This window comes from Dysidea avara, chromosome 7, assembly GCF_963678975.1.
Source record: "Dysidea avara chromosome 7, odDysAvar1.4, whole genome shotgun sequence".
Lineage (NCBI taxonomy): Eukaryota > Metazoa > Porifera > Demospongiae > Dictyoceratida > Dysideidae > Dysidea > Dysidea avara.
Genome location: NC_089278.1, coordinates 26,069,702 through 26,141,790, shown reverse-complemented (window position 1 = coordinate 26,141,790; position 72,089 = coordinate 26,069,702). Strand labels below are relative to the sequence as shown.

The 72,089-nt window shown below is 39.1% G+C and overlaps 5 protein-coding genes and 1 pseudogene across 7 annotated transcripts in view; 3 read left to right on the top strand and 3 right to left on the bottom strand.

The window, feature by feature from the left end:
- Nucleotides 1–1,777, top strand: part of LOC136262017 (52 kDa repressor of the inhibitor of the protein kinase-like) — a 3,707-nt gene extending 1,930 nt beyond the window's left edge. The window contains exon 1 of the mRNA XM_066056146.1: nt 1–1,777. This exon is cut by the window's left edge and continues 1,930 nt beyond it. Within this exon, the coding sequence (XP_065912218.1) occupies nt 1–1,240 (1,240 nt within the window). The 3' untranslated portion in view covers nt 1,241–1,777.
- Nucleotides 1,778–15,339: 13,562 nt separating this feature from the next.
- On the bottom strand, nt 15,340–20,482 carry LOC136261588 (uncharacterized). Of its 2 annotated transcripts, XM_066055616.1 has the most exons (4): nt 20,083–20,180; nt 19,724–20,035; nt 16,747–16,917; nt 15,340–16,605 (listed from the first exon to the last, which is right to left on the bottom strand). In XM_066055616.1, exons 2-4 carry the CDS (start codon nt 20,012–20,014, stop codon nt 15,532–15,534), a joined length of 1,536 nt encoding a protein of 511 aa, XP_065911688.1. In that variant the 5' UTR covers nt 20,015–20,035; nt 20,083–20,180; the 3' UTR covers nt 15,340–15,531. The 2 variants fall into 2 exon arrangements, with proteins under 2 accessions (XP_065911688.1, XP_065911687.1); XM_066055615.1 differs by having other exon boundaries at nt 19,724–20,482.
- Nucleotides 20,483–20,972: 490 nt separating this feature from the next.
- LOC136259644 (bifunctional heparan sulfate N-deacetylase/N-sulfotransferase 4-like) lies at nt 20,973–42,975 on the bottom strand. 2 transcript variants are annotated; one of them, XM_066053129.1, is made up of 8 exons: nt 42,787–42,975; nt 41,740–41,868; nt 41,091–41,273; nt 24,061–24,284; nt 23,636–23,804; nt 23,188–23,361; nt 22,809–22,918; nt 20,973–21,353 (listed from the first exon to the last, which is right to left on the bottom strand). In XM_066053129.1, the coding sequence occupies exons 1-8, from the start codon at nt 42,946–42,948 to the stop codon at nt 21,143–21,145; spliced, it is 1,362 nt and encodes a 453-aa protein (XP_065909201.1). In that variant the 5' UTR covers nt 42,949–42,975; the 3' UTR covers nt 20,973–21,142. The 2 variants fall into 2 exon arrangements, 1 of the variants encoding a protein (XP_065909201.1); XR_010703313.1 differs by having other exon boundaries at nt 21,213–21,353; nt 23,178–23,361.
- A 3,934-nt stretch (nt 42,976–46,909) lies between these two features.
- On the top strand, nt 46,910–49,537 carry LOC136259645 (cilia-and flagella-associated protein 96-like; annotated as a pseudogene).
- A 5,128-nt stretch (nt 49,538–54,665) lies between these two features.
- Nucleotides 54,666–65,361, top strand: LOC136260847 (uncharacterized). Its single transcript, XM_066054732.1, has 2 exons — nt 54,666–55,747; nt 64,129–65,361. The coding sequence occupies exons 1-2, from the start codon at nt 54,791–54,793 to the stop codon at nt 65,188–65,190; spliced, it is 2,019 nt and encodes a 672-aa protein (XP_065910804.1). The 5' UTR covers nt 54,666–54,790; the 3' UTR covers nt 65,191–65,361.
- A 625-nt stretch (nt 65,362–65,986) lies between these two features.
- Nucleotides 65,987–72,089, bottom strand: part of LOC136261382 (uncharacterized) — a 7,286-nt gene continuing 1,183 nt past the window's right edge. Inside the window, exon 2 of the mRNA XM_066055381.1 lies at nt 65,987–67,273. Coding sequence (XP_065911453.1) covers nt 66,149–67,273 — 1,125 coding nt within the window. The 3' untranslated portion in view covers nt 65,987–66,148. The remainder of the gene's footprint in view (nt 67,274–72,089) is intronic.

The following is a 72,089-nucleotide window of genomic DNA, read 5'->3' as shown; positions in this document are numbered from 1 at the left end:
TATTAAGCAGGCAGCCCCATTAGCTACGTATGTACATTGTAATGGCCATTGTCTTAATTTAGTTATCAGCAAAAGTTGTAAATTACCACAAGTACGCAATGTTCTTGATCGGATGCAAAGCTGCAGTAAGTTTTTTCTGTACAGTCCAAAGCGAATGGGTGTTTTAGAACTCATTATAAGGCAAAATGTGGTTGATGAGACAAGAAGAAAACCCTTGTTGGATGTTTGCAGGACCAGATGGGCAGAACGGCAGAGTGCTTATCAACACTTCTATCAGGCATATGTGTTCATTACTGAGGCTTTGGAGCTGATCGGCTACAAACGGCACATGGAAAAGTATGGCACCACCTATTCAGATTGGGGTACAACAAGCCGTAGTGATGCACAACAACTGCTAGCAGGAATCATCAGCTTTGAATTTATTGTAGTCTTTCTTACAACTTACCAATATCTCTCACACTTAGCTGGTATCACAGTAAAGCTACAGAAACGTACACTTGATATTATTGAAGCTCATGAAGAAATTACAGAGATTACCAAAACTTACAGCCTTGAGCGGAAAAATGTTGACTCTGGGTTTGCTAAGATATTTGAACACAGCAAAAGAGTTGCAGAAAAAGTAGATTGCACCATTCAAATGCCACGCATTGCCTCTAGGCAGAAGCATCGTAGCAATGCTGCAGCAGATAATCCTTGTGAATACTTTCAAAGGAATGTAGCAATACCACTGCTGGACCACATAATTTCTTTCTTGGACCAGCAGTTCTGTGATTCATCTGTTACTGCTATTATGCTGTTAGGGCTTGTGCCATCTATTCTTTGCAGAAAGAATATTAACCTTGAAACAGCTGTTTCCAAATACAGTGCAGATCTTCCATCCCCAGAACTATTCCAAATGGAACTTAAGCGTTGGAAAAATCGCTATACTGGTAAGAAAACCAGAGAAAGACCATCATCAGCTGGAGAAGCACTAAAGGAGTGTGACAAGGATATGTTTCCCAACATATTTGTACTTTTACAGATTGCTTGTACCATTCCAGTAACATCCTGCGAATGTGAGAGGAGTGCAAGTGGATTGAGGCGTTTAAATAATTTTCTAAGGGCATCAATGGGAAAAGATCGGCTCTCCCATTTGGCATTAATGCATATACACTATGACACTCCAATAGATCTTGACAGTGTAGTAGATACTTTTGCCACACAACATCCACGTAGACTCGAGCTGGATTCACTGCCCTGAAATTCACATAATTATTATTATGATTTGGCACTTGTAACATTTTTTTAAACCACTTACAGTTTAATAGCGATAACAATTAACACTTTTATAGTGTACAAATTCTCTATCATGATAATATTATTATGTGTATAACTACATAGTCCCTTGTTGCAATGCATATGGTACAAAATTGACACATCAGTAAAAATCGTGCTATTTTAGTGGCTGAAATGTCACCAAATTCAGTCTTTTAGCATGTATTCCTTAAAAAATTTCCTGGGGGGGCATGCCCCCAGACCCCCCTAGTTTTAGCATGCTTCGCATGCTGGGTGTGCTTCGCACACCATATCACACCATATGCATAATTATGGTGCAGAATTAGTAAATAATTGTGCTATTTTAGTGGCTCAAATTCAGTCTTTCAGCATGAATTTTTTTTTAATTTCCTGGGGGAGCATGCCCCCAGACCCCACTAGTTTTGTGCGCTTCGCACACCTCAGCATCACACTAAAAGGTCCACTTTTTCTTCAAAAGAACCTACCAACCTAAAGGTCTGCCTACGGCCCTGGAGTGCTACTGATGTAGCTGATGTGAGTGCTACTGAAGTAGCTGATGTTTGAGTGCTACCAACGTAGCTGATGTGAGTGCTACTGATGTTCGAGTGCTACCGACGTAGCTGATGTTTGAGTGCTACTGAAGTAGCTGATGTTTGAGTGCTACCAACGTAGCTGAAGCCTGATGTGAGTGATACCGACGTAGCTGGTATTTGAGTGCTACCGACGTAGCTGATGTTTGAGTACTACTGATGTAGCTGATGTTTGAGTGCTACCAACGTAGCTGATGTGAGTGCTACCGACGTAGCTGATGTGAGTGCTACCGACATAGCTGATGTGACTGCTACCGACGTAGCTGCCAATCCACCTGTCCCCACTGAACCAGGTCTAGCTATCATTCCCCTTTTCCCTCCCTCCTAGGGGCTATACTTTAAAATGTGGAATCCAACCAGCTTAATTTGCGGTGAACCAATCCATAAATTCCTTTCAAAAGAAAATTCCAGCAACCTTACCCGCGGCGATTACCGATATAAGAGTAGTGTTACTGAGATGATAAATACACTAAGATGGAACAGCCTGCACAGCCGTAGATACTCTCAGATTACAAATGATGTATAATACCCACCATATAATAGACTTAAAACTACCTAACTATATCAACTACAATCCAGGAATTACTAGAGGCCATGATTACAAACTTACTGTACCCTTTACACGGATTGATCCATACAAGTTTAGCTTTTTCCCAGACACCATTGCATTATGGAACAAATTACCAACTAAAATAGTTAAACGCTACTTCAACTGACTCTTTTACTTACTTACTTAATATTAATTAATTTTGTACATATATTGCACTTATGGCATACTCGCTTGCGAGGTTTTGCAATTATCATAATAAAAAATAATAATTTGCGGTCAACCAATCCATAAATTCCTTTCAAAAGAAAATTCCAGCAACCTTACCCTAAAAAGGCCAGGTACCCTCTACGCCTACCTCCAGGATGTACTATATTTCACTCCCTTCCTGTGTGAAGGGAGGAGAATGAGTATAAAATCGATGACTGGTTAGTGGGGACTTCCGGTGGTAGGTGATAACTCACTCGGCGAGACGATACTGGAGCATCTACCGATAGAATCAGTTGTGATCTGTGTGTGCCACCGCGGCTAGAGCACTATTGATCAAGCTAGTGCCGGAAACTTTTTTGGGTCCTACATATATTTACTTAAAAACGTAATGAATTCCTTGATATATACGGGGAAACTTTAAGTAAGGTACTCCATATCTATTACGGGATAACTTTAAGTAAGCAACGCCACTTATATTACGGGGAAATTTTAAGTAAGCAACTCCATACCTTATACGGGGAACTTTTAAGTACTTTTCAAAAGATCACATGATCCATTAACCTTAGTGTAGACGTGCAAGACAAAATGGCGAATAGATGGTGCCTTTGCGGCATCCGGAATAGCTGAGAATTGGTATCACACTAATTCCTGACATCCAGTTGTGGTAAGCTAGTAATTATACACCTATAATTTGTATCACCTAGTACCCAGGGGTGATTTTTTGAAAGGGGGGCTAAGCTGGACAGGGACATAGGTAATTAGCCAGACATCAGAAGATACCAAGCCTTCTCACAAGGCCCTAGTTGTAAGATTCATGTAGTATCCATGGTAAAATTAGCTATTTGGAATCAAGGGCGGATACAGGGGGGGTCAAAGGGGGCTCTTGACCCTCCAAAAATTATTAGTATACCAAGATCGAGATACTCTAATAGAGCAGTCACTCTAATAAAGCAGTCACAGTATTAGAACAGTGTGTAGTGAGCTATTTAAGGATTTTTATGTACTTTACCAGCTATAAATGCGTGGTTGGTGAGGTGGGCAGCTATTGTCAGCTAGTTGTGACCTTTTTTTTTTTGGTCTCACCTTATCAAACCAGAAACAATGTAGTGCCTCAGTTAAATTTTGACCCCCACTTTCCATAAGTCTGGATCTGCCCCTGTTTGGAATAATGACTACATTAGTGTGCAAACCAACCTAGGGGGTCTGTGGGCATTCCCCCCAGGAAATGTTTGAAAATTAGGCCCTCTAAAGGTGAATCTGAGAGTATTTTAGCAGTTTTTCAGTGGAAAATAATGGAAGTTTATTATTTTATCATTCAAATTTTACCTTTCCGTTAAATCAAGACGGATTGCAATATGCATTGAGTATAGCTATCATGCATTCCTTTTTACTTGGAGCTACCAAGCTTTTAGATATAGCTAGCTATATGCCATAATGCATCAGCTCCTCTTAGCCATGCCTAAATCTGTGAAGCAGAAACATGTATAGCTAAGTAGTAGTGGTGTTGAACGTCACAACTATGATGCATGCTCCTTAGCCTATTTGTTAGCCATAAAACCAATGAAGTGTACTGAAAATGGAATGCAATGAAGGGTACTAGTAGCTATTAGCTAGTCCACTGGCAATCCTTAGCAAAGTGCAACTATATTTGCATTTATGGACTTTCTGAATTTATTATTGTGATAGTCAATTTATTAGATCTGCCAGGTTATGAAGACTGAACTATAGGCTAGTTACAAATGCCAGCACCATAACCCACAGCATGGGGTCATATCAGAAGGTAACTGATACATATTTTATATTTAAAGCAAAGTGGGTGAATATGCTATAGCTGCCTTATGAGACTGCAAATTTCCAAAGACTACAGTTTGCTAAATGGCTGAATTGGTATCTACATATTATACTGAAGCTGATAAATCTAACCAATTAAACCAACTAACACTTTTTAAATCATATAATTTAATTTTAAATATAAAAACCACACTAATCACCTCTTATAGCCACACTGCTAATCATTTGAATAAAACAAAACCCACAATTACAACTTTTGTAACTGGAGATGCAACCTACAATCGAAACTTGTTTTTGAAGAACTTATAGGAAAAGGAAGCTATATTCTACTGGAACAGAGTTGAACAATAGGTATAGTTACATAGACATTATTTGTGTTGGTAGTGATGTATATAGTTCCTGAAATAATGATACACACAGAAGATATAGGGTTTTATTAGCTAAGTACTAAGGAAGGGGGGCTACAGCCACCTTAGCCCACCCACTCCCTAAATCCGCCTCTGGTACCCACAGTACAGAGGGAATTAGCTATATGGAGATTCACTATTTATAATGGCCTTTGGCATTAGTTTTCTTGGCTTCGTGTTAGTTCTTTGGAATTACTTCAAAGTTGGGAAGGGAAACGGTGGGGCATTTTCCACTTCGATTAGTGAATCCCTACTCATTCCTCACCCTGCCCATACTGTGTTAGGGGGATAGGCATTATGGGAATAAAATTAATGTAGTTGTACATTTGATAATCATAATGGCCAATTCAAACCACGAGAACCAATTAGTTGTAGCAAGGTATCTCTCAGCTTGTTTAGTCCTGTATACCCTTAAATGCACCTATCAATGTAATGTCCGAATACCACAAGTATGGGCTGAGGGTATGAACCTTATACACAGTGATATTACAACATAAAAATGGTGGCAATAGTGGGGAACTTGCAATTGTACAGAGGGGTATTGGGAGATGTGGTGATAATGCATGCACTGCATGCAGCAAGTGGGAAGGTGAGGCATATACATCTACTTACAAGACAAATTCTGATAGTTTGTATCCACATCACAACTTTGGTCTGGTTTTGCTTAGTCACATCACTTGATCATACATGCTACCTAATCTAATGGTTCCATGTCGTAAAAGCATGGTTCCATGTCGTAAAAGCCACAAGTGAAATTCCTTTTGGCTACTACAGTTGAAAACGTAGTGAAGACCCCACTAACATGGCTATTTTGTCAATTATGATGTCATTGTGGATAGAGGTTTACCGATATGGGTTTTGCCATTTTCTGATATCCGATACTGATGTCACCAAAAGAAATTAAACCAATAACAGATGGTCAATCTGATATTTGCAAGGCACAGTTTTCAACAAATGTATATAGCCAGCCATAGATAATACTACACCTATCTATGATCTGCTCTTTTATGCTAAATGTAATCTATGGTCTATGTTTGTGGTGTCACTTCCATTGTGCAACCCAGAAGCACCACAAATAATTATTTTATGCATGCTCCCATCAAGGCTTAAACGGATTACTTTGCATTACTTCACATTTTAATGGCTGGTAGAGAAGACAGATTCTGCCATCCTTAGTTCTCCTGTGGCTTTTTCATTATCTCTAAAGTACTGGCTTTTACTATTTCATTTTAAACAATGGATTAGCACTTCAGCAAGGAAATAATTGCCTGTGTTTGTATGGCTTCTAGCTTTGTTCAGCACAGCCTCAATAAACAAGGAGCAGTGACACTAAAAGTGCCACTGATTAAGTAAGAAACCAATGTAATCCCACTGTGTGAATATTGCTAGCAATATCGATTCTTGTAGCACTTTTACCAATTACCGATATGGGCTAAAATTCCCATATTGGTGGCCAATCTGATTATCGGTACACCTCTAATTGTGGATATGGTCCATTAAGGGAAGGTGGAGGTTGTATTTTTTAAATTTAAGGGTGCCCAAGAGCAATACCAATGCAAGATTTGAAACATTCTTTGGATGCCAGCCACTACACTTGTATTACTAAAGCCTGGCTCAAAGTCAGAATATAGATCACATATACATGCAACTGTATATATCCCCTCCTAGCCATGAACCTCAAGTTTTGCTACATGGGGTTTATATTGTCGATATGTCTCAGTACATGTAGGCATGAAATTGTAATTTTATGTCAATATAACAATTACATAATAAAAATTTCCTGCTTAAAGCTTGTCATATTCCATTTTAACGTCTGTCTGGAAAAAATCACATAATTAGTATCAAGACACACGATAGTGTGTCGTGCGGCCCAAGAAGCCGGCGCGCCACACCGTGAGTATATTAACAGGAAGAAAGAAAACGCAATTTTCACACCTATGTAGCTCTGTGATTCCTTATCCGATTGGAACCAAATTTGCTAGAGACGTGCCGCCCAGTTAGGGGAGTCTACATACCAAATTTGAAGAAAACCGCTCCAGCCATTTCCGAGATACGAGCGAACAAAATTTCGTTTTAATTTCTTCGTTTTTTTCTTCTTCTTCATTTCGCACACTTCGCAAAATTCGCCATAACACACGAATGCGTGCTCGGATTGGGCTGAAATTTGGCACACTTAAAGGGCTTATTAAGGCGGATCTCCGTACCAACTTTGGTAGGAATCCGATGAACATTCACGGAGTTATGACCGATTATTTGCGTAAAATAAGGTCGAAGGTCTGTCACGCCTACAGGGTAAACGCCTTGGAAGAATCAGTTGAAAATTGATATGTAGATGGAGCAACCATCGTAGGAGTGCCTTTTTGTGGTTTGAAAGGAATCGGGATAAAGATTATGGAGATATGACACAAAACCCAACCTGTGTCAAAATTACGCGATCGATTTTTATGAATAAAAAAACTATTAGTTTTCGTGTCTACCAGGCAAACCGCTTAGAGCCACGAGCTGAAAATCAGTATGTAGCTGGAATAATCATCATAGAAAGTTCTTGCAGTAGTACAGAAGAATCGGATTACAAATCACTGAGTTATGATCCGAAAGGCAACTACGTGCAGCAAATGCGAGATCGAGATACTCTAATAGAACAGTCACCCTAATAAAGCATTCAGCTGCATGTATAATTTACTCAGTTATATTACATTGCAAGTTATTCTGTAGGGAATTCAGCTACAAACAAGTCACCCTGTAGTCAGATCAGCTAGAAGAAGGTACCTAATAGAGAGTTCAGCTACAAAGAAGCCATCATGTAGAGAGTTCAGCTCAAATAAATCACCCTGTAGAGAATTCAGCTACAAACAAATTGCCCTGTAGAGAGATCAGCTAGAAGAAGTTACCTTGTAGAGAGTTCAGTTACAAAGAAACAATCATGTGAAGAGTTTAGCTGCAAATAAATCACCCAGTAGAAAGTTCCGCTATGAACAGATCACACTGTAGAGAGTTCAGTTAGAAACAAGTCATCCTGTAGAGAGTTCAGCTAGAAGAAGTTACATTGTGAGAGTTCAGCTACAAACAAATCACCCTGTAGAGAGTTCAGCTACAAACAAATCACCCTGTAGAGAGTTCAGCTAGAAACAAGTCATCCTGTAGAGAGTTCAGCTAGAAGAAGTTACATTGTGAGAGTTCAGCTACAAACAAATCACCCTGTAGAGAGTTCAGCTACAAACAAATCACCCTGTAGAGAGTTCAGCTACAAACAAGTCACCCTGTAGAGAGATCAGCTAGAAGAAGTTACATTGTAGAGAGTTCAGCTACAACGAAACTACCATGTACAGAGTTCAACTGCAAACAAATTGCCCTGTAGAGAATTCAGCTACAAACAAATCACCCTGTAGAGAGTTCAGCTAGAAAAAAGTCACCCTATAGAGAGTTCAGCTAGAAGAAGTTACATTGTATAGAGTTCAGCTACAAAGAAACTGCCATGTAGAGAGTTCAGCAGCAAACAAATTGCCCTGTAGAGAATTTAACTACAGACAAATCAACTTGTAGAAAGATCAGCTAGAAGAAGTTAGCTTGTAGAGACTTTAGCAACAAACAAATCACAATGTAGAGGGTTCAGCTACAAACAAATCACCCTGTAAAAAGATCAGCTAGAAGAAGTTACCTTGTAGAGAGTTCAGCTACAAACAAATCACCCTGTAGAGAGTTCAGCTAGAAACAAGTCACCCTGTAGAGAGATCAGCTAGAAACAAGTCACCGGTAGAGAGTTCAGCTAGAAGAAGTTACATTGTAGAGAGTTCAGCTACAAAGAAACTACCATGTAGAGAGTTCAGCAGCAAACAAATTTCCCTGTAGAGAATTCAGCTACAGACAAATCACCTTGTAGAAAGATCAGCTAGAAGAAGTTACCTTGTAGAGAGTTCAGCTACAAACAAATCACCCTGTAGAGGGTTCAGCTACAAACAAGTCACCCTGTAGAGAGTTCAGCTAGAAGAAGTTACATTGTAGAGAGATCAGCTAGAAACAAGTCACCCTGTAGAGAGTTCAGCTAGAAGAAGTTACATTATAGAGAGTTCAGCTACAAAGAAACTACCATGTACAGAGTTCAACTGCAAACAAATTGCCCTGTAGACAATTCAGCTACAAACAAATCACCCTGTAGAAAGTTCAGCTAGAAGAAGTTACCTTGTAGAAGAGAGTTCAGCTACAAACAAATCACCCTGTAGAGAGTTCAGCTAGAAGAAGTTACATTGTAGAGAGTTCAGCTACAAAGAAACTACCATGTAGAGAGTTCAGCTAGAAACAAGTCACCCTGTAGAGAGATAAGCTAGAAACAAGTCACCCGTAGATAGTTCAGCTAGAAGAAGTTACATTGTAGAGAGTTCAGCTACAAAGAAACTACCATGTAGAGAGTTCAGCTGCAAACAAATTGCACTGTAGAGACAAACAAATCACCCTGTAGAAAGATCAGCTAGAAGAAGTTACCTTGTAGAGAGTTCAGCTACAAACAAATCACCCTGTAGAGAGTTCAGCTAGAAACAAGTCACCCTGTAGAGAGATCAGCTAGAAACAAGTCACCCTGTAGAGAGTTCAGCTAGAAGAAGTCACATTGTAGAGAGTTCAGCTACAAAGAAACTACCATGTAGAGAGTTCAGCTGCAAACAAATTGCCCTGTAGAGAATTCAGCTACAAACAAATCACCTTGTAGAAAGATCAGCTAGAAGAAGTTACCTTGTAGAGAGTTCAGCTACAAACAAATCACCCTGTAGAGAGTTCAGCTAGAAACAAGTCACCCTGTAGAGAGATCAGCTAGAAACAAGCCACCCGTAGAGAGTTCAGCTAGAAGAAGTTACATTGTAGCAGTTTAGCTGCAAACAAATCACCCTGTAGAGAATTCAGCTACAAACAAATCACCCTGTAGAAAGATCAGCTAGAAGAAGTCACCTTGTAGAGAGTTCAGCTACAAACAAATCACCCTGTAGAGAGTTCAGCTAGAAACAAGTCACCCTGTAGAGAGATCAGCTAGAAACAAGCCACCCGTAGAGAGTTCAGCTAGAAGAAGTTACATTGTAGCAGTTTAGCTGCAAACAAATCACCCTGTAGAGAATTCAGCTACAAACAAATCACCCTGTAGAAAGATCAGCTAGAAGAAGTAACCTTGTAGAGAGTTCAGCTACAAACAAATCACCCTGTAGAGAGTTCAGCTACAAACAAGTCATCCGGTAGAGAGATCAGCCAGAAGGATCATCTTGCAGAGAAGTTAGCTACAAAGAAATCACCCTGCTTCATCTTTTCTTCTTCCTGTAGTAAAGAAAAAATGACAGGTTAAAAAGCCCTAGGCCGGCTTTATGGCCGGCTTTGGGGTATACAAATACAAAAAGAAGTGAAATCTAATCCAAAACAGCCAAGCTGTAAAAAAAGAGTGCGGCCCTGAGAAAGGCTATGGTGAAAAAAGATGTGAAATCCAAGGTGGCGGCCACGAAATAGCTGTGATGGTAGGTTAATGGTAAAAATTTTAATAACAACAATTCAGGTGAATTTGGTGCCGCTTGGTCTTGGCACAAAATTCACCTGAATTGTCGTTGTTAAAATTTTTACCATTAACCTACCATCACAGCCATTTCTTGGCCGCCACCTTGGATTTCACATCTTTTTTCACCATAGCCTTTCTCAGGGCCGCACTCTTTTTTTACAGCTTGGCTGTTTTGGATTAGATAATCATTATCTTAAAAGTAAATTGTCCACTGATCAATGTCTTTATTGTAGGAAACCAGTTCTCCTGTAAACCACTCTCAGTCATATTTTGCCTTTACTTTTCCTCCTATCTTGGGTTTATTGTTAGGACTGGCACCCTTCTTTTTCTTGCCTGCTTTAAGTCATCTTCATCATTCAAAAAGTTTTGCTGCTTGTCTGGAGGACCATAGATAGCTGCAGTATCTCTTGGCTTCTTTTGCTTTGTAATCGTTTCTTTTTAGCATCCTCTGATCTACCAATAGCATATAACATTAATCATTAACAGTATTGTAAGGTTGCACACACAGAACAGTCAGTAGGGGTCCACAGGTGCTGGCAATCTCCCTTGTTTCCTGACCTTTCTCCATGAATCCAAAGCTTATTAATATTTTTCTTTCTACCTGTTTTTGTTATAACAGAATTTAATAACTTGTTTATCAGCACATGCTACATACAAGACTCTAATTACAGTGATAATTGTGTTGCAAATAAGTAAACAAATGTAATCGTATTTCTTGTACTTTTATGGTGTGCTTAGATAAGAATCAGTGTGCTGGTAATCCTGTGCATAGCTCATTTGGCATAGCTAACACAGACATTATTGTCCGAATGTGTGTCCCTCCTATTAATTTGTAAAAGTTTGTTAGCCGTATCATTATCATTACAGCTATGTCCCCGTTACACAGCATTTAAACAACACTTAGTAGAAAAGCCATTCTGTATTCAATCCAGTCATTATGGAGAAATGGACAATTCCCTGGGAAACCATAAATGCCACTGTGTGGCCAGAGCTACAGAATCAACACCTTGCACTGTAAGAAATTGGACAAAAAGGAGGACAAATGAAAGCATGTGAATGGCATGATGTGTGTGTGCATTGTATATACTACAGTATGCCAAAAGGCAACGGTCAGCATCTAACAGCGAGCTTGTACCCTTAGCCGTTCTGACTGAAGGCAGTCTGTCATTCCAAAATTCTGTTTTTAAAAATTCTGTTTTTAAAAATTCTGTATCAATCTATCCGAAACATTTATTGGCTGTTCTGAAGATACTGTTAGGTTTGTTACTACCATAAACAACGAAAGTTTAGCGCGGCTTAAGCAAATTTGACAAACAAAGGAAATTTGCCAAACTTTATTTGCCTATTAGTTATTTTTATACTGTTCAGTACTGGCCATATACAGTATGTTTGCCAAACATTTCCTGCTTTGCATGCTGATTCGCCAAAATTAAGTCACCATCATTTATGGTACCTAACTAGTGCTGCGCATAGTTGCTACATACCTACAATATTTCGCTAGGGTATATTAACACTTGCAAATATTTTACTGACCCTGTTGATAGTGCATTAATAAGCAAAGAGCCTATTCTTCCAGCCAACTTAACCAGTCTATTTATTTAATTCTTCATATGTTACCACTAATATTTATCAACAGACTTCAGTATTATCAAACTGACACACTAGTATAAATTTTGGTTAAATTTTGGTTAGGGTCTGCTCAGTTATTCACTTCAACCCATGCTCGCCTTGAGCTCAGAAAAAATTACCTTCGTACGGACAGTGAAAGTCATCATTTTGCTAAACAGGCAATACTAAAGTTATGGTTCAGGTTGACACAGATTAACATATTGCTATATAAAGACTTTTCATATTTCCAGTAGATTGGATAATGACTGTGTTCTTCATATCCAGTACAGCATCAATGATGGACTTCTGATACGGATAAAAGGAGAGAAGCGAAAAAGATTCAACTAAAGTTAAAACTTTACTGGCCTCAGCACCATCCAAAGAATCATTACCGTGACTGTGATGGGAGCTCTGAGAACTAAGTGTTGGTGCTGGGCAGTCAGGTGCTGGGACTCTCTTCTACAGGCACCTATGCACACAACACAGTATTATTTAATTTTGTATGAAGATTCATGAGGTATAAGACTCACCAGTGAATGTCCAGTTCTTTTGGGGTTACGTTGTAATAATTCTGAGCAACTGCTGCAAAGAGGCCTTCCTTCAGTGCTGCAGTCATAGCATAGAAAATCTGCAGCCTCATTACAGCACACTTCATAATCCATGTGGTTGAACCGCCAAAGTCACGTGATCAAAATCAAGTGGTTAAGGGCCGCTAAAATCACGTGATACTGGCTAAGGCAGCGAGTGATCATAGAGGGTGTGCGCGATGGTACCACAATTGATTTGGAGCAGCCCAGTAATAAGCTAATAAATACGGTACTGTAGTAGTGAATTCATGGGACGGATTGCGTGACAGTGGGAGGCAGACACGTCACAACTACAGATAACTAAGATCACGTGACGAAATGACTTAAAATTCTCCCGTAAAGATGACGGAGATGATTACTTAAAGTTTCCCCGTAATGAAGACGGAACACGTAACTTAAAGTTACTCCGTAAGTATGATGGCGCTGGTTACTTAAAAGTTTCCCGTAAAGGGTATGGTAATTTTTGCGTTTTAAGTAAATTTCTGCAAGACCACTTTTTTGAGAATCTTCCTGGTCACATTCTGACGGTTATCACTGTGGTTCGCGGAGTAAAAGTAGAAGTTGATACCCTATTATTCATCACGATATCATTCCGTTTGAGGTAGAGATGAAATATCATTGCTCTCCGTCTCGCACTTTTACGCACGACGAGTTGTAGTCTCGTGCCCAGACCCCACCCACTGCATTTAAATAGGGTCTGGTGACATTCGCAGGAGTTTTGGGCCCTACGCCATTTTTCTTTTCTGACCAATCGGACGCCTTGATTCAGGTACAACGCGATTTGATAGGCTGGAACAAGGAAAATGGCCGACTACAGCTATGGATACAAATGCGTAAACAATATGGCGGCGGGCCCAAAAACATAGCGTAAGTCACCAGACCCTGTTCAACGCAGTGGGTGGGGTCTGGGCACGAGACTAGACGAGTTGAAGTTCGATCACACGAGCCAACAAATGGCGCCTTCTGCATCACGTGCATTACTGGCTGGAGGCGTGCGTGATTCTTTTTGTGCTAACCACAGTTAAGCTATTAACCTCCATTTAAAAGGTGGGGTGGGAGGGTCAATGTGACTGTGTGTGTGTGTGTGTGTGTGTGTGTGTGTGTGTGTGTGTGTGTGTGTGTGTGTGTGTGTGTGTGTGTGTGTGTGTGTGTGTGTGTGTGTGTGTGTGTGTGTGTGTGTGTGTGTGTGTGTGTGTGTGTGTGTGTGTGTGTGTGTGTGTGTGTGTGTGTGTGTGTGTGTGTGTGTGTGTGTGTGTGTGTGTGTGTGTGTGTGTGTGTGTGTGTGTGTGTGTGTGTGTGTGTGTGTGTGTGTGTGTGTGTGTGTGTGTGTGTGTGTGTGTGTGTGTGTGTGTGTGTGTGTGTGTGTGTGTGTGTGTGTGTGTGTGTGTGTGTGTGTGTGTGTGTGTGTGTGTGTGTGTGTGTGTGTGTGTGTGTGTGTGTGTGTGTGTGTGTGTGTGTGTGTGTGTGTGTGTGTGTGTGTGTGTGTGTGTGTGTGTGTGTGTGTGTGTGTGTGTGTGTGTGTGTGTGTGTGTGTGTGTGTGTGTGTGTGTGTGTGTGTGTGTGTGTGTGTGTGTGTGTGTGTGTGTGTGTGTGTGTGTGTGTGTGTGTGTGTGTGTGTGTGTGTGTGTGTGTGTGTGTGTGTGTGTGTGTGTGTGTGTGTGTGTGTGTGTGTGTGTGTGTGTGTGTGTGTGTGTGTGTGTGTGTGTGTGTGTGTGTGTGTGTGTGTGTGTGTGTGTGTGTGTGTGTGTGTGTGTGTGTGTGTGTGTGTGTGTGTGTGTGTGTGTGTGTGTGTGTGTGTGTGTGTGTGTGTGTGTGTGTGTGTGTGTGTGTGTGTGTGTGTGTGTGTGTGTGTGTGTGTGTGTGTGTGTGTGTGTGTGTGTGTGTGTGTGTGTGTGTGTGTGTGTGTGTGTGTGTGTGTGTGTGTGTGTGTGTGTGTGTGTGTGTGTGTGTGTGTGTGTGTGTGTGTGTGTGTGTGTGTGTGTGTGTGTGTGTGTGTGTGTGTGTGTGTGTGTGTGTGTGTGTGTGTGTGTGTGTGTGTGTGTGTGTGTGTGTGTGTGTGTGTGTGTGTGTGTGTGTACAAACACCACCACCCACTGTGAAAAAGGTGGGATATTTCCAGTGCCTTATTGAATAACAAATAAGCCTTACTGGTAATATAAATCCTGTGTTATACTCATCTTATACTTAGCTATTATATGGTTTCTTCAGACATTACCTGAAATAGCTCAATATATGCTGCCCACACTATACCATCACGGTATATGTGGTTTCAGTATGTTTAACACATTAACTAAAGCCTTACGTGAGATTGTTAGTGTTATACCAAACTTTTTTGTGTTCAATAAGCCACTGGAAATACCATCTTTGCTACATCCCTCTTTTTTCACAGTGACCATGCACAAAAATTCATATCATATGTTCATATTAGGGTGCACTACAGTGGAACCTCAGTTATCCGGACCCCACTTATCCGGATTCTCGGTTACCGAACTACGGAAATGACTGCTCTATTAGAGTAATGACTGTTCTATTAGGGTAGTTGATAATCCTGAATTTTTTTTAAAAGTTCTTCACACTATTTTAAGGTTATTTATGCAGTTTCAGAGATACAGACTTTTCAGACTTATGGACCACTCCTAGCTGGTCCCAAGGGGTTCGGATAACTGAGGTTCCACTGTATATAGAACATGCTATGCAGCCTGAATACATTATTCATGCATGCCTAATGACATGATAAGCACAAGGTGTAGGCAGAATGTTTCAGACCTAGCTGTATAGGTGACATGGTTTTCAGATTTGGTATACGTGTAACTAGCAAATCACAAACATGACCATATGGACATCTATTGTGCACACAGATACATATACATGTATACAAAATTAAAGCATGCATATATACAGACCGTTCATTGTACAAAATATATAGCAATGCCTATAAACTTGAGGGTTGAGGTATCAAAATAATATAAAAGAGTATATTGTTAAAATACTACTGGTAGATATAAAATTTCTTAACAAAACATTTGTTACTCTTAATATCATGATATACCACGACAAGTGTGTGAGGTATTTCTGGAATAACCACATCTGCAACTGAACGCGCCTTCACAAGTGATGGAAACTCAAACTGATACTCTAAGGATGACGTAAAGTAGTTTGAAGACTGTCTAACTTCCATTACAGTTTTGTCATCGACATTCTTGAATGTGACGGCAACAACTTCACCACTGAACAGTGAAAGGAAACAATCACACAACAGAGAATCTGAAAGAGACCAGCTATGAGAGACATCATAAGCTTCCTTGCCAGACTGCTGCAAAGGACTTAGATCTACTTTACACACCAACACTTTAGTGCCTTGTAGTAACAAGCTGCAGTACAAGTTGTTTTCAAGAATTATACCTGACTGGATTTTATATCTACCATCACAGCATTGTGCATTTGGTAATGGTACTGTTGTTGACCTCCAGTACTTTCCAGCTATTGGGGTCGGAGAGAACAAATGAAGAACTAAAGATAATGTAAATTCAGCTTGAATTAACTTTGTTGAAACACTCACAGCAACAATTTCATCATTTCCATATGAAATACAGAGAGAGTTTTTCAATTCAAATTGCAATGGGAAAAATTTAGAGTTCACAACAGGTTCCCATGAAGAATAATACGATTTGGGAGTGAATTGGTAAAGCCCTAATTTGAAAGTAGAACCAGCATCACTGCTACCTCCTAGAATGGTAACTTTGTTTAAATATAATACCACTGTCGGACAAACACACTTTTTACAGTTACTAAAAGTTTTCTTATCTTCACTGTCATTGACCAAGCTGTAATTTTCCATGTACCCTTGTAAACGCTTGTTACCTACACTTAACCTTCTTCCTGTTGTCTGTGATGTAAAGATTAAGTGTACTTGATTGTTTTGAATGAGTGGTAGCAATTGTTGTTGACAGGTGCAGGGAACTTCAAAGAGAGCTGTGTAATCATTTGCTATGGAAGCAGTGTCAATTAGCTTAGGAACTGTGGCAGTATACTCATCAGCAGAAGCTTGGTCATTAGAAGATTGCTGTAAAATATCAAAGAAAGTTGTGCAGTGTTTACTATTTAGTTAAGCATACAATATGCACATACATACAGTATATGCATGGTAATTACAGTACACAGACATTACATCATTGAGGATACATATAGATTATTGTATACTCACCTGCATGTGTTGTGTACCAAATGTTTCTACTGTCAGAGTCACCTCATCAGCAGTTCCCTCATTTGCCTCATGCACAGGAGTTGTTGCCTCTATTGGAGTAGCTGACTTCACCGATTCATTTGAGATAGTGCTGCGTTTACTTTCCCTAGTGCTGTCTTTTTGAAGTTGTGGCTATAATATAATGGAGAAATAGGCATAAATATTATAATAATTGCCACATACCATTTCATAGAGTGAATGTACTCAATACACAAATAGTTACAATATAGACAAGAGTGTGTCCATTGCCACAGTACATAAAAATGTGTCTACTGCCTCAATGGGGGCATAGACAGCCAAACCAGTATGGCAGTATCACTAAGTGGCTGCTAATGTGCTAGAGGGACAAAATTGGTAGCTGGTTGCAACAAAACTGCTGTTTACACTAGTACAAGGAAAAATTAGTTTGACTCGTATGATAGAAATAAATGAAACACTACAGGTGTATGCAACTCACTACTTTTAAAATTCCTCATACTTGTTTATTTGCTTTTTAAACACAAGTATGACTAGTGAACTTGTGTATACTCCCTCAAAAGAAAGAATGGTGCCAGACATATCTTAAAATCAATTTTGCATTTGAATGCTCTTAACTATGGACCTTATCTACATTGACGTCATAATTGACAAAATGGCCATGTTAGTGTGGGGACTTTATCATGTATTTATCCGTAGTAGCCAAAATGAGCTTTGTTTTGACTTTCACGACATGGAACCATTGGATAATGAAGGAAAGAGGCTAGTTAGCATGATGTGGCAATGCGAAATAATTCCACCAGGCAAAACCAGTCCAGACCTAAGTTTGATATACTGTAAGGAGGGAAACTTTGGAGTAGGAAAAATTTGGCGAATCAGGCAAAATATCACTGTTGGCAAAATAAAATTTGGCGAATTATTAGCAAAGTGCACGCCCTATTTAATTAATTAGATTACAAATTGCTGTGTCTGAAGTGATAACTGGGAGTGCCACGCCTCTTCGGTGCCTGGAGTCAGCTATCAACTAACAGTAGATCTACACCCTCTGGAATAGTGAATATCGTACTTAATATGGTAGGACTTGCTACATGTCATGCCCGTTTCGAGATGAGGTTTGGGGATACTAGCTGTGTGTACAGTAGCTAGCTTAGCTACCTAGTGAAGTATAGTCGAGGCAAGCCTTGCTCTAGCTGATGCCTGGCCCAGTAGAAAATTGATTAGTCCAAGGCTTGGTTTGCTATTTTCTTCACCAGCAAAAATATTTGGATGGGAAAAATTTGGCGAATTCATGGTCATTTGCCAAATTTGCCAAATTTTAATGGTGCCAAAGTTTCCCTCCATACAGTAGATACAAAACTACGTGCATTTGTCTTGTAAGTATGCATGTATGCCTCACCTTGCAGTATATAAACATTACCATAGCGAAACACCATTTCTCCCAATACCCCTTTGTACAAAGTCCCCACACTATCACTACCATTGTTATACTGTGATGTCAATGTGGTGAAGTGGCCATTTCACTTCATTTTCAGCTATGTTCAGCCTGTTACACAGTATTACAAATGAAAACAAAAGTAAGTCCATGACTCATGCATTATACATACCCCTAAAGGCACCTGTGTCAGGTTGAAACAACATCTAACAGTGAAAAAAACAAGCCCCTAGCCTTATCCATTATTGAGTAATACTTGTCTGAAGGCATCAGGCTGGCAATTAGTTAAAAGAAAATTAACATCCCATAGCAACTTATCAGAGGCATTTTTGACCACTCTAATGTCATTTTTGAGTTTGATTCTATGGTTCTACCTAACCAATACTGCCAAGGCACCGTGAAGGTATTGTAAGGCTGGTTTCTTGTAATTTTTTTTTTTTGCGAGAAGGTGCAAAACTCTGTGTATAATCCCTAACATACTGTACTACATGAATTTTAATTTGGACTGAGAAAAGTTTGGAAAACAACATGGTCAGACAGGTGTACCTGATGTCAGCAGAGGACAAGGCAGACTGGAATAAGAAAAGTACACAGAAATCCCGACTGCATTTCCAGGAATATAACACTTATTGTTTTAGTGATTTAATATCATGCATTACTCCAGCTTGTTTCAGTACTTTTTATCGATGTACCCTACTCTAGTTGAAAATTCCAATTTTTTCTGTGTACTCGTTTGTTAACTTTTTTGTAAATAATTATAATGACTGGTGAACCCACACATACCACATCTGAAATGGCGCCACACGCCCCAATTATCTTCTGAAAAGTGAAGTATCCATTACACTTTGTTGTCAGCTTTGTTCAACGCGTCACACAGCATTTTGAATCAAGAACTACTTGAAAAGCACCTCTGCTATCAAAATAGCCACTATGAAAAATACGAACGATTTCCGTTACGAAAGGAAGCCATCATGTGCTACCACCAAATCAACGCTTTTCGCTGTCAGCAAAGACGAATGGGACACAAAGGAGGACACTGGTAAGTCCATGAGCAATGCACTGTATGTACTGCGGTATTCCAAAAGGCACCTGTCGGGCCGAAACAACGTCAAACAGTGAAACAATCAAGCCCGTAGCCTTAGCCGATATTGAGTTACACTTGTCTGAAGGCACCAGTCAGTCAGTTACTCAGTCAGTCAGTCAGTCAGTAGAAAATTCCATTAAATAAATTGTTCTTAAAATTCTGTAGCAACTTGTTGAAAGCGTTTTGGGTCGATCTGAAAGCTTGTTTGGGCTTAGTTTTACCTGACCAATACTGCCTCATCGTCGTCAGGGAAAATTGAGGCTGGTTTTTGGGTGATGTTATCCCGTGGGCCACGCCTACTACTTTGTGGTCCCTACTATACAGTACCATTGTACTGTATGATAACCTCAGGCCAAACAGTGTGATACTATATACACAAACCTCAAATGCAACACGTGTATTTTAAATCCTGCACTTGTGACACATGATCATAGTAAAAGGCTCACCTGCACATCTGCTGTAGCTGCATTGAATTCTGATTCTGCATTCATGGTCACTTCATTAGAAGTTCTTTCATGCATGGGAGTTTTTTTCTTTGCTGACTGAACTGAACCATTTGTGATGGGGCTATGTTGACTTGCTCTATTGCTGTCTTGTTGCAGCTGTAATGGTAAAGAGTTGTTGCCAGATTTGTTATCTACAACATTAGAAGAATGACTTGAAGTTCCGACACTGCCAAAACTTTGAGCACAGGAACTTCCTGATTGATTGATACCCATCCTCATATTATTAACCATCCCCTCCAATTTATTCACCTTCTGCGAAATGTCACGTATTTCACCCATCAACTGGCGCTTTAGCTCACTGATGGTTTGATCAATATGAGTCTTCAAGATTTCGGTGTACTTTTGGAGACCAGTTTCAATCGAGGCTTCAATGATATCGTGGTGATCTTGTAAGGGGCTTAACTCATCTCTCGAACTAACGCTTGACTTGTGCGAACTGATGGCACTGGTGGGCACAGAACTGATTCCCGACTCTTCTCGAGATGATTCTGGCTCATCGTACGATTTGTTAACATAACCTTCTTCATTTTCCTGCCGAGACCAAGAAGGATTTGACGAATGCTCTGATGCCGCGGAAGGCTGTAAATGCGGCTGCAGTGATGGATCTTTATGTTCTATAAAAGTGGACATTCTCCTGAGAAATTCTGTCTATAGCCTTAAGTGACGTGATTTTATACTCTACTTAAGTGTAAACAACTTGATGGGGAATATCCCAGGACACCCCCTTTAGCTCATTGCGGTAAACCACACGGTAGATAAGCTTAGAGATGAATGGTTATGATGGGAAGAAAAAAACAGGCGGGGTTATGAAAATTTCACAACGTAAAAATTGTGCAAGTGATCTTTGTTACAATATTGAGAACTCCAGAGAACAAACAATACATGAATCCTCAGAAAAACTGCATGTGACCATTTAAGATCACTAGAACAGATACTGAGCAATCAGCTCTGCTTGTTTGCCATTACATAGTACGCTGGCAGTTGAGGCAAGCTGTAAAAATTAGAAACCAAAAAAAAAACAGTTACTTAGGATCATAAGTCCATTGATTTCTTTACACTGATTGAGATACAGAACATTTTTGAACAACAGAAATGGCCATCCTAAATCATTCTTGATTCAAAACTTTTTCTCATGTTAAACCAGGCTTTACCTATTCCAAGGATTTCAGAGCAGCGAATAATGCATGAATCAAAGGTACTTATTCTTCATGTTACTGATTAAGAATACGTATACCTAGTCAAATACTTGTTGACCTAGTATACCACTGCTATGTGGCCACACATGTAAAACATTGATAGTATTGTATTCATTGCATTACTATATACAATAGAAATAATATCAATATACAATATTTTTTTTTATGATTTAGCTGTTAGCCATTCTGGCAAGGGAACTTTTAGTTCATGTAGTAAATTAGCCAGTCTCTGATTGTGAGGTTTGTAATAGTTCTGTAGCAGTGATCTGGCTTCTGAAGACATGCCCGGGTAATGACGTCCTTTACCTGGTCCCAGACATTTCTGCTTTTCATTTTTCATAGTGAAACAGTAAAATCCCTTAGTTTTGCTGAACCTGAGCAAATACAAGATACATGTACAGTAGTAACAATTATGGATCAATTTCAATAATGCCTTAAAAGGCACACACCACATGTGAGTTTAGTATTGTGGTGTAAAAGGGGGGGGTACATTGCATCGTTTAGCCTCTAGCCTTGCAGGCAGGTAGGTAGGTAGGTAGGCAGACCGAAAATGGGGTTTGTTGACTTTTTAAAATTTCAATATTCAGCCTTGTGTTAGGTTTCATGTCTTTAACAGCAGGCTTTTGCTATTAAAATTCTTCTGTAAAGGTAATGCAAGGATAGTCACCAGCAAAGGATTTCTATGATGATTTTTGGTAAAAACATTTTGCATATATACAAATTCTTGAGGAACATAGTTTTGGTAGATTTCATGTGGTAGCTTAGCTGTCCATGACATTTCATCCTTGAAAATTGACGATGACCAAGATTAGCTCTATGCTACGGTAGTACTGTTTATAGTGCTCACTCAATTTTCTGACTCCCTTGGGACCAAGACATGTTCAGATAATCAAGAAGAAAGCCCATTCATTTATATACAGAGCCCTGTACCCTGTACTCTAATAGAACATACATCTTACACAAAATACTCTAATAGAGCAGTCATTTCTACTGTTCAGATAATCAAGTGTTTGGATAATAGAGGGAGCATCGTAGTAGGATTCCCCCCCTTAAACTGGTGGACGCCACCTAAAATACTGCAGTTAAAAACCATCATAGAAATATCATATGTGAGGATATTTTAATGTAGGTGACTGTTCTATTAGAGTGCTACAATGCTATAATAAAATGCTAAGTTTGAAAAATGTGCACAGAAAGAAAGGAAAGGCTCTGTCAGCTAAACAGCCAGTGAGATACCTGTAACACCCATAAAAAGTAACAGTTGTTTATAAAAGAATGAATAACTTAGGTATAGTTACACAAAAATCCAACAATTTTACCTATACACTCTTGGATTAATGATGCGTATAATGATGAATGACAGGTGTTTACGTAAAAGCAACTTACACAGAATATTTTTATGATGACTTTTAATGGCAGTATTAGCTTTGGAAACCCCTACTATGCAGTACTAATGTAATAATGAGTAAACACACATCTTAAAAGCACTTTAACTGAACAACCACCAGAATATATCACATTTACTTGATTAAACACCATGGCGCTCATCACTTTAGTTCCGAAAGTCGATGTAGCGACTATTCAAAATCAGCCACTACTCGATTGTGGCACCACTCAAGTGCGGCTATGGTGTTTAACCAAAGAAATACGGTATCACTGATAAAGCAAAATTAGAATATTAAAAACTGTGGATGTACAATAACTTTGCATTTAGATGAAGATGACTGGCAGGTAGTAGTGTTAAGATTATCTTCCCTTTAGCGTGTTCTTATTATAAAGAGTTCATAATATGTGAACTCTTGTTATTATACACAGTACTAGTAACACACTTGATGTATTGGCTGTAGTCCATCAGGTCAGCAACCTTGAGGAACACCTGAATGTCATGTAGCACCTTCACTGGATCTGTGATCACCCTCGTTCCATCTACAAAGTGTACCTGTGAGGGGTGGAATACACTAGATGATGAAGGAAGCAGCTTTGGTTGTACATAGTTTAGTACTAGAAAGTTTCTTCAGTAAACTAGGACTTGAAATAAATTAATGAACTACTTAAACTACTTAATTTGGTACACATATACTGTACATCAAATAGTGCCCAAAGTACAAGCACACAATATAAACAAATGTACATACACAAACACATGCACACACACACACACACCCACACACGCACACACACCATACAACAACACCTACATTCCTCTACCTGGTGACGATTGTAGTATTCTAACCATCGCTGAATGTGCAGGTGGTAGATGCCTGGCTCCAGACAGTGTTTCTTTAGACCAACTAGTGCAGTGTTGGCAGTGGAACTGTCAGCTTGTAACACTGACAAGAATGAGTTCTCCAGTGCTATTGGATCACTGTGAGCTCTCATGTGCTAATAAAACACAAACACTTTATGAGAGGTTCAGCAGCATATTATGTACATCATGCACAAAGCAATCAAAATGTACTTGTCCAAAATAATGGTTACAAAACTTTTGTATATCAAGATGTCATAGTAGAGCAGTCACCTACATATAGAATAGTAGCGGAATACTTCTTAACCCAAGCAACAATCACTACACATCTTTCCAACTAAATAAACAGTAGCCTTCCTTAATAGACTACCTCCACTCAAGACAAATATACATGATGTACTTGACACTCACTTGGTACCATGAGTATGCCCTGATGACTGGGTCATGAAGGAGGATGATGATTGTAGCCTCAGGCAGTAAAGTAGCTGCCCTGAAGGGAGCCATTGAATGTGTGAAATATGTAGCACTCTTTTCAAACAACAGTTGGTTGGGCTTGGGATACTGAAAGTTGCTCATATACCTGAAAATAGGAAGCCACACAACAATAATATGCACTACTGGATACACACTATGTGCACAGATGTTAGTACATGTGGCCAAAAGTGGCAGACAAAAGCTTTACGCCAGTGTGCCCCCTTCAATTTGGAAGACCATGTTATGTGAACAGACAAAGTGTGCACGTGCACGCATGAGTGTGTTGCATGTGCGTGCGTGTGTGTTGAGTGTTGTGTGTGCAAGCATGCCAATGTTCAGCTATACATACAAACAAAACTAACCATTCAATTCCTTTCTGATAATTCTGATCATCACTGAAAAACTGTACCTCCTCAAATGTCACCGGGTTATCTTTATTAGCAACCAATAGTGGATGGTGACCAAGAAAAGAAGCCAAAGCAGTACTGCCGGTTTTCTGTGGTCCAACAATCAAAAAGTTGGGCAGTTGACTACAATTTTTATCACCCATCCAAATATCAAGATGTCTATGATCATCACATGGAGACTGTATGGACAGAACAAATTTCTTATCTATAATTGCCACTCTTGGAATAAACACTGTAGCATAATTTACGAATGGCTCATGGCACAAAGTGCCTGCATGCTATTTGGAATTACATGAGGAAGGTGAAGTTGAAATATCAACATGTATTTGGCACAAATACAAGGATGTGACAGCCATTTTGAAGTCTATACACGTGACAAAATAATTAAAATGACAACAAATGACAGTCCCACTATAAAAGTGCCACGCAGTCGAGTTCCATTGGTTTCTTTGTAGTTCTTGATTTGCGACTTTCACAATGCAGTGACCTACAACTCTTCAGCTGGAAATTGTGTAGGTGAGCCTAAAAGAGAAACTGGAGAAAATATACCAATTAGTAATTTAAAAACAGGGTGTGGTGGGAGGGACATGTTGATATTTCAACTTCACCTTCCTCATGTAATTCCAAATAGTATGCAGGCACTTCGTGCCCTGAGCCATTCGTAAATTACATTTCGGAAGGCTCCGTTTCATATCAACATGTATGGTTTGAAGCACCACGGGATGCCAAAACACTTGTGCCAAACTTAGTTTTGTCATCCCCATCCAAATTCCTATGATAAAACTTCTGGAAGGTGCCTTCTGAGGACCAGTCTGCAGCTTCTAGTATCTGCTTAGTTGTAACACCTGCTCCAGCTGCTTTAGAACAGGCAGCTCCTCGCACAGAGTGTGACTTGAAAATACTGATATCTATCCCAGCATCTTTCATAGTCTCCTTAAGCCACCTGGCAATTGTAGAGGTCACTGGGTTGTGCTTCCCAATAGAGGAACAAACAAGTTTTTGGCTTAGATGATTGCAAATCTCTAAATTCCTTGGTATGCTGTTCATAAGCCCTTAGTGTCACTACTGGACATAATATAGGGTCATCCTTGAAGCACGGAAAGAAAAAATCTGGTATGTGCTTAGATGACCTGTTCTGCTTTGCTAAATGAGTTGGTCGGAATGTCACCACCCCATCTGACCAGTAAGACCTCCAATGTACATTCAGGTTGGACAGGTCAGCTGATCGAGAAGGTCTAGTCAAGGCTAACAACATTACAGTCTTAAGTGTTAGTTGCCTAAGGGTCAGTCCCTCATTGTTACCCAAACTCTTGAGGTAGTTAATTACTGCACCTACATCCCAAAAGGATGAATATCTAGGCATGGGTGGTGTTCGATGAAAAGCACCCTTCAATAGTCTTGCAACTGCGGGATGAGTTCCAACACTGACTCCATCCACCATTTCATGTACTGAAGATATCGCTGAGCGGTAACAATTAAGAGACTGATATTGGTAGCCCTGAGAGGAAAGGTCAGCAAAGAAGTTTATGACATCTGCTATAGGTCCTGAAAGGGGATTTCTACCCCGCTGGTGACGCCAGCTAGCCCATTTAGCAAAGGAGGAACTGTAGCTGGAGTTAGTCTTGTCTCTCCATGAGGCAAGCATAAGGCTCGAAGCCTCTAAAGAAAATACCTGTGATGAGCAGGATTGCCTGAGATAGGCCAGGCAATCAGTTGGGGCACTCCCTGTTTCATGAGAAAGTCCTGACCTACTGGTGTCACTACCAGATCTGACAGGGTCAGTAGAATCAAAGGGTAATACTCCAGGAGTTCTAACACTATTGGAAACTAAGATTGGGTTTTCCACAAAGGCATTATTAAGCTGATTGTATTTTCACCTTGGTGAGGCAACGATGGATCAGGCACCAAGGTGGGTTGGCATAACACTGCCGTTGAGACTAATCCTGCATAAAGGCATCTGTTGCTGCTGCTTCTGGGTCTGCTCTCCAGCTGTAAAAGAGGCTTGGTCAGGCAAGAGGCAAATAAGTCCACCTCCAGGGGCCCAAGCTTCTCCCTTATTCTCTGAAACATGCTTGGGTTCAGCATCCAATCGCAACGGTCTCGAACTGACCAAGACTCCTGGTCTGCTATCGTATTGAGGTGACCCGGGAGGTGTTCTGCAGTGAGTGTGACGTTCCTGGACATGCACCAGGTCCACACTGTGATTGCTAATTGGCACAAGAGGGTGGAGGTAGTGCCTCCTTTCTGGTTGATGTATGTTACTGCCGCTACATTGTCCAAACGGGGAAGAATTGTTGCATTCATCCAATTCTTCCCGAATGCTTGGAGAGCTAGAAATGCTGCCAGCAGTTCCAGGTAATTAATGTGATGTTTCCTCTCCTCTGCTGACCAAACACCTCCTATTCAAGTATAGAGGTGTACCGATAATCGGATCGACTATAATATCGGCCACCAATATGGCAATTTTTACCAATATCGGTATCGGTACAGAACAGCAGGAGGACCGATATCGCTACCGATATTTATACAGTAGCAATAGTTTGTACATAAACGGATTGTGCATTGGTTTTCTACATTATTCATGTGGCTCTTTAGTGCCAGTGGCTTATAGTTCACTCTGAAACAAGCGCTACGCTACGAGAAGCCATATAAATACACGCGATTCTACTGTCTGTTGCTGGAAAGCTTATCACAGACACAATCTTTATAAATGAAACAGTTGATGATGGGGGCCCATAGTATGTTACCACGTGACTACAGACGACAGGAGACTTGTTCTAATATTTCGGTGCACACATTGGTGGATTTAAACTTAAGTTGCTTTGTGAAGACTTCGGAAGATTGGAGGCATTTAGACTATGTACATTTGGATATTCAAGTCTATCGAGTGAAAGAATTTAAAGCGACTTGTGTCTAGTTTTTGGCAGGATCCAGTTGAGCCACAATAATTGGCCAGAAGTGATGCACCCTTCCGCGTTATTGACATCAAGGATATACTGAGCGATTAATCTTGAAGTAAAACAGTGGAAACCAGCAATATCACGATAAATCACACCATAATCATATCGGAATTCAGACGGCAAACAAACTTTTGCACTAGTTGCTTTTCTCCCAAAGGTATTCAAATCGCCACAAACACCTTTTTGTAAAACGTGAATTCTGGATGTGTGATATCAGCTAGTCCATGCATGGCATATAAACTTCACGCATTAGCTAACATAATGGCAGCTGTTCATTACTTTAATACAAAGTCTACGCCTAAGCATGGATAATAGCAACCTCGGATTCCTTTAAGAGAAACTCTCCGGATATGTTGGAACAGTGGCGATTTAGGATTCCTTTAAGAGAAACTCTCCGGATATGTTGGAACAGTGGCGATTTAGGATTCCTTTAAGAGAAACTCTCCGGATATGTTGGATCAGTGGCGATTTAGAATTCCTTTAAGAGAAACTCTCCGGATATGTTGGATCAGTGGCGATTTAGAATTCCTTTAAGAGAAACTCTCCGGATATGTTGGATCAGTGGCGATTTAGAATTCCTTTAACAGAAACTCTCCGGATATGTTGGATCAGTGGCGATTTAGAATTCCTTTAACAGAAACTCTCCGGATATGTTGGAACAGTAGCGATTTAGGATTCCTTTAAGAGAAAGCTTCCGGATATGTTGGAACAGTGGCGATTTAGGATTCCTTTAAGAGAAAGCTTCCCGATTTTGCTAGAATGATGGGGATCTCAGCTTCTTTAACAGAAAGTTTGTGGATTTGCTGGAATAATGGCGATCTCGGATTTTTAATACATTTTAGATTTGATACCTTACCTGGCCCACGTCAGTGTTTGTTTGTTTGATGTTTTTATCTACTTTACCAGTTAGGCACTGGAGGGTGTACACAGAAGGCAGAGCCTGTACTAAAACAGCACATGACCATCAATTTCTTTGGCTAAAACTCTACGAATTTGCTATCTTGGCTGACATGTGGATAAAAATATAGCTTCCGCATACAATCCTGGGGCGGATTTAGGGGGGGGGGGCTAAGGAGGCTACGCGCACGCCCCCTCCCCCTATTTACTGTTACCTTAATATAACAGTCACCCTATTATACCAGTCAAGCATATAAAATTTTATTACTTAAAAACTACCAAAAATGCCCCAAAATTTCATCTCTTGACACTAGTTTTTTATTAATTACTAATACCACTACAAATATTGAGCACCCAACTTTTATCTAGTAGTTAAACCATCAAAACTTTTACTACTACTGTAGCTACACACACAACGTTCCCCTCTATACCAGTTCTACAATCACCATTGCTACCAGGTCTCAGTCCCTCCTTTGTAAAAATCCTAGATCCGCCCCTGCAATCATTGATATAGTTAGCATCAAGTGTAATCACAAAACAGTATTATTACTACAATGTATAATTACATATGAAACTGTTAGCAATACATGCTGTAACCTAGTAGCTTAGTAGCTATAATTTATAATTATACAATTTGTTAATCAAAATCGTACAAGTAAGTTTAATTATCCCAGTCACTTAATCATTTTCACTTCACCTTTTTCAATGGCTTTCTTCAATGACTTTATTATCTCATTTTCCTCAGGACCACATCCATCAAATGTTACCAAATAGCCTTGCTTATTATATGCAATTATGGTTCCCTTGTACCATGTGGTCGTCCTACGGTTTTCGTCATCATAAAATTCCACACTAACGCGTGTGCCTATAGCTCTTCTACCTACTGGAACACATTGAGCAGACCCAGAGCTTGAAGGAAAGGAGGAACGTTTCTCAGGAGGCTTTGCTGGCCTCCGCGCTCTTTGCCTTGACTTCGTTTGATATGAGATGGTAACATTTGCAGCCGTTGCCACTTGTAAAATAGCTTGTCGTCGATCTTCCAAATACATGTGCTCTACCAATGGCTTCAAAGAAACTGTCTTCATATTATCTGGAATACTTTGACGATTTATGGACTTCACAGGATTAGTAGTGGCTGGTAAATCCTCCCAATCTTCACATGTAAGAGAGCTATAAGCTTTGCTTAATTTCTTCAAAACATGAGGCCTTTTCCACCAATCAACCCAGGTTTCAATGTCTCGCCATCTGCTGGTATCCACCTGGGTTGAATCAATAGTTCTCAGATCTGGTGGCAGCTGTGCAGAAAAGTGTTTAAATGGCCTCATACCACAAAGCACATCAAATGCTTCATCAACAGTTTGCTTGTTGTTTTCATCTGGTATTCTTCTAGCTACAGACATAAAAATGTGGTAGCCAGGTGATGTTACTGATGGGTTAACCAGCTTTGCAACACGCATGGCTGACCTCTGAAAGTGTATTGCGCATCCTCTCACAATGTTTAACAGTTCTTGTCCAAAGCTTGCCGCAAATGCATTCGATTCAGCATCATCAAAGTCAACTAAAATTTCCTTGTGAGCAGTTTTGATGTTGTAATCCTTAACCTGTTTCTTAACATTGCTTACTAATTTTGATAAAACTTTTCCTATGGAGCTCGCATCTTGGTGGTTTATGAGCCCCCTACCACAAGCCATGTACTTGGATGAAATAGGGTTTAGGCAGACAACATTCAACAAATAGGGAAAATTACGGCATCCTGTGTGATCAATATCAACAAAAAGGGCCTCTGCCTGTGACCAGTGTTGAGCTTGAAAGGGGGATTGAAACAAGGCATATTGGTTGTCTCTTCCAAAACAGTATGCATCATCACTGTCAATTTGGTATGTACCAATGAGCTGATTAACAGCTTCGCTATGACCACACTCATTTCCTCTGTCTATGCGCTCTTTTATATGAGGGAAAGATGCAATGACCTTAAAAGGATTCACCTTTTCATTATCAGTTTTGTCCACTTCCTGCCTTGCTTTCTTAACAACCTTTCTTATTCTATCAATGTTTGCAGCAGCCAGTGAACACTCAATAGGTCGACAGTTCATCCCTACTCCATTCTGTACCTCTTTAGGAGTTACCCGCATGTTTCTTTGAGCTACCTGAGTGATTTCACTCAATACATTTGGGGCTATCTTCCACTCAGCAGGAGAATGGTGATTGTGCATAGGCCCATTCTGCTCAGCATTTAAAACTACAAACCAGCGCCTACCATCATCTACAGGATTTTGAGGATAAACATATGCAATGTAACAATTACATGGCCCTGTTGAAATGAGGGCTGCAGTTTTGTGTTCAGTACATCGGTTTGTCCTTTGCTTTGTAGAGACAGTGTACGTGCATCCCTCACCAGCACAAACCTTAACACCAGAACAGTAAGACCGATTTGCCATTAATTCTATTTCCTCTCCATCTATATTAACTGTAATAGGCTTGATAATGGCTTGTGATCGAGACAGTTGAATAACATTTAGCAGATAATGGGGCTTTCTAGTGGCTTCAGGCAGTGAAAAGCAATCATGGAAGTACAAGCAGATGTCATCATTCTCCTCTCCAAGACCTAGAAACTTCAACCTTTCAATGCTTCCTTCTATTAATTGACCTTCTAATGCGGCTATCAATCTTGGTTTCAACTGTTTCCCTCGATTTTGATGACACTTACTGTATGATTTCCTTTCTACCACACCTAGTATTACATCAACAACATTTGATTGAGGATCAACAGACATGATGGCATAAGCAGCTGACAAGAAATATTTTCGATGCACCTCATAGTGACACTCATATGGACGAAAATCGAATGTCATATCCAACAATCCCAGGTGTACCGCAACATAAATGACCTTGTGCCAAGATGGTTTAGATACTCGGACATCATTGACATACACCCCACTACCCCAACACGTATCGCCGTCAGCATCAAGCAAATCTTTCAGCACATCAAAATTCCTCACATACTTCTCATTGCATTGCATCAAAATTGATATCATCAATGTCTTCGTAACAGTCTGCACTCCAGCATCACATACTTGTTGCACCATCTTGAGCAGTACCACTACAAATAACTGTATGTCAATGCTCCATTGACAGATCTCATCCATTTGTGAGCAGACTGCGCACAATGGACTGTTGGAAACAAAGCAGGTGGGTGGATCTGTGTCACCTGCTCCTCCATAAAATTTAGCCAATGATCTAGCCAAGCATTTCCCGTGATATATGGAGTAAATAAATCTCCATGTTCTTACATATGTACTAATAACATCCAATTTGACTGCGTTGACCGCTGCATTTGGTTCTCTTAATTCCAAAGCTGACTTCAACTATAGTCCAAGACGCTTGTCATCTTGGACCTCATTGAACAGTAGCAACCCTGAGGCAACTGTGTTTGGCTTCCTTCCAGCCCTACCCAATTCTTGAAGTAAAACTCCCAGATTGCGAGGGCACCCAATCCTGATCACTTGACTTATATTAGGGTTATCAACCCCTAATTCATAAGATTCAGTTGCAACTAACACTGCTATGTCTCCCTGCAGAAACTTCTTTTCTGCCTGTTTGCGGTCTTCGACACTCATTTTCCCTGTATACTTCCCTGCTTTGACACCTTCTTGCTTCAAGAATTCACTAACATCCTCTACATCTCTAACAAAATCTAAATACAAAATGGTGGATCGCCCATTCATTGTACATTTGATTTTTGCAACTGCCTCTCCCCACAAGGATGGGTTAACAGACACGGGATCAGCTTTGGAAGATCTAGCAATTTCAACATTTGAGCCATCATCATTATCATCATCACTAACTTCATCATCAAATGTTTGACACCTCCGACGTCGATATCGTTGAAACGATATTTGCAAATTGTCTCTATGCACCCCATTGGTTAACACCACACATTTATCATTTCTCAAGTATTCTTTCCTTAAAACAGAGATCTGTCTATCCGTTAATGTAGCAGACATTGCTATAATGGGACAATTGAGCTGTTTTAGTTGCTTCATGGCATCAAAAGCAGGGCAGTAATCTGGCATGCGATCAAATATTTTGTGTGCCTCATCAATTGCTATAATACAAAACATATCCTTGTTGGACAAAAATGACTGAAACTGGCCACTTGTGCCTGAGTAGGAAGCTGAAGAGGGAGTGCCAAAAAGATATTCTGGAGTGCAAAACACCATACTGGGTAAATCTGATGATTGAAACACACGTCGGAAATTGGCAGACTTTTTAGTACCAGCTGCTCTGCCCATGGCTATAGCATCGATTCCTTTACGCTGCAATGTTTCAACTTGATTTATTATGATAGCTACTACTGGTTCAACCACTACGCTTACCTTTCCAGGTGAAAGTAGTGCAGGCAATGTAAAGCACACCGATTTCCCCGAGCCAGTAGGTTGGACTAATACGACATCTTCACCTCTCTTTATCGCAGCCAAGCAATCTAATTGAAATCTCTTCAATTCTGTGATCTTAAGCTGTGCTTTGGCAGTTTGTAACTCATCAGATTGTCTTGATAGCAGTAATTGTAATTCACTGTTGCTACCTGAATGCACAGAAGAACTCTGGTCACCTTCAGTAATGGAATCAAAAGTAGGCTCATCAGATAAACTGTTAGTGGATGCTTCTGGTTGGCTGGCTCCTCTTGAAAGTGGTGAATTTGGCCTTCCAAAATCGTTGTCATACTCTGCAGTGCTGTCTGTCACCATTGCTGTAACATGTACGGTATCGTCTTCACTTTGTACAAGATAATTTTCAAAAATTTGTGATACAGCAGCAGCAGTAGGTCTAGCCTCTGGATCACCTAACCAGCACTCTTTAATCAGGTTAGATACCCATTCATCTGCCTCCGAGGGGATTACTGGCCGTTGTCCTTGCTTTACGCTTTCCATCAGTGCAATGTGCACATTATCCCATGCCTGACATAAAAAAACCACTTCATAAGCCATAATTGCAAATGAATAAATGTCTGAAGCTTTGCTAGGCTTTTGGGTTGAGCAACCAGCTGCTCCCTGATTAGGAAAAACCTCTGGTGCCATGTAACCTGGTGTCATCATTTGTTTGAGCGTCATTGAGTGAGAAGTTTGTGATGGGTTTGCCATGTAGCTAGCATAATCTGCTACTTTAAAAGTGAACTCGCTTATACCATCCCCACAAACCAATACATTCAAAGGCTTGATATCACCATGCACCACACCATTAGAATGAAGATATTCAATGCCTTCAATGACATCTGCCAAAGCTGCAATTCTCAAGTCCATAGGGAGCTCTCCACTACTATAGACAGTAATAACATCAAGCAATGTGTGCACGTTTTGCGTGCCCAATTTCATCTGGCACAATTCTAAAATAATCCACCCAGAATCTGGGCAAATACCAAAGGTTTGCACTACCTTGGGATGATGCAAAAAAAAAGACTTTTCATATGCCTTAACTAATGAAGGTGCATACTGTGGTAAAAACATTTTGAGCTTTTTCACTGCTACTGCCTTACCATCCATTTCTCCCAAGTATACTCTGCTGGTAGCACCATCACCAAGCTCTGTCGTTGAAAGGGTCACTTTTCCCTCTTTATTGTAAGGGCTGTCCCACAAAAAAGGAACTGACCGTTGAGGAGGGTGAAAAGAAAGCTTCCTTCTCTTTCTTGCAGTTTCCATAGTTTACCTGAAATGTTATAATTATAAAGCTTGAGGTGAATTGCAAAAGAAAATCCTATAATTATTATATACGCAGGACCTGATAATTTTTATTTTGGTACCAGGCTCTTACAGATAGTTGTTACTTGTCAACAATGACATCTACATGTGAGATGTAAAATTCCATGAGCATAATAATATATAGCTATTTAATTTTAACCAGGTGCATGGCTGGCTATGCGTGACTGTTCAAATCCAGGTGAGAAATTGCTAGCTAGGTGTAGTGGATCTATTTAGGTACCTCAAAATGATAGGCTATGTGTTAATGTAGCTGATGGTGAAACTGTCAGTTTATTAACACCCTAGGAGCTTACGAGTTGTTTACAAAACACTTTTGTCCTTGATGTACTTCCATACAGTTTGTTATAACGCATAAACTAACCGTCCAGTGTGTGAAGTATCTCCTGGGCAAATCGTCTTTACCGTCAAAAGGTGTCGTAACGTCTGTATACGACCGACTCTCACTAAAAACGCGCTTGGCTTGTAGAACAGATGAGTTACTAAGCGTACTGCAGGACTAAGGTATAGCGGAATAACATTTAGAATGGATAACAATAGAAGGGAACTCACTTTCCATTCAGTGACACGTGTTGAATTTCCCGCCAAAGCTTAGTATGCGCGTGGAATCACGTGATGTTATTGCGCCTCTTGCATCGTGCGTGGGTTGTTGCTACCACTGTAGCCGTCATCTCAACTATTCTGTAGAGTTTCAGTGAAAGCTATTGATGGTATCAGTTATCTCAACAAATGGTCACCTTTTTTATAAAAGAATTGGTGTTTACCTTTATCTCAATGTTCATTGGGGCTTTTAGATAAACAAGCCATCGTCGCCATTATCTCGGCGCATTGATAGACTTTTCATCAAAGAATTCGATGTTCGCCATTGTCTGGGCATAATCATAGTCTTTTTATGAAAGGAATTGATAGTCGCTATTATCTTGGCGATGCACTGACTTTATCAAAGGAATTGGTGGTCGAAAATATGCCAGGGGAGATAGGTGAGCCTTTCATTAAGGAGATTCTATTGCTGCTATAGCTGAGATTTCGTGGGGGTTTTCAAAGCAGCCACTTAAAGCAAGCATACTCACCGTCACCGAGACCTTTCATTTAAACGTTTCAGCGATCGCGGTTATGCCAACTTATTTCAATTGCTTTAAATGAAACAAAATAATTCACTAAAATACCAGCATTTGTAAATATCTTATACAGAAAGGTTTCCAGTACTGCCAACACAGCAGCGACTTCAGTTGCTTTATCAAAGAGTCTCATGACTGCTGTTATCTTAGCATCTTCATTGCTTTATCAAAGGTTTTCACTATTGCAGGTGTCTCAGCTGGCTCTGTCGCCTTTAAGACAAAGAGTTAGTATCAATATTTCTTATATTATATATATACCCTAATCATATCTCATGGCCAAGGGTAAGCCGGCTCTACATGGATCATACGTAAAGGATGGTAGTGGTTGTTGCTGTAGCCGAATCATTGTTATGTGGTGGTTAGTACGTTTAATCTACGTACTGGAGCACGTTTCTTCTAAAGATGAGGTGTGGCTATTGCCAAAGCTGTGGCGTTTAACCTGATAGATATTCGTAGCTCACGTGCTTTATCTTAGTCATCATGCTGTAAGGTAGCCCAGTAGTCATAGAATAAGTTAGTTAATGCACACATTTTTTAATTAACAAATTTAATAGGAGCCCATATGAAAATGGGCTCCTAAAATGTATATAGTGGAGTTAGAAGTGTTTCTAGGTGTTCCATACGCTGGCGACCTGTGAAGGATTGCTCGTGGTGTCCAATAGTATAATCCTGTGATGCTGTCTTCAGAAGCACGTCAGCTACATACCACTTACTGTTCCCAGGACACAAGGTGGCCAATCAAATCTGGAAATGGCCTACCAAATTTAATTTTGCTACGACATTTGACCAGTCAATGACAAATTCTTATTTCTGGCACTGTGTGAGTATACATAAAAATGTTTGTGGGTGCCTAATTGTCTGGATTGCACAATAGAAACCCAAGCTGTGTACCACCACAGGCAGAGTATAGCAATGAATACATGCACATGTTGTTGTAGGGTAGGTAAATGTACACTTTTAACTATAATGCAAATATCGGATCAACTATCGGTTATCGGCCTCTTTTGGTGGCACCAATATCGGATATCGGTACATGCCAAAAACCCATATCGGTACACCTCTATTCAAGTCTGACCATTCAGTACTGCACCCCAGCCTTTGCTGGATGCATCGGACTCTATAGTCACAGATGGGACTGTTGGTGCAATGGGGTTTGACACGAACTTCCTGTCCATGGATAGCCACCAGGACAGATCGGCTCTGCTTAATGGGTTCAGCTGTACTACAGTATCGAACTTCCCATTCACCCCTTTCTGTGTGTGATCCGTCGGGTGTACAGAATTTTCATCAGAGACTGTAGTGCTCTGTAATGAAGGGGAGCTAATGGCAATGCTCGCATGGTAGCAGTTGCTTTGCCTACAAATTGGGCTATCTCCCTCACTGACACTGATGTCTGGGCCAACAGTCTGCGGGCATCCTGTTAGATCTTCCTCATTTTCTCCTGGGGAATTGATAGCAACATTGACTGGGAGAGTATTTCAAAACCCAGAAACTCTAGCTTCTGGGTTGGTTCTAAAATAGATTTCTTGTGATCGACAATCAAACCTAGACTCTTGAATAGTTGGCAGATGGATGGAATTATCTGCTCTAACTGGACTCTGTCTTGATGTAGAATAGATAGGTCATCTAGGCATATTATTAGGCGACAGCCCACCTGCCTTAGGAAGCCCACTACTGACTTCATTAGTTTGGTGAAAACCCTTGGTGCAGATGTCAGGCCGAATGGTAGACAGGTGAACTTGTACCATTTCTGCTCTCATTGGAAGGTGAGAAATGATTGATGGTCTGGGTGGATTGGGACCTGCAGGTATGCATCCTTTAGGTCCATTTTGGCCATCCAGTCCCCTTGCTGGAGGAGGATTGGAAGGAGGTGAAGGCCCTCCATCTTGAAGTGCTCCATCTTCATGAATTGGTTGAGGCCCTTCAGATTTATCACTGGCCTCTGACCTCCATCCTTCTTCTCCACCAGGAATATCTGGGACACATAATTGTCTGGTGATAGATGGGTCTCCACTATTGCTCCTTTTGCCAGTAACTCTGCAACCTCTGCTGTTACTAGGGTTGCATTCTCCTTTGTGGTATGTATTTGATGTGGCATGTGGGTTTGGCATGGTGCACTTACCAAGTCCAGTTGGGTAACCAGCCACAGTTTATAATACCCACTGATTTTGAGTCAACACTTCCCAGTTTGGTAGGAAGTGTGATACTCGCCCAGCCGATTTTTGGCAGCTTATTAACAGGTTCATGTTGTTTATGAGAGCCTGTATGTGATGTGCTTGTGAACCCTGTAACTGAATATTGGTCACAGCATTTAATGAATGATTTTGCACATGAGATAAATCATGCACATGACTTATTAATTGTCATTTCTTTGATAACTGTTTCTGGGCAGTTTTGCTGTTGCTGGGTTGCCATCCCCTCTCCTTGTAATGGCCGCTGTAGTGGGCGCCACCCCTGCAACCTTTGTATTTTTGAGAGTGGCCCTTGTGAAAATCCGGGCGAAGCTTTTCTATGCCTAGGGTCTTAGTTAAGGTTGCAGCTGCTTCCAGCCTCTCCCTTGCCAGTGTGCCAAAGTTCTCGCCGAACAGCATAGGAACAACATCCTTGAAGTCTCCATCTCTCACCAAGTCCTTCAGATGAGGGTTCATCTGTGTGAGTAGAGCCTTCCTGCGAGCAACTATGTTGTGGATGTTGGAATTGCCCAACAACCGAAGGGATGTCTGAATGGGTCTGATAACTTCGGCTGGTAACTCCAGTTCCTCTGCTCTCTCCAGAACATACACTAGCGGGTTTACTGCGTCCAGCCAAAAATTCTGAAGTCGACTCGTAGCTCTGTCCGTACGGTGAGCTGCTATAGGAATAGTACTGCTCACTACCGGGTCCAGCTCTGGGCACTTCAGCCATCGGGAATCGGGTACTCTGTACTTCTCTGCCTGTGAGGTCCTGTCAGTGTTTTTCAGTTTGGAGTTGAACCATGTCTCAATAAACGCCCCAGCCTCTTCAGACATTGGAACCAGCTCCTTTGAACCAGTAGCGGTGCGGCGAAGGTCGACAAACTCTCCTTCCTCATCGTCATCCTCATCTTCACTGGCCCCTTCAGATACAGTATTTCGCCTTTTGTTAGGTGGGGGGCCAGACTAAGTCACTGTTTTGCGAACCGGCATGCAGGTTACTACCACTGTGTGTGGTCTCGCTCTTGAGCGTCAGGATTTCAGCCTGCATGGCCTTGACGCTTTCGCATAGACCTGCGATGGTCTTCTTCGTCTCTTCGTCCATCAAACGTCTCAGCATGTGTCAACTATCACAGCCAAAAAAATGCCAATGGAACTTGGCTACGTGGCACTTTTATAGTGGGACTGTCATTTGTCGTCATTTTAATTATTTTGTCACGTGTATAGATTTCAAAATGGCTGTCACATCCTTGTATTTGTGCCAAATCCATGTTGATATGAAACGGAGCCTTCCGAAATGTAATTTGAATGTATTCTGGTATTGCAAACAAGAGCCTTTCACACAAATCATAAAACTTCATATTAAAAAAAACCATTTGGGTAGCAGTGAACAGCATCATAGCATAAAGGATGAAGAAAATTATGTTTCTGGAAATAGCTTTGGGTTTTCAAGTTTAAAGAATCAAATGTGCATGACTCCTTTTCATAAATCTAAGTCACATTGCTGGTCTAGGAAGTACTATGTGCAGGATTTCAGATTTACTGTTTTATTTTAGCCCATCAAACTGCAACTTATTTTAAGCATAAAAAAACTAATCATAGTACTGTATATTAGGGATCATGAAGGTTTGGGCCTTTCTGGCCAAAAATATCACCCTAAAACCAGCCTCACAATACCTTCATGGCACCTTGGCAGTATTGGCTAGGTATAAACCAAGCCCAAAAGTGCCTTCAGTACAACCCGAAATGCTTTTAAAGAGTTGCTACAAAATTAAAAAATATATATATTTAGTAGAATTTTCTACTGAATGACTGACTTCAGACAAGCAAACTCAAAAACAGCTAAAGCTACAGGCTTGATTCTTTCATTGTTCAACGTTGCTTCGTCCAGATAAGTGCCTTTTGGCATACCGCAGTATTTACAATGCATGCATCATGGACTTACCTAAGTTACCTCCTCCTTTTGTGTCCCATTTCTTTTTGCTGACAGCTCCAGGTGTTGATTAGCAGTACCTAGCACGATGGCTTCCCTATGGGAATCATCTGTATTTTCCATGGTGACTGCAGAGGTGCTTCTCCTACTGTTCTTTGCAGGGGCTAAAAAAAGGGGCTAGTTGTGGCCAAAAAGCTAGTTGTAAATGACTTTTGGCTAGTTGTAAAAGTCAGACTAAATAGCAAGCTGCAACACAGAAAAGAATAAAGTCAAAAATTACATACATGTGCTGTGCATGTTTACAGGGATTTGACTAAAAGTACCTCAGGATCCAGTCTTGAGATTGTCATTTTCAAAAATTTTCCACTTGTCACTGTGGTCCACTGAACACAAAGTTTATATGTACTACTACCCCCCTTCCCCCGGTCTCAGGTTTGGGCTAGTTGTAAAAAAAATTTTTAGCCACTGGTTCTTAGTTTGTAACGCTGTGAAACAGGCTGAACATACTGTGGATTTTCTGTCCGTTTGAACATTGCGTACAGTGTACTTGAAGTGCATATTGCAAAAATCACATGGATTATAATGCAGTACACTATGTTCAAACAGACAGAAAATCACAAAGTGAAGCATGATGGCCACTTACTAATTCGCAATTGATAGTTGGGGGGTGCGAATTGCTTGTGGTGACTGGATTAATTACAGAGGTACTTCTCCTATTGTTCTTCGTTTGTAGTACTGTGTAATGGGCTGAACATAGCTGAAAGTGAAGCTTATTGGCCACTCACTTTCAAGTCAGCAATTGATAGCTGGGACACACGTTCAGACAAAAATATTAACTCTGGCGCTCTAATTTCTTTTGATGTGGTATAATAATGTTACGAGGGTTAGACGCAGTTTAACCCAGGTTAACTGGCCGATATTAGCCCGGTTCTTTAAAGTGTCACGGAGATAGAGGACGGAAATGGTGGCAGGCTATCCGGCATCACGTGCACGGAACAATAAGCATACACGAGCAGAAGTGCGAACTAGTTTTCTCCCACCTCTCCTCTCCCAGGGGTATGTCTGAATTCCAGTGTATTGTACTTAGGCAATACACTGTGACTGGTGTTGGGTACAGTGGGCACTGACGCCCACGTGTCTCACCCAAGCCTACTAAGGTCACGTGAGCCGTTGGGGAGGCCGTGGGCGTGCAGTAACGAGTGATCCCTTACCCAGCATGGGGGGCAAACCTAGGTGTGGGTGTCGTCGTAATGCGTAATCGTAGCCAGTTAAACAAAAAGTAAACAGACAAGTATAAGGAAAAAAGTTTGATTAGGGATCATAGAAAAAAGTAGGGAAACAAGGGAGGTCACCTACACCTGCAGATATACTAGTGGACACTGCAGGTGTAGGTGACCTCCCTTGTTTCCCTACTTTTTTCTATGATCCTTAATCAAACTTTTTTCCTTATACTTGTCTGTTTACTTTTTTTTCTATGATCCCTTAAATTCCTTAAGCACACTACAAGTTTCCACACAAGTAAAGAATAGCCTATTGATTGCAAGCACATTAAGGTCACCATTTATACTCTACTTTGTAGTGGCAAATATTTCTATCAAAGGAACTCACAAGTGACATCACCACGAACACTTCCTTGCATGCTCCTATAGTCGCTTGAAGAGGCACTGCCATCTTGTTGACCTTTAACCTTATCACATGATCCCATAGTTATATATTTCAATTTGTAATTACATGCTTTAGAAGTTGATTAGTATTTATTCCAGCCTCATAGCACAAAGGATGAAAGAGTTATGGCCACCTTTATAAAAGGCATGATGTTTATTTATGTATTTATGTTACACTATTTTTTTCTGGCCATTACCTTTGTGGTACTTTTGCCAGTACCACATACACATTAGATCACCTACAAAATAGTTGTAGTTTCATTCAACTAGCTGCTCCAAAGGTTTGACTGCTTTGAAGAGGAAAAACAAGCTTGGGACTTTCGTTTTGCAGTGTTCATGAATGCATCCTTCAATTAGTCGTCCACCATTGAACAATAAATAGCTGTATTATAATTCCTTTGCTTTGCTAATAGCTGCTGCACTGTTTCGTCATGGAAATATGGTATACTTATAAGGCCATATATATTTCTATTTCTAGCACATACTCACAGTCCATACTGGTAACTTTTCTGATGGGAACAAGTTGAAGTAGATCTCTGCCAGTTTCAGTGGTGGTTCAGTGACCAGTTGAAGGTTGGTCCATTTCTGGATAAAGTTGATGGTGTGCTCAAACAAGAATAATGCCAGTCGATCATTGCCATAATTTGATATGTGAGTCATGAATATTGAAACCTACCAGACACCACACTCACAAAATATGTACAAACAAGCATATACTGTAAACAACTACAGTTTGGCATGACTTAAGTTTGCATGTGAATAAGGTTGGCAGATACCCTGTAAATACAGTATTTGGTAAGTTTACCATACATACATCTAATTACAGATGTGTAGTGTGCAACAGAATTCCAAAATTGTGTTTAGGAAAGCTAGGCAAACACGAGCAGGCTCCCAAAATTTAAAAACCTATTTGAGTTGATTATGTACATTTGCCTTTCTGCTTCCTGGGACACCTTGACAATCAGGACCCATACCATGGTCCCATTTGTATTAATGTACTTGTATTGTGCATAACTAAAATAAGGAAACTGCAGTATAATCTCAAGGTTTCCAGAATATATAGGGTTCCACTATACCACCACTTCTCAACATACAGCACAAACAATGTCTACCAATCAAGTGAATGAACATTGCTTACCGGAGTATTCATTAACACTTCAAACACGTATCCACCCTCAGCCATCTCTCTGATGCCTTCCTTGCCTGTGGCAAAGTGTTCATACTTGTATGTCTTGGTGTATAAGTTACACAGTTGTCTTGGCAACACCTGCAACAGGTATATGCGTAAAGTCAGGAGCTGCACCAAAAGCACTCCTGGTAAAGCATGACTTCACATACACAGAATTGCACAACCTATGCAATACAGGAAGTCACCAGAAACTTGACCTATCAAAGTTGTGGTAATGTAATGGCACATTTCAAAGTAGATGGGTCACATTTATTGGTTGCCACTATACAGTTTTGTTATAAACATACTGCAAACCTCTGTATACATATGTACAGTAGCAGTTACCTCATCAAAAATTAATTACTTCAAAACACCAGGCACTGCCAGGCTGTCAGCATATCATTAATGATGTACAATACATATTGATATATCGTAATATCACAATACTCTGACTGTAATGCAATACCAGATACAACATTTACTTTTCATTGCACAATTCGCGGAAATGTGAAAGTCTGGTTTAGTGCAATTTAACAGTGTAGCTTGGTCTAGATATATAACAGTGCAGTGGAGTAACTGCTGGTATTAAGTTAACTAATGAAAAATTATCAGCTGCCCACGCATTTCATATGATGGTCTGTATTTCGCACTATGACGGGTTGCTTATCACTTTCCTGAACTGTTTTTAGCTTGTTATATAACAGGGAATTGGGTATGAATGGGGTAAGGTCACTCCAAATAAGTTCTCTGTTTTCCATCCACTGCCCGCATCTCTTTATTGTCAGCACTAAAATGTTACATTATTCTGTATTCTCCAATTATTATTTTTGGTTATTCTTGCATGCTGTACAGGCTCAGCAAAAAAAAAACCTCTTGTAAGGGTGTCAGCTGATGTGTCAGTTCAAATTCTATTCCTGCAACTTAAACGATCAAGATACTATGGAATTTAGCAGTATTGTATAGTAGGGAAAACAAAATGGTTCTTGTCTATTTTCTTGCTACAACACTGCACCTCACCTTGACGTTATTATGGACAAATCCTCGTCTCATGTAATCTGGTCTCAGGTGGGGATACTCCTCCGTACTAGTTACCATGACACCCCACACCTCCGCCCATGCATCATACAATGGCTGATCGATGTATTGGGTACACCCCTGAGTGGTGAGGGGCAACTGCATAACTGTTAGTACGAGACAGCAGCTTGTGCTTCTACAAGGGAAGACAAAATGGTTGATATACAGGGGTTGACTAATGCTTGCATTTTGCACACATACATATTACATACATGCAAATGTACATAATAGTCTGCTCCCTGACAGATGTCTATAAGCAGAGATGATTTGTTCCCTGTGAATTTAACAATAGGTGAGTATTGTCTTTTCCATTATCTATTAATATTTAAACTCATTTGAATGCTATTGTATCCTGCGAAAACCCAGCATAATGGTGCAAGCCTAAATTTACAGTGATTACAATGGGTAAATACCCCAAAAATTCTGCAAATTTTAAAATGCTTTTTTCTTGGTGAAGAAAGAGTACGTCTAACAGTAAAACTTGGATATCACGTTAATCGCCTACTAAAGAGGAGTTCGAAAATCTGTTTTATTGCTGGATACACCAGCTATGGACATTTGCTTCATGACATCGAAGCGATCATACGCGATCAATCTTTCTTTGTAGATTTTGTCTCTGTATGTAGTGAAGAAAGGTGATACAAGGAAATACAAATCCAGTAATGAATTCCCTTATTTATGCGAACATGATGGTGCAAGTTTCAACTCTGTATATGATTACATTTGCAAATTACAACTATTTTGTATGTGCCTGTAATTTATTTTCCCTATACTTGCTGTACAAATTGATCTTTCTGTTGTTGGTACTTTGTAGGGCTGTAACTTCAAGTTATTGGCATACGAGGCTGAAATTTTGCCAGAGCATACATTTGGTTATGTGATTATAAATATTCAATAATAAAGAACTTGACAAATGCACCATTCTAGTACATCTGGTCACATATACATGAGGAAGGGTGTATCTATTCACTCGACTGGAGGACTACTGGACACACATGAAGTTTGTTCAAACATCTTTCCAACCACTAAAAGTGATTAGCTATGTGATGAATACCAGACACTCAGGGTTCTCAGGTGTCTTGTCTTGCATTTTAGAGGCACATACAGGTATATAGCTGCATTCTAGTCTTAGCAAATGATTTAATGGATTATGATGATTTCGATTCATATACCAAATCACCTGTCATGACTAATTTGGTGCAATATTTCATACTACCACTTTTTAATACACACAAATATACCATATAGACAACATGCATGCTTGAAGGAAATCAGTTCCTAGAACTAAGTATTTCTCTTTGACTTTTAAATAGAAACTTACTGATTTTTTTTTCGATTGATAGTAGTGAGGATTAAATGACATTGACACAATGAAATTACAGACATTCTAAGAAATTATTCCTAAATTAACAGCCACTTTTAAAAGACCAGTCATAATATAGCTATAGTGAGCTTAATGCAGACATGATTGGTCCACACTGTAGTAATCCCATTATCTACACTGGCAATATTAAATTTGTTGGAATTCTAGGAGACCACCTGGCTAAACCCTGTACCACTGATGTCTGAGCCTTCTGACATATAATTCTATTGACAAAGTTTACAATCTGTACATGTGTTGTCATTATTATTAAAGCTTTTCAGTGACCAGCACTGAAGGTCTAACAGCAACATGTACTGCTGCCTTTGGATTACCTAACCTAACAAACAGAATAGGAGACTTCACAATGTTAGCTTAATTTAGCTACAAATAAGGTAAAACAGAAAATGGGCCAAAGAAAGGAAAAAATCCCTCCAACCCCAGTGTTTGAACGCAGGCCACCAAATGTCTAGTCAGGCACCACACTCAGTTGATGAATTTTCATTGTGTAGGTCTATCTCACTCTACTAAGTCTTCTGCTTGCACACATAACAACCATGTTGCTAGTGAAAGAGTTAGTACTACCACAACAAGTTGGTCCTCACCTCATAGTTTGATAGTTTGATATGCATTCTGCTTATCAAACTATTATTATTCTAAGTATATGTACGTACATTGTGCAGCATAATTATTACAAAAGTAGGTTGGAAAATCAGCATGTTTGCAGATGTTGAAGTGGCCCATTGACAGATATGTTGTAAGTGAACATGTTCTATCTCGGTTCTATGACAAGCCAAAATAAATTTTAACTATCACCTTATGAAATCTTTTTGAGATTCACGGCTGCAGCAATAAAACGACCTCAAAAATATCTCCCTACAGGAATCGGGACCCAGCAACATCTTAGCTAACCTACACGTAATATTGTAAGCATTTTCATATTTATTAGCACTGCTAAACTCGCTAAAGCAAGGCAACTGATGAATTTATTTTTTTGTGTGGTGTGTAGGTACTTGCAGTTACATAGTAAGTAACCCAGCTACCTGTGCATACAATTGTACAATAATTTTCACAAGATGAGTATACACACATCATAATATGAAGTGAACACTGTGTAGGCTGATATACAATTGCTGTGACAAAATTACACAAATATTCATCACAAGTTTCATGTATTAGTTGAAACATGATGTGTCAGAGCTACATGGACATCAGGTATGAGGGGTATGGCCAAGATACAAATAGGATGCAGAGAGACCAAGCATTTATTGGTTTGTAAAGTTGAAAAGTATTCTCTTTTGTTGAGCATATCAAAAATCATTGAAGGGAGAGTTTGAAGACTTTTTTTAAGAAGTGTTTCATCATGTATCATATTATAGCACAATAATTGATATTACCAAACACATGTACAGTTTTAAATTGCCATGTACATAATGCCACTATGTGTAACTAGCTACACTTAGCTAGAGTGTAGACTGTAGTTATCATGCCTCATAGTAGAACCTCCTTTAGTATGTACCTATGGATATGCAATGACATGGTCAAAGCCAGAAACTATAGTTACATCTGTTTTGAGTTTCATGATATAAGTATCATAATGTATGTATAATTTGAATGCTTGCAAATACTATATCACTTTCACACAAAGGAGCCACCTGGGCTACATTCACAATGTAGCCCAGTTGGCGACTTTGCCTGGGCTACATCTGAATGTAGCCCAGGCTACAACTGGGCAATGGTTATAGAGACATTAAGGCCAAAATCAATTGTGGGGTTCAATTAATACTCACGTGATTATTATGCACAACTTGGATTGTGCCATGAAAACAAGCATTTTGTTATCCTCACTGGCTTGCTACCCTATGAGTTGAAAAATATTGGGCTAAAGTGTGAACTATAGTGCCACAGCATATTCACCAAGTGTTTCCGCACATTTTCGAATACAGACCAGACCCCCATTACTGATAACACAAAATTACCACTCTACACGACTACAAGCAAGCTTACCCATCTAGGCCTTTAGTAGTTTAACTCTGTCAACTTAACTCTGTCAAACAATTCAATAACACTGTTTGGATTAAACTCTTATGAGCTCGTGTAACTGAAATTCTCCATGATATGTCTATGACTTGTCCGTTCATCATAACCAAATGTACCGGCTGCTGACCCATAGTCAAATATTTTAGGCATTTATGTATAATACATCCAGTGGTTGCACTCATATTGGCTTGGGTGAATAATCACTTGCTTCAGGCTATTATTACTGAGCCTGATACAGATTGGAAGTGTTACATATTAGCTGTAAAACGGAACATAGCTGTAACACAGAGTATTCCGGCTTTTGCCTGATATATATGCCTGTGTTACAACTACTACTTGTAACTACCCTGTATTAATGCTTGCAACAAATTCACTGTGTGGTTTCAAAAACTTTATAAGTATCCATGTGATGACTATAATTTTAAAATGTATTTGTGATGCTTGTATATAAACATTACAGGTGATTTATCCAACAGTTTATGATTTTAAGTGGGATCATCATTTGTGTTTATTTGTGTTTCCATTTCTTTTCGGTAAACATGCAGTTTGGCACATTTGGGATTTTAAACTTTTAAAATTCACAGTTTTGTAATGTTTCTCATTAATTCATAGGTATATCAACGTCACAGTTGGTGGTGAATTCAAGCACTTACCTGATCCCTATACAGTCATATACAAGAAGTTAGAAAGGTATTGAGTTTAGCATGTACACACAGACACATACTACATGTACATATATGCATTTTCAAATGTACGTACACACAGACAACTGCAAGTCAATAATTAATATATATATATATATGCTGTATGCACCTCAGAAAGAAAGACTAGATCACACTAAACTATTGAAAGGGGCTTCCTTCAAGTTGCACAACCATCCATTAGAATACTTCGAAGCTAATCCATTCAAGCAAGAAAAGTGTATGTTTATGTACTGCTAATCTTATTATCCAATACCATCATATACATAGCCCAGCCCCTATATGACGAGTCATCATCAACAAGTAAGGATAAACCAAAGCCATTCAGGCCTAGTAACCCAGCCAAACTGGTAAGTCTTGGATAATTAAGGAAATCAGAAATTATATGTTTCCTTTAGCCTGGTGGGTGCAAGGCTGGTACATTTGATCCATATATCCCACTCATTCTGTGGACCCTTATAAAGTGAAGACTGGTAAAGCTGCTGCAACTAAAGATAGGAAAGTGTTTCAACCTTCACCTGGAGTTAAACCTTATCCCACTACATCAGTTGTTTCACAAAATGTTGTCAGGTAAGCATTATTTAGCTGGCAAGGAAACACATTACAGATATAAAATCTTTTTAATGTTGAAATAACATCCTGTCTTGACCAATTTCCCAAAGTCTGTTTATGTGGTGTGCAGAAAAGATTTTATTGCTAAAGATTATGTAAGCCATATATATTTGAACACGATACTAAAATTTCATCCTTCCAACATGATACAATATATTATACGTAGCTTGTAGCTTATGTAGCCAAGTGTATTTTAAAACCTTAGCTGACATCATTGGTATACTTTTTGGTTGTTGAGAAATACTTTTCTATTATATACAATAATACGTTTAAATTACAAGGACTTTAACACTTCCACAGAAGTAACATCAGCACTCACTGCTGACTTGATGACTGCAGACCAAAATACTGTTGGCATGTCTGTGGCCTATAACTTTGGAGTACGCACTCAGGGATATAATACCTCCTTTGTGTTTGCATACATTATCATAATCAAATTAACCTGCTACAATAACAGTCAGCTCGTATCTCTAATGCAAACCCTTATGGTGAGTCTGTAAATTGTGTGATGAATAGTAGCATATAATTATGTAGTATTTTTGTGGTTGAAACAGTATTACAATTCTAGACTGCATGTTGCAGGGAATCAAGTCACCACTGATTCTGGGATTTTGTTTCTGCATTTTCATGTTTCAGCTACATGTTTCTGACTCCCTGTATTCACAGGTTTTAAGCCTTCTCACAGGATAGGGTAGGTATAAACAGTGGACCCGGTGACCAAGGACCAGGGACCAGGGACCAGGGGACCCACGAGGATCCAGATTTTTTTGGAGTTTTATACACTTCACTATATTCTATACTTGTACTAAGTACCTCTGCAAGTAGTCTTGCATGGCCAATCCACTTTTTCCCCATCACAGTGTCTCACACGATGTTTATACCAATTAGAAACTAGAGGCCTAAGTGCTTCTGAAAAATTGTCTGAAGCTGACTGCATTTATAGGCTAGTCTATTAATGTTACGTAGCTGCTAAAGTTTAGAAACATTGTGAAAATGCAGTAGTCTGTATATTTGCCAGCCACGAGGCTTAGCTAGTAAACAATGTATCCAAATTTTAGTAGCTAGGTGACATTATAGGCTAGTATGCTCATTGTGCAGCAGGTGAGTGGCCAATCAATGCTGTCAGATTTAGACACTTTTTTGCAGAGGCGTTTATAATTAATTTCTATAACATCCTTGACAAGGAAAAGTGGATTGACCATGCAGGACTACTAGCAAGTTCAAGTATAGAATATTGTGAAGTGTATAAAATTCCAAAAAATGTTGGATCCTTGTGGGTCCCCGGGTCCACTGTTTATACCTACCCAGTGGGATAGCATTCACAGAATTCTGATATTAGTAGCAGTTATAGAGATTCTCAGATTCAGTGTGTCTCATGTATTATTAATAAGTCTGTTAGAAGCGTATCCTTTCTTCTCTTTGCCACACAGCACTTTATCAATTAATTTTGTTTACAAAATGAGTGGTGATATATTCACAATTACTGTAAAGTATTTAGGTTAACACATGCTGTGTACGTAATTATAGCAGATCAATTGTTACTACATGTTGGCATTTGTAAACCGAGTGGCATATTTGATATCCTTTTAGTGTCGTACAAACCTTTCAGCATCTTACATAGTTTGGTTAAGTATATATAATACCCTTGTAATTAGTGGTCATGTTTGTGGCATTCCTCATGGAGGTGAAAAGTGTTTTCTCATCTTAATGTATCTGTGTTTTTATTGTGTGGTATACAAAATGTGTGTGGCTGCTGTTAGCCTTTGGCATGTATACACACAAAGTGAAAACTGTTAACAGTAAAGTGATAAACTTCAACACTTTAGGAGGATGAATAGAACCAATTTCCTGACAGCAGCTCCAGTCTCATGAAGGACATGATGGATCAATTAAAATTGTCATGTTACACAACACTCATGATCATTACTCATTGTACGTACAGATATTGTGATATTTTCCAACAATCATCACTTATAAATATAGTACATGCACTATTACTATCTATGTTGCATATAACCACTATTATTCAATAATGCCAATAGGCCTGAGAAACTATATCATTGGAAATTAAGTATTCAAGTGCTCTCTAATAGTGTTAATAATCAAGTACAAAATTTATGTATTAACTTACATGGCTTTTCTGTACATGCACAAAGATGCACTCTCTTTATGGTGTAGATGTTTCCAACAAGTAAGCACATAAAATACCACAAACCAAGCTCTGCATATATATTATATATAGTCCTGAGTGCTAATTTATAAACGAATGCCAATTTCATAATGAGTTCACGTCTTCATGGTGTATATAATAATAGTTGTGTTTATAGTAATGAAGTGTTGTTAGTGTTTTGCAGTACAACAGTTTTGGGTTGTGGTACAATTGTTTGCTAACATTATTCAGTGGGTATTGTTGTAATTTCCTCTTGTATCATTTATCATACATAGCAATTTACAGCTAGCGCTGATATTCATGCAATGATGCATGCAACTGCATAAGCTCCTGAATGCAGATTTATATTTTATTATTTCTAATTCATCATTACTAGGGGAATACAAATACAGTACGCATAATATGGCTTTGTAACAAATAATATGCATGTAACTGGGCCTGCAATAATAGGGCATACTCCACCACATGACAGTCATATCTCAATTATGGGAATAGAATAATTTTACATTCTGTAACTAGTTAATTTAATGTTCAATAAGGATTGAAATTGCATGGCAATAGCATGATGCCACAAGAAGTTACAAGTCATGAAATTTGAAAAAGTAGGCAAATTTTTAAGTGCCCACATGCCCCATTGCAAAAACACAATTATTATACAAGTGAAGAAGATACACTGAAGAAGCAGAAAAAAAACAAAAAAAAAACACAAGTATTAACCACAAAGAGCATTAGAGCAAATAAATACAAATTTGTTGTAAGAAAGGTACTTGGTGAACTTGCTATCATATAAACAATTAGCACATGGTTGTTGAAAGTGGCACAACATACTAGTAGCACACTTAACAGCTCAGTGATGAATAAGAATTGGTCTGAAGCATTATTCAGTGCACTTAGTTCAAGAGTACTAGACTTATTTCTTGTGTTATCAATCCCATTCATAATCATGCATCACCTTGTTACTTTAGTGTGAATAAAAAAAAATTAAACTCTCCTTTTATCCAAAGGGATTGTCCAGTTGGATTGCTCGGGCTGACTTTGGGGCTCTTCTCCCCTGATCAGACACCTTGCTCATGATGCCTGCGACTTGCACCCCTATTCTTATTCATCTGCAATCCCCCAAAGATGTTTTGTCAAGTCTAACTTGGTGTAGTTCCACAGTTTTTAGGCCATTTCTTCTACACAAAGCAAACTACAGTACAGTTGAAGTGATTGGACAATAGTACAAGACTGCAGCTTGTATGAGATGCAGTGGCTGGTCCGCTGAGATGAGTTATAGTTGTGTACATAGGACACAATACTGGTTTGGTGTATAGATGGAGGCTAGGATGATGTGGTGCATGGAACAAACACACTGGCAGTTGTAGAGATCAAACTGTTTTAACATACACTGTATCATTGAGGAACCAGTTCCCAAGAAGACATATCTTTTAGTATGTAGATTTCCACCTTGGAAAACTGTATATCTGGCTGTTGGTTGACCTGACAGAAAGGATATAGCCAAGTCCTCCTGTAACTAGGTGGGAATATAACGTAAGTTAAAATATTTTTATTTTTCCATTGTTTGTTGGCAAATACATAAGCATGGACAGTTTCTTTGGTGACCTTATGATCTGTTGTACAAGAAAGCAAATGCAACAGGTCACTATTGGTGGGAAGATATGATTAGAGCTTCAAGCTGATCTACAATGGGATTTACTGATGGCAGGGACACTGGTAATGGCGAAGATACGTGTCTGCTTTGATGATGTATCCCATAAATGTGCCCAAAGAATGTTATTCATTATAAACCGAATATTAAAACAAAAAATTTTTTTTCTGTAATTGTAAATGCATATCATGCCATCTCACATACCACACTTTTTATATATGCAGACCACATTAATAATTATTGTTAACTATTAGCTCAGTAATGCTATCCCATTACTAGCTAAACGCATCAGTTGTGTATGGCACTAGGCATTGCCAAGACCTTTGCAGCATGTGATCATGTGTGTATTCAACTGCATGTACCCTGTATATATAATAATATAGCAATGTATTACATATTATGTAGCTACAAAAACATTGTAATAGTCATAGTAGCAATTAACAATGTATTATGCGAAGTTTGTGAACTAGCTCAACCCATGCATGTTTACAAAATTTAATATAGTTTAAGTATGTATGCATTACACTTAATCATGTATAAATAAACAATCCGCATACATATAATATATGTAACTAATAAGTGAATGCCGTGCATATTGCCACACACTTGATTATAAAAATATTTTAGTTTGACACCATAGATATTTTCTGCAAATAACACTTATTCACCTCATTGTGGTGGTAAAGGATAAGAAGAGTATTTGCAATACTTGCAGTTGTGGCTGTTAGTACATTCATAGCAAATTGGAAATCATAGCGACAAATCTGTGATGGTGAGGATAAATGATCTGGATGTTGCCCAACTTCTATAGAGGTATTGTCATTTGCAATATAAGAGGCAATGCTAATCAGATTTTTGTTGCATAAGGAGAGGTGGAAACTTTGTAAAGAGGCTTGATCAACTGCTCTAATAGCAAAGCAGGCATCCTTCACCAGTTTCTTTAGTGGTATGTTGTGCAATGGGGTGAGATCAACCTTGTAGATGGTAACACCTGTTCACACACCGCAGTACACAAAATGTGAAATTACAACACATAACTGGATTTGATATTGGCCATCAGCAGGATCCAGTTACAAATAAGCCATCTTCCAATGTTTCCTGATCTAGCAAGTGATCTTCTTGACGGGGAAAATAAATGGAGCACCATACGACTAGACATTTGCTTTGTTGATTGATTTAGAATGTCTGCTACAACAATGTCGTCATCCCCAAACATAGCACAGACTGAATTCTTAAGCTCCAACTGTAAAGTTGAACATTTGGAATTAGGAATTAGGTCCCATGAAAACATGGGTGCTTTGCCGTTTAGTTCATATATCCATAGATAATATACTCCTGCTAGCATAGGTTTTAGATCTTTGTATCAGGCGAGCTCCAAAAGAGGCGGGGGGCCTGGAAGGCAGGCAAGATGTTGTTTAAAAATATTGAAGAGGAACGTTTCTGGATGAATTAGGCCAATTAAGTTATGGATCAAAACTGACCAAAATGAAAGGAAATTTACAGTACAGGTCACTGTCCAATACCACCACACTGTACAGCCACACACACAGCCATCTCCTGGTTGGCAAGGGCTCCATCAAGACCCTAGAACAGTCGTACGGCTTGCCACTGTGCTTGAAAAAAGCAGCTAGCAAAAGCAGACCACTTTACTCTGATCGATTGTGACAGTGGAATTTGATAGTGCCGGCATTCATTATGTTTTGTGTGAAAAAATCAAACTTCCTGTCTTGGGCGATAAGACCGGTTTTCACAGATCCAGTCACATATTGCATGAGCCATTTGATTACCTATTCATGAAGGTAATTCCCCAGTCATTTTGTATCAGTAGGATTCGTACTCTACCATTTTTCCAACACAACAAACTGAATATCATATAATAGCAACAAGGTATTGCAATTTTTTTATTATTATTTCAGTTTTGGAACACTTAATTTTTTTTTCAGTTGACAATAGTTAAAAGGACATTTAACAACAAAACATGCCATGAAAAAATGAAAATTAACAACACAATCTCGGGACCAAAATAGTGCATATTATCTGATTTGATTTATTGTTTAAACTCTATGAAATCAGCTTGAGCTGTTCTTCTTTGCAGGAGTGGTACAAACAGTTATATAGTACAAAAACGAGACATTAACACATCAGAATACAAAGACCAGCACAACTACAAAACCAGAAAACACAATGGAAAAGTACAAAAACAAATGATTCTTACAATCCAGGTCACATATTATTTAGTAAATACAAATGGTGATCCTGACGAAACTTCTGATAATGGAGGTCCTTGATCAGATAATGGAAAGATGATGACATATTATTCCACCATTGAGAAGCTCTAGAACGGAAGAAATTCTTGGAAAAAGTGTGGCAAAATCTCTCAGGGTTAACAAAATAGTCTTTCACTCTGGTGTTGTACTGAGAGTGACAACGACTAAATCTAATTGGAGGTGACAAGAAGATACATTTGGACTGGTGATACTGGCGATACATTAAACAGCAAGCCTGAAATTGAATGAGTTCCTAAACGGCAACTGATTGAGTTCAGAGTTATTGTGATACTGTCTGATACATGATCAAACTTGGACAGCTGTTTGCATATACGACAGTCATACTGCTCTGTTCTGCATACGTTTCAGCCTCTGTAAGGACTGGTGAGTTAGTGGAGGGCCCCACACTGGGAGAGCGTAATACAGATGAGAAAGAACTAAGGAGTCTAGCAGTAACTTCAACAGATCTGAGTTTAGGCAATGCTTATGACTATTGATTAGACAAAGATAATATGACATTTTCTTACACACCTGGGATACATGATGAGTCCATGATAACTTATGATCAAAGGTAACACCTAAATGCTTCTGTTTATCCACGGATTTCAGTGTGGTACCATTTACTGAGATACTTGTATGTTTTGACGACTTTTTAGAACCATCTTTAAACCACATTACACCTCACATTACATCTTACTGATAGTAATCCAGTTGTGTATCAGGTGCAACTGTGTATTCATAGATGCAGCCGAAACAGAAGGATCAGAACCACTACATATCAATGTTGTGTCAGCATACTGATTGTACTATATACTAACACCTGATCTGTGATCTGTAAAGGTAAATCATTCATGTAAATCAAGAATAATAATGGCCCCAATGTGCTTCCTTGTGGAATACCACCTTTCATTCCCCTCCACTCTGAGTACTCGATCACGCTTGACCCGGTGAACTCTACCACTCAAGTGGTTTGTTAGAAGGGGTGTAGCTTGTGCTCACGTGCTATTCACAATCACGCCACTTTTCGTGCAAGCTCAACTCGGCTCAACTGTACGTGCGTGCTTTCATCAAGTGTGGCGGAGTTATGCAAACAGTAGAATACATCACTTAAACCTTTGTTAGCTACCTTTTGCTGGCTTTATCGAAGGGATGGAGGCAAGGCACGATCAAATATTGACAGATTTCGCGAAGGTCCTTAAAAAGACACTGAATTTGACGTATCTGCTGCCTCATCTTTTACAAAAGCGACTGGTAACAGCTGAAGAAGATGAGCAGCTAAGGCAAGCAAATAGATCGACGCTGGACAAAAACGATGAATTTTTGCGCATCCTAAAAACGAAAGGTTCAACTGCATTTTCTAAATTCTTAGAGGCTTTGTACGAAGAAAACCAACACTTGGGGCACGAAGATCTATACGACAAATTGTCACAGGCTGACAAAAACTGGCCGTTTCCAAACACCAGGACTAACAGTTCGCCATCGTCATCACTACAGCGGGTCACTGGGGATGCAGATCAGGACGTCAATTCGTCCACCTCACAGCAAAGTGAAACTGTCAGTGAATCACGAAAATCAAGTCCGAACGTTTCCCGTAATAACAGCACCAGCAGTTTTGGAGCATCTACCACCGGTGTTAGCACCGCAAGTGAAACTAGAATTCTAAATGCTTTAGAAGCCACTGAAAAACGATTACATGATCGAGTACAGAGTGTGCAGGATGAGGTACAGGATTCAACTCGCAAACTTACAGTGAGAATAGATAGTTTAGAAAAGAATGTCAGTGTTCTTATGAATCGGCGTGAAGTCCAGCCAACATCAGGGTACCCAAGTTCTTCTACACTTGACTCATCATCTATGAGCTCTCGTTCAAGACAAAGCCAATATGATGCTGATGGCTCATCAACCGCTAGTACTAGTGAGGCTTCTTTTTCTGTACAATCAAGGAAATCTTCACAAGCCACAACGCTACAGGCTAAAAGTGAGGGTAATATTGCTGAAGTTGATAAAGCTCGCCATCATTGTACCAAACCACCACGTCCGTCCACTACTACAGGCGTTAGCAGAAACAGTGGTACTAATGCATCATTTTTACTTGGATCAAAAGAGGTATGTAGCTATAGCACATTAGACTAACCACTACATATATAGCTAAGCAAATGTGACTAGATGTGCAAAAATCTGACATGGTGCTAAGGTTGAAACTGGGTCAGTATTGCTGACCTTGATGACCCACTAATGTGGATAGTAATCACCTTCTGGTGGCATGGAATAGTAAATCACCCATAGAATAAAAATTCACCTTGCTATAAACCATTTCATACTTTTCACACATACTAGTACTACCCACCCACAACCCCAGACCACTGTGCAGTTTTTATGTAATCATGTAAAGTAGGGACCATAATGCTACCTGTAGTATAATAGGCTGATTTTTCAATTTCCAGCAATAGACAAGCATGCCTCAGATCAAAGGAGCTGCCCAAGCTACATTTGCAATGTTGTCCAGTTGGCGACTTCCCAGGCTACATTTGAATGTAATCCGGGCTACAACACTGAAGCAAAAATCGATTGTGGGAATCAATTAATACTCATGTAATTAGTATGCATGGCTTGGATTTGGCCATGAAAACTACTCAGATGGAAAATGTTTTGTTATCCCCGCTACATGATAACTATATATAGTGCTATGTATAGTTTATTCACCAAATGTTTCAGCATGTTTTTGAATATGGACCATACCCCATCATGGAACTACCACTCTACACGAAGTAACCACTCTACCAGCAAACTTACCCATCTAGGTCTTTAGTTAACTCTAACTATTCTATAAATGATTCAATAGTACTGATTAAAGCATTAATATTGTGCAACCGAAATTCTTCAGGATTTGTCCATTTATCATATCCAAACATATCCAGCTGCTGACCTGTAGTTGAACTCTTTAGGCTTGGATGTATAATACATCCAGTGGTTGCACTCGTATTGGCTTGGGTGATTACTCACCCACGCTTCAGGCTATTAGCCTGATATGGAGGGGAAGTGTTACATATTAGCTATAACACGAGGTATTCAGGCTTATGCCTGATATGTATGCCCTCTGCCCTCGGGCTGTACATGTTAGGCAAAGCCCTCATGCCCGTGTTACAACTATTTCTTAGAATCTCTCAAAATTTGCCAAGAGGATATCACTGATTCTCACACATAGCTATCTGCTGGCTGTTATCCTAAACTAGTATTGGTACCTGCCCTACGTGCAGGACCATTTCACATTCCACATTGACCACAATAATGCATTGGGATGAGGGCTTTGCCTAAGATCCGTCCTAAAATAACATACACGGTAATAAAATTATTTTTTTGCATGAACCAAATTCCACTATCATGCAAGCCTAATGGTTAACATGCTAACATGCGGGTAAACTAAACAGCAGAATTGCATGTTATCTAAATCAGTAATTATCAAGACATGTGAAAATTATAAGGTGCTTCCTATCATGCAGGCACTGTACTAATGTGGTCAACAAAGAGTATTTAAAGCAGTATTATTTGTTGTAGTTATACTGCAGGCAAAGGTTTGACTTAACACACTGGTGCACACTTCCTGGCTAATTATTTTTATAATTTAGGCAAGTAGTTAACATCACAAAGAATTGGAGTTACAAAGTAAAGGTACTTACCCTAATAGAACACACGGGACAAACACGCAGACAAAAAGAAAGCCGGCACGCCACACTGTGAGTATATTTACAAGAAGAAACAAAACGTGACTTCCATGCATGTGTAGCTCCATGCTCCCTTCTCGAATTGGAATCATTTATTCTACAAATGCCCTCCCCCACCTTCAGAACCCCACATACCAAATTTGAGCAAGGTTGCATAGTGCAATCGTGAAATATGAACCTTCAAAATCTGGCTTAATTTCTTTTTTTCCCTTCTTCATTTAGGAGGCTTGGGGGAGCTAGATTATTCTTTTTTCACACACTTTACAAAAACCATTCAGTATAAAATGCAAATGTGTAACCTGATTTTCTTGAGCTTTGGTACACTTTAGCAACGTGTTGCAGCACAATTACATACAGTTATGGACGATAACTTGGTGAAAATCGGTATGCATATAGGTTAACCATCATAGTTCAAACCTGTTGTAGTTAAAAGATATCACAGTGACAGCTATAGAGTTACAAGGCAAAAATCAAACAACCGTAAATCACAGTGTCAAAATACTCTAATAGAACAGTCACCGTAGGGCAAAAAAATTGCATGAAAGATATTGAAAAAAGTTAGCAGCCAGTGTTCGAACCAGGGACCTCCATACTGAACACCCAAATTCTTAATCACTGAGCCACTGCTATCACTGCTGTTCATCTTTATATATGAAAATCCTAGCTAGAACCTATGTATTACAGTTCATAATTTCATCTACCAATGGGAAAATCTATAAAATTCTACGCGTGTTCTATTAGAGACCCTCACAAAATTAGAAAATAATCAAATAAACTCTGTGATACAATACTATCTCAACTTCTCTGGTATTCCAGCCAATATTATAGCCATTTTTGTAAAGATCGGAGGGGTAGTATACTACTATTAAGACCTACTAGCGCCAATCGCATAATAAGTGCTATGCTAATAAAACTTGTGACACAACAGGTTGGAAATCATAATAAAAAATGAGCAGCTGTAACTTATCATGTCTTACATGAAATCAAGATACTCTAATAGAACGGTCACTGCAAAATCCTAATAGAAAAAGTATAAGAAAGAATTAGGAATTTTAAATTAGAGTAGGGACAATGTATAGTGCTGCAATAAAAAGTACTGGATTGGAGTAGTATGTAATGTCCAAACACTGCAAAACAATAGGAAGTGACTGTGCATTGAGTGCAGCACACCACTAAATAGCCTGCTTTTCACAAAACCAGTCACAATATTTTAAGAGTTAATCACAGCACTATTATACTAGATTATGACTCATATAATAACAACTGATCAGTGGGCGTGACTCTACTGCAGACAATAATGGACGTGGATCCGTGTATACCTACAGACTGATGAATGGGCGTGGCTACCATATGTCTACAGACAGTAATTTACGTAAGTGGGCATGGCTCACGAAAGAAGTAGGGCTACGCTATGACATGTATGTAGTAACACATCCACATTTAATTTAGCACATGGGATCAGACCCAAATAATCTGTAAAGCGGGACCTGGATGACCTGACTCGGTTTAGCATTGCAACTAAATAAACTATATTTATTGACTTACACATTGCTATATAGTTCACCTCGAGTTGCTGTCACTGGTCGATATCAACAGTGAGTCACGTACACGTGTGTTTAAATAGTTTGATGCAACCGGCAACCACGTGCATTTGAATAGTGTGATGCAATATACACTGGTAGATGGAAGCTGTACTGTAGTCTATTAACACTCAGCGGTAGAACCTTGACTGATGGCCATGGTAAAGAAGGACAAAAGGTAAAACAATAGCGCAAGTATTGTATGTTATCAATATACCAAAGGTTATTTCTTAAGCGAGCTAGAAACATTTCTGCAAAAGAATTAGGGCTGTAGCTGTAGCCAGTTTCCGTTATGCTTGACTGAAGGCATCAGGTAGGCAGGCAGTAAAAAATTCCGTTGACTAAATTTAAAAAAAACATTCCGTAGCAACTTGACAGAAACATTTCAGGTTGATCTGAAGACACTTTTGGGCTTGGTTTTACCAATACTGTCATGTCGTTGTGAGTAAAAGTCGCGGCAGGTTTTTGGGTTATGTTATATCACGGATCGCCCCCACACCTTCAATGTCCCTACTATACAGTACTATCATACTGTATGATAATTATAATGTAATGTACAGAACTCGACAAGTCAGTGTAAACGTACATATAAAGGTGTGGTATGTGTGCAAATACATATTATTAACTGTTAATTAGATCAATAGTACAATCATATATACCTAGTTTGGAAGGTATTTACTTTGTTACAACACACTATTACAAATAAATAATACAGGCACTATAATACAACTTCATATGAACAAGTATAAATTGGCTTTGATATCGGATTGGTAGGTATTTTCTGTATTGGTAGAGCACTAGTTTGTCTTGCATAAAAAGAACAATGATTTGTGTAAATAAAAACAAACCTCAAAGCCAGTTTATGGTTAGCTTTGGGATATGAAACAGTACGGTAGTACTGTTTAAGTAGGGTTTCCCCTGAAAATGATGCGCGCCACCTAAAATGCTGCCTTTAAAAATTATCCTAGAGACATCTTACGCCACATAAATCACCTTTACGGAATAATATTAGTCCATCTAACATGAACTACAGCATTTAAAAACAAGAAAACATTTACTGGTGACTGGATATAGAATTTTAAAAAGATCTCCAAAACTTGAAATTTCGTCTCACTCACTGACCACAGTCGCAAGCCTAGAGCCCAAACAAAGCAGCACATGGTCACCAGTTTACACCACAACAACAAACTCACTGTTGGAATGTGCCTTTTGGGGTTCTGACAAGTGTACGCCCTGTGCGCCTTGTCTTTCCTTTCATCTTCAATCAGGTTGGTTGTCTCTTCTTCAATCATCGAAACCATACTGAGGCATTAATTTTCTGTATCAACACCTTTCTGTAGACACCACAAAATTATTTCAGAAAGCGCTTATGTTGCTTAAAGAGTGGGGCGCTTATAATTTCAAGTGTTGCATGTGAAACAGTAAGGCTGCTGAGTTGTCACTTCGACTTTTGCCAAGCCTGGACTGCAATTGATGAAGAGATTGTTGCTTAATAGACGGACTGATACTCGACGGCTTGTTCCTCTGAACACACTGACTCAGCCACTCAGTACCAGAGAGATCAGTGAGTGCATGATTGGATAATAGTCAGTGTTGGGAGTAACAAGTTACGTAATAATTATTACTTTTGTGGTAACTAAGTAATATAACGAAATACGCTATAAAAACAGATAATATAATGCAAGTTACTTTACTTACAAATGTAATGCGTTACATAAGTAATGAAGTTACTGTAACGAGTCCAATATTAAGTAATATTATTACTACAAGTAACAAAGTTACTAATCTTGTTAGTAATCCACTGAGTAATGCCTAGCCACAATGAAGTAACAAAGCCTACTGAATGAAGCTTATTCACCAGCTTCTTACTTATAGCCAAGATTTATACATTTTCCAACAACGCAATCATGTCGCATGATAAGGTGCATGGTAGTTGCACATGTGACAGCTTAAGGCGTGGGCACAAAGTAATATTATAATATGTAATAATATTGAAGTTACTTTATTTTATTGGTAATATGTAACTGTAACTTAATAGTTCAGTTGCATGTAATATGTAATGAGTTACTTTTAAGAAGTAATTGCCCCAACACTGATAGTACTCGAGTGGAAATTGTATTACTTCATCCTGTTAGTCGAGACTAAGCTCCAGACAACTGAAAGGGCCTGTTAATTCGAACAACTTCCGGCCCAGGTGAATAGAACGCGGACCATCATACTGAGACAGGTCATAGATGAGCGCCATGTACTGCTACTAGGATCAAAAGTAAGCTATGCATGCTACGTATTACGGGCCTATGTGCTTCCAATTTTGGCACAGTACATATTTCAATAAGCTGTACAGTTACTTAATAGCTAGCTCACAAGTTACACTGTGACTAGCTTTGCTACAACAAAAAACTAGTATTTTAAAAAATTGTTAATTTAAAAATGAAGTAGGGATCTATGCAATAAAAAGTAGTGAAACAAGAGATAAATGATGGTATTACAGCATAGCTCCATGGGAAAGTCCCTACTTTGGCACATTAGCTATAATTTTGCTCAATGCCAAAGTAGGGACTTTCCCACCGAGCTATGCTGTAATACAATCTTTCATCTTTTGTTTCACTACTTATTATTACATAGATCCCTACTTCATTTTAAAATTAACAATTTTTTAAAAATACTAGTATATTTTAAATACGAAAAGAAGTGAAATCCACACAAGTTGTATAAAGAGGGTGCGGCCTTCACCCAGGATTTTTGAAGCACCCCTTTTTATAAGCTTGGCTGTTTTGTGTAAATCTACTTTTCCAACAGTCCATATGCTGTGAAGCGATACCAGGATGCTATGAATATACTATATATGAGAAAAAAAAGTTGAGTTAGAAAACGTATGCACCGAGAAGGTATATACGTAAAATGGAAAAAAGAACAAAGCAAAGTTTAGTCACTGGTGAGATTTGAACCCTCACCCTACACAGCAGTAACTGCAACAACTTCAGGGAGGTGCTTTACCAGCTGAGCTGTTATTGGGTGGTTAGCAATGGAAAATGCAGTTGAAGTTTTCTCTACATCATGGCCTTCAACGTGCTGTAGTGGACAATGGAATGCATGTAGAAGCTTGCAATTAATGTGATGTAGCCAGATGGTGAACGTTTCCTTTCACATATTAATCATGTACATGCAGATTGCCGAGTAAGCATTGTCAATAGCTGATGTATGAAAAAGTGTGTCACAAAAAGGTGGCACTGAGAAGAAAAGAAGTTGTCATGGGCAGGAATGGTACCCTGGACATTGCATGGGTTAACAGTTCTATGCGCTAATGCATTGACTGTTTTGACAAGAATGTAACTCAAGTTTCCTCTACACCAATGCCTTCAACGCTCTGTAGAGAGCAAACGAAAGCACGTAGCGATTTGTAATACCAAACTTGGAGTTACCAGATGATGTGTGCTTAATTTCGTTAAAGTCCCATGTCGATACGTGCTTTGGTTGGGTTGTCAAGTTAGCAGCATCATGAAGCAGACAGACAGATAGCTTTTCAGCTTTATATAGATAATATCATACAGTACGATAGTACTGTATAGTAGGGGTTGGTAAGAAATCATATGGTTTTGTGGATTTTCGCACCTTAAAAAACGGCCTTGCAATAAGTTTTACCCAAAAAAAACACCTGGAATGCATTAGTACAATTATAATGATGCTATACCTTGGGTAAACAAAGCAAAAAGTCGAATGTTTCAATGTACAGTAAGTTTTAAAAAATTCGAAATTCACCTACATTTCGTCTGCCAGCCTGCCTGCTGTAAGACCCGGTAGTGCTAGGTGTACGGCTCAAGAAATTTCTGACAACCAAGGTAATGACGGCTGATTCATGAATCTGTTGCTCTGATTAAGTTCTGTCCACTGCACCATGCTGTTTGCTTTCATCATTCATTCACTTCTTTGTTCTTCTCGAAGGATAATTAATAGTTGAAGTGCCTAATAGTTGTGGCATGCGCTACAATACAAACACATGATTTTAACGAAGTGTGAGTACGTGTGTGTAAGACGAGGTGTAGTACCCAAGGAGTTGTCTCTAGCGTTTATTAACACTGGGTAGTCATTTTATATAGTCTTAACTACCAGTTTAGCTTTTTTGTAAGGTAGCTAGCTAATAATGTCTTTGACACCTTGGGATCCAGACTTCTAAAAGCGGGGTTCCACTCTTAATGGTGGGCTCTCCAGCGATGTGTTACTGTGAAATCATCAACATTTAGGCCATTAGAAATGCAGCTGAAGCCTTTAACAGTTGCTGTAATAGCTTTAAAAGACAAGACAATAATTATTTTAGAGGCGCTTATTGCATACGAAGGTAAAAGAAAGTTGCTTCAAGTGATATTTATACTATGTGGAAAGAGTATAATATAGCTAGCTAGCTAGACAAAAAAGTAAACAAACTAGCTATTAAAAATTTTTTTTTAATTTAAATTTTAAAAGGAAGTAGGGATTGGTATTATATACATGCTACAAAAGGTAAGAAAACAAGCTCAAAAATGTTACAGCTGAAATGAAAAATGATCCAGCAGTAAAAAGTAAGGAAACAAGATTAGACGACTACTTGCTAAAATGAGACACACCTTAATCCCTACTTTTGGCTAACTTGATGGTACTGTTTAAAGATGCTAGCCAATAGTAGGGATTAAAGTGTGTCTCATTTTAGCAAGTAGTCATCTAATCTTGTTTTTCCTTACTTTTTACTGCTGGATCATTTCTCATTTCAGCTGTAACATTTTTGAGCTTGTTTCCTTACCTTTTGTAGCATGTATATTATACCAATCCCTAAATTTTTAATTTTTTTAATAGCTAGTATATAAGCAATGAACTGCAAATCCATGTTATAACAGAAAGGGACAGTATTATAATATCAACTGGCTTTTTAAGATACGTACTATTCACCATAGTGATACCTGCATACATAAGTGAAGAGCTGCTTCTGTTACTGCATTAGAGTAAATTTCTTTTTTTTTTTTGCTTTTAGGACAGATTTGTTAACTAAACAAGGTCTTTTATATCCAATCACACAACCTCAGTGATTTTCTTTTCAGTTGTCCAAGCACCATGTGCACAAGGCCCTGAAACCTCAAACCTAATTATACACAAAGTGTACATAAATACCATAATTATCTGTAAACTAGCTGTTACTGTGTGTAATGTATTTTAGATTGTTGATAACCAAGGAACAGCCACTGCCTCATCCGAATCTTTTGAATATGACACATGCCATGAAAACCTTATAGACCACCATATTACAGTGCTAAATGATTTATGGCATTCTGACATTACAGTAAATACTCCATGCACTTGCCAGCAATCACAAATTCCACCTATCTTTGATAATAGTGTCGTACACTTTGTGTATTGGGAAAGTACTGCAACTGATGGTAGAATGAGAGCTTCTGCTAAAGTGGTTCGTGAGAAACTTAAAAGTTACAATTTGACATTATGTCAGTGGGATTCAGCTGGCAAAGAAAAAATGTTTACTAAATTTTCTTCTCGAAAGTGTGTGTGCTCCATTTTGATGTACAAAGGAAAAATTACACTGCTTGCAGACAAGGAGTCAAAGCGAAATGCTCTATACTTCCTTGAAATCTCAAGTGATCTCCCTAATTGGAAAGAAATCCTTTCATCAGACTTTTCAGATCCAGTCAATCCAAACAACTGTCTCACTGTACAGTACAAAGATCAGCTCATCATTTTAACTTATTCACCCCAATCTGCACGCCACTTGAGAATATATATATATTCACCCTCCAAAAATGATAATAAATGCTGGAAATCTGCACTTTTAACTCCAGATATACCATCTAATGCTATCTTGCAACTACAGTCATGCATTGCTGTCAATAACCATATCTACTATAGCTTGAAATATGGCAACCAAGTTCATGTATACAAGACTAATCTCATGGAATTTAGCAGAGCTGCACTTGTGTCTTCGCTTGAGTCTAACATTGACCAGTGCTTTTTATCAATACTCAATGGTAATGTCGTTACATTCTGCAAGAGCAATGATAAAAATGCTAGTATTGTGGAAGTCAGTCCTTTGCAGGATACAGTACCACTACATATACAAGGCAAATACTCTTACAACTTTTCGTCATCTGTAATGTTGGTGGCTGTCAACATAGTCCATGAAGGTGAAAGTGGACACAAAATGGTAATGGTGTACCATGATCACAGTAGTAATCAGTGCATCTTGCAGACATGGAAATGTATTGTGTAGCTGAAACATGTACTCTCAAACTTAATAGTATAAGTATAAAGCTACTTGTAGCACATGTACAGTAAACACGAGTGACTGTACTTTTTATTTAAAACAATAGTGTATTTGAGTATAAGCCGTGAATATTTACACATACTGAACATTTGAAATTACTTTTATTTATACACTGTGGTATACTATTATGAGGGTGAAAGCAGCTGTCATTGCCTATACAATAGATGAAAATTCATACTAATTTTTATGTAATGTGTTAATGTCACAATTTTCAAGGTTGCTTATTAATGAAAACCTATGACCAATGTATTTGTTTTGTAGCTAGGATTGTTTCTTGACCTTCAAATGCACGAATCATGAATAGAAGCTATGCAAATTGCTTTCAGATGTAACGTTACTATGCTCACGTGTACAATGTACATTATTAAATGGATCAATAGTCTTATATATATATAGCAATATTTACTCACAGAATTCATTCAGCACAGGTCACTGTGAAATCAATCACAGGTCACTGTGAAATCAATCACAGGTCACATGTGCATCCATGTTTTGTTGCTGTCTCCATCCAATGAAATCTTATAATCCTTGCAAGGACTGTCCAGGAGTGCTTGAAACGTAGCTTCCGCACTGTGAAAATGGTACTGCTATAGCTCTTTGTGGCGAACTCCAAATTCCAGTTTGTTAGTAACATTCACTGGAACAAGGTAGTACATGGAGTCCACTACTATGCCCTACAGTTGATGATAGTACTACTTCATAGAGGAGAGCAGTCTTTTACTTGCTGAGGTCGATGGTTTAAATTTATCAAATAGTACAACATGATCATATGCATACTTATAATATATACAATGCAAAAACATACACAACCAAAGCAGTGACAATACTAATAATTATCATAATAGCTACACTTCTGCAAAACAGAGGTCTCAAGAAAAAGCACACAAACTATGCATGACAGCTGTTATATAATTCGCAATATTTTCAGATAGCAACTGTTTGTCTTTTTATCATGGTACACAGTAGCAAGGTTGTTTATTGTATCAGGCACAATGACAGCTGAAGTCACTTCAACATCGGTTGGAAAATGGTAAAAACATGTTTGCTTTGGGAAAGAGTCTACCGAGCTAACTTCTATGACGGTCTTGCTGTTAATGCATTTTGTACTAATAGAAATAACCTTGTCATCAAACACTGAAAGAAAACACCCAGAGATAGTCAGGTCGTCAATAGGCCACATGATAGCTGGTGGAAGGTATATAGCATGTTGTTGGCTATCTGTGTTAATGAACAGTGTTGAAAGATCAACTTGATATACACACATCATATTGTCACTGAACCTGACAGTATAGTAAACTTTGTCATTCATCATTACACAGGACTGAAGATCACATGAAAATTTTTTCACTCTCTGTGGATGTTGTATCTGTAAAAATGCTGACTTCCAATACATTTCGTCTATTGCCTCTGAAAAATATACATGAAAATATACTTTAGGATGTTTATTGCTCATGATGGTAGCTGCTATCACCCTTCCTCTGTATTGCAGGCAAACACAGTTATTAGGGTCTAAGTTTACAAGTGTCTTCCTAGAATTCGTTGGTATGTTCTGCCAAGACAATGAATGTGTTTTATCATCTGATAGTTGGAACAAAGCTACTTTGTAAGTTTTGTTATGAAATTCACCTCCAAAAAGAGTAATTTTGTTTGAGTACGTAAACACTGAACAGATACACCGCTGAATATTGTTTATGTTCTTTGACCACACACAACAGCCCTTTAATAAACTAAATGCTTGGGTATATTCTTCAATAAAACTAATAGAGTGGTTTATTCTTTGATGTTCTTTGACTGTCCAGCACAGAAAATGTGCATGATTGTTAAGAAACACTGGAGGAAAATCTGAGTGCTGACAAGTACAAGGTACAGCAATTTCCAATAGTTGTTGAAGTGAAGACATTGAACTGGTTTTACTTATTACCAGACTTGAGGATGATAAGCTTGGTAATTTCTGTGATTGAGAAAGTCGTCCAATATCTGAGTAAGATTGTGAGTTTGCTCCCTGAAGTGGTAGTACTGGATTAGAAACCTGATAGCAAACAATGAAGTAACATTATGTACAACAACACCAAATAGTAGGGATCACAAATAATGTTTGCCTATAATTCCTACCAAAAAAATTGATTAGTAACCAGCTTCAAATATGGTACCACTCAAACTGAACGTCATCTTGCAAGAATATGAGTGATTAAAAAAAACTTGCTAATTAAATGGCATGGTACCAGTTTCACTTGTGAGTATTCATCCTGTTCCATTTGGGATGATTACTCACAAACGAAATGGGTGCTATACCCTAGATTAGCAAGTTATCTTAACTGCTCGCACTCTCACGAGACAATGAAACAATGTTGTGGTACCGTGTCTTCATAATGCCTTGGCAGTATTGATTAGGTCTAAACATGATCCAAACAATCTTGATGGTTTTACAAAACATTTAAAATGTAACAGGCTAAGCAGGATTGTCATATGATGACTTCCCTTGTTTTGGCAATTAGCTAATAAGATGCAGTTAGCTAACTATATTGTTGCCTTAATATGCTTTTATATTATCAACATTACTGTACGATAATGTACTTGGTTATCACAACTATGTAGTATAGTTAACTGACGCAACAGTTGGCAAAGCCAAGCTGAACTGGGACACTGCCCTCAAGTAAGAGCCACATATGGTACTGTTCAAATGCAATGCCATCTCACAAGAGTGCAAGCAATTTTACAAATCGCTAATTAAAGGGCGTGGCACCTATTTCACTCGCGAGTATTCATCCCATTCCGCTTGGAATGAATACCTGTGAGCTAAACGGGTGCCAAGCCCTTTAACTAGCAAGTTTTTTTTAATCGCCCACACTCTCGCAAGATGATGTTGTGTGGTACTGTAGAAGACACCCTCAAATAGTAGCTGCTGGTATCTGAATGAGTATCCATCGTGTTAATTTGAGGAAATAGAGTAGTTGCAATAAAGTTCAAAGTACAACAATAATTACTGATCAGCTACTGGTGTGTACATTGTGGTTACAAATAGGGCTGCAAGTGGTTTCTATATTAGTGTACTATGGGTATAGTACTATAAATAGAACTGAACAGCTATAATACTATATATTGGAAGTGGGAAGTCAGAATCATATTGTGCGAACATATCATACAGTTCATGATCAGTAGCACGGTGTGTGCTTTCTTGCCAAAAACGTATCTCCCAAAAACCTGGCTGAAAACAAGCAAGATGACCTTGTAACTTTTTTGTAATGATAACAGAAATGTATGGTAAGATACAAAATTTATTGTACATATGCATATTTGGCACCATTCATGTTACTAGAACTAGGAATTTTAAATTGGATTAGGGATCATAGAAATAAAATGAACAAGGAAAGTATATCTTTATAGGTGTAGGCAACCTCCTTTGTTTCATTACATATTATTTCTTTGATCCCTAATTGAACTTAAAATTCCTAATTTTTCCCTGTACTTGGTGTTTTTTTACCTTGTATCATAGTTATGACCGTCAACCTGTGCATACCGCTTTACAAGAAAGAATGGCATCAGGCTTATTGTTTTTATCTGAAAGCACGCCCTAACTATTAACTACCAAAATAGCGAAGTGGCCATTACTCTTCTTTTCCAGCTTTGTTCACCCTGTTACAGCAGCATTACAAACGAAGAACACTAGAGAAGGGCCTCTGCAATCAATCTGGTCACAACTGAAATCTAGACAATTTCCTTTACAAATATGGGAGTCATCATGCGGAACTACCATGAATCAACACCTTGTGCTGTAAGCAAAGATAAATGGGACACAAAGGAGGACACAGGTAAGTCCACGAAGCATGCATTGTACATACTGCAGCATGCTAAAAGGCACCAGAAACGTAAAACAGTGAAAAAATCAAACCCGTAGCCTTAGCCATTATACTACATGTAGTTGTACATTCTACCAAAAAAGCAGCTATGCACAGGAAGAACTAATTTAATGTATTACCTTTAAACCATAATCTGTATTACAAGTATACAGAAAAATTTGGAATTTCAACTAGAGTAGGGACCATAGCACATCAATAATAAGTACTGAAACAAGCTGGAGTAGTGGACGATATTAATTCACAGTAAAACAATAAGAAGTGTTATATCCCTACTGTGCTCAAGATGCCATAATGGAAATGCACAGTAGGGATATAACACTTCTTATTGTTTTACTGTGATTTAATATCGTCCACTACTCCAGCTTGTTTCAGTACTTTTTATCGATGTGCTATGGTCCCTACTCTGGTTGAAAATTCCAAATTTTTCTGTGTACTTGTTTGTTAACTTTTTTGTAAATAATTATTATGGTGAACCCACGCATTCCGCATCTGAAATGGCACCGCACGCCCCAATTATCGCCTGAAAAGTGCAGTATCCATTACGCTTCGTTGTTAGCTTTGCTCAACCCGTTACGCAGCATTTCGAATCAAGAACTGTTCGAAAAGCACCTCTGCAATCCACGCATACCAAAAGAATTGGTGCCGCACCCCAATTTTATTAATTATCGTTTGAAAAGTGAAGTATCCATTACACTTCACTGTCAGCTATGTTCAGGTGTCGATTTGGTGTGAGCATACCGCACTAGCTGACAGTGCGGTATGCTCACACCAAATCGACACCTTTCCCTGTCAGCAAAGATGAATGGGACACAAAGGAGGACACTGGTAAGTCCATGAAGAATGCACTGTATGTAGTGCGGTATGCCAAAAGGCGCCTGTCGGGCTGAAGCGACGTCGAACAGTGAAAAAATCAAGCCCGTAGCCTTAGCCGTTATCAAGTTACGATTGTCTGAAGGCATCAGTCAGTCAGTCAGTTACTTACTTACTCAGTCAGTCAGTAGAAAATTCCGTCAAATAAAAAAATTAAAATTCCATAGCAACTTGTTGAAAGCATTTCGGGTCGATCTGAAAGCTTGTTTGGGCTTAGTTTTACCTCACCAATACCGCCTCATCGTCGTCATGGAAAATTGAGGCTGGTTTTTGGGTGATGTTATTTAGTGGGCCACACCTACTCCTCTGTGGTCCCTACTATACAGTTACTATCGTACTGTATGATTAGTAGATTACAGACCTTCATTTAATTTTTAAGGTGCCAAGGACAAATGTCCTTACATATTCACTAATGTATAGACATAGAGTCAAACTGTACAGACATGAGCTAGAGGAGCACTTTACACTGCTGGAATTGGAATAGGGAGTTTCCATTGAAAGTTGTGAAGTTAAATACAACCAATAGCAGTACACAAAGGGGAGGTGGCATTGGTAAATCCTTGGATTGGGAAGCAACCAAGTGACAGTTATTGTTAGCACTACAACAAACATGTACACATCGGGTAGGTAAAAACAGTGGACCCGGGGACCAAGGACCTGGGGACCCGTGGAAATCCAACTCGAAATTTTATACACCTCACAGTATTCTATACCTGTACTAGGTACCTTTGCATGGCCAATCCACTTTTTCTCCCCTCGTGGCATCTCGCACGATGTTTACACCAATTAGAAATTATAAATGCCTCTAAAAAGTGACTGAAGCTGTCTGCATTTATAGACCACTGCCTGCTGCACAGTAAGCATACTAGTCTATTATGCCGCCTAGCTACTAGAGTAGTTTAGGAACATTGTGCAAATGCACCATGACGTATGAAGAGCTGCTGGAACTTGCTTAGCTTGGCTTAGCTAGTAATTGTTCGCCTGCTGCACAATCAGCATGTTAGTCTATTATGTCACCTAGCTACTAGACTTTAGAAACATTGTGCAAACAAATACTCTGGGAAAATAGCGAGTGACCTGTAATTAATGCAGTCAGCTTCAGACACTTTTTCAGAGGCACTTATAATTTCTAATTGGTGCAAACATTGTGTGAGATGCCGCAAGGGGGGAAAAGTGGATTGGCCATGCAAGACTGTTTGCGGAGGTACCTAGAACAAGTATAGAATACTGTGAAGTGTAAAATGTTCCAAGAAGAGTTGGATTTCTGTAGGTCCCCGGGTCCACTGTTTTACCTACCCATACACATCAGCTTTTATGGTACCACTATTGGTTTTGCAAGGACATGTGTGTCCGTCCAAAACTCATTACGTGCAGACATTGTGCTATTTGTTCGATTTTGTCCATTGACCACACGTTAATTTAAGGCCTGAGATTATATCTAGTCCTTAGTTAAACACACTCCTATCCTAACCAGGAGCATCAAATCCTATGGACAAGAGAGCATGTAACTCTGTGAACAGCGAAATTCAAACATGGCTGCCGTGTACTATAATAAGTACCTTTTAAAATTTCCCAATTAGGATATTATGTGGAGGCACATGCTCGAGTACATCATGTTTCCACAGCAACAAAGCAAAGCTATGGAAATGAAATGGCACAACGGAGGAATAATAGCACAGACTTAGCAAGATAGTCTTTCTACAGTCACTAATCACGTGAAATCAAGAGAAATTATTCCACTTGACTATTCCAAGCTCTACCTTCGACTCGACGATCTTCCTATCAAAACAGCTTTACATAAGACGATGGAGTAGCAGCCCATTTAGTGTAACCCTGTTGCACGTAAGAATGATGTAACCAATTATCTTGCCAATTATATACATAGATGCCATGTTTGAATTTTGCCCGTAGTATTGGTAGTGTACGGAGTTACACACTTCCTTGTCCATAGGATTCGATGAGCTCCTGCCTACACACATTCACACTGACAAAAAAAAGGCAAAGCAAAAGTAAAGCCTTTGGCTACTATGCTAGCACCATGGTTACGCCTACCAGCACTTGGACACCTGTGTGCTACTCAGTTGCTAAGGGTCAGTGCAGACAACAGGACTAGTAAAC

Excerpts from the sequence above, each read along its gene's own strand:
- LOC136260847 (XM_066054732.1), top strand. The coding sequence starts at position 54,791 with ATGGAGGCAAGGCACGATCAAATATTGACAGATTTCGCGAAGGTCCTT. Across the intron at positions 55,748-64,128 it reads TTTTACTTGGATCAAAAGAG|ATTGTTGATAACCAAGGAAC; the intron begins GTATGTAGCTAT and ends AATGTATTTTAG.
- LOC136259644 (XM_066053129.1), bottom strand. The coding sequence starts at position 42,948 with ATGCAGTTGCCCCTCACCACTCAGGGGTGTACCCAATACATCGATCAG. Across the intron at positions 23,805-24,060 it reads TATCAGAAAGGAATTGAATG|GTATATGAGCAACTTTCAGT; the intron begins GTTAGTTTTGTT and ends TCCTATTTTCAG. Across the intron at positions 22,919-23,187 it reads AATACTACAATCGTCACCAG|GTACACTTTGTAGATGGAAC; the intron begins GTAGAGGAATGT and ends CACCCCTCACAG.
- LOC136261588 (XM_066055615.1), bottom strand. The coding sequence starts at position 20,413 with ATGTCCACTTTTATAGAACATAAAGATCCATCACTGCAGCCGCATTTA. Across the intron at positions 16,918-19,723 it reads CAGCTACAGCAGATGTGCAG|CCACAACTTCAAAAAGACAG; the intron begins GTGAGCCTTTTA and ends ATTATATTATAG. Across the intron at positions 16,606-16,746 it reads TTGGTACACAACACATGCAG|CAATCTTCTAATGACCAAGC; the intron begins GTGAGTATACAA and ends GATATTTTACAG.